We start from the raw sequence: 72,089 nt of genomic DNA, 5'->3' as shown, positions 1-72,089 counted from the left end.
GTAGGTAATGTACTCACAATATGGGGTTAAGAAGTTATTGCATGCGTAGCATGGTAACATACCACCTTATTGATTAAGGATTTACCTACATTTTTGTGGTTGCGGGCCTCACGTCTATCTCCTGATAATACATGGTTTCCAACAGACAGCGCATGTACTTTAACATTGGACATTCAGGCAAGTACCATGATGGGTTGCCCATGAGGAGCTCCACACACTTATTTATTTTATGCACATAGATGAAGGTTCTCTCAGGACATGAGCATGTTAATTATGGCAATATTGGATACAAATCATTGACATCCGGTATTACGAGTCAAATTGAGGAGCATTCTGAGTGGCTTCAGTGCTACATAGACAGTGTGAGACGATACACAAAATTTTGGTGTTTTCGGTGCATGATGGAGACTGCCAATTGCCTGAGGAATTGTGACACTTTTATATACTCTAATTGGTTGCTGATCATGTATGGTACCCCTAGTATGGCACTAGCAGGGGCGTTAATGCATTGCCGTCTGAGGATGAAAATGCACCCCTTGCGCATGGAGTTTAGATCATGGACATATAAACTTTTTAGTAGTGGAATTTTTAGATTTGTGACTGATGGGACATGCACACGACAGCACATGTGTTTGATGCATACATTATTATATTTTTTCAGACCACACGCTGGCAGAATAACACAGGCCCTGTGGTTGGGGAATAACAAACGCTTTTGATTGCTACAAGTGGCATTGTACAACAAGGACAATAACCCAGTGAGCCATATCATTTCTTGACAGGACCACAGACTAGGCAGTGAACAGCATTACCTGGTATGGTAAGTTATGGCAGCCTATCGCCATAACTGTAGCACACAAATACTACACTTTGAGTGGGTATAGACTGACATTTACTTTTGGTTTTTGTCTTCCCTTAACTTGCAGGTAATAAGTCAGATGGCTTTTGTCCTGAGGAGACCCTGTAAATTTTGTAGGGGTCAAAATGTCGACATAGTTTCACTTGGCTGTTTATCATTAACAGTTCCACATGTTGCAATGCCATATGCACATGTCACTATCTTTGTAAATACTGAAAAACAGTGAATGTTGTTTTGCATTCTGTTTTTTTGTGTGTAGAATTTGTAGTTGTTGATACACCGGAGTACTGCGTCATATGCACTTTAAATGAAGAATTGTATTATCATCTGTTTATCTTTTTGGGAAATGACTTCAAAAACAAACACAAAAATCTTTTATCAGTCATTTTTTAAAGTATTATTACGTTCTGTATGAAATACCACCAAATTGTGTATGTACCTATTGATATTTCTAAGTAACACATTAAATGGTGGCTTCCCAAACAGCTATAAAAGGGTTGCTGAGTGTTTTGAAAATAGTTCCACGGTGGACGCTGTTTACATTATACTAACTATGGTTATCTGGTCGCACTGGACCTGGCAAAGTGACAAGTTCAAGTTTATAATGACGGTGTGCTGGCCGATACAAGGATCAAGTTAGACCCGCTGATGATTATACCTTAAGTCCGAGATGCAGAGTGTTGTGAAACACAGCAACGGTTCCAAGGAGCCATGCGAGGTCCGTATCGAGGATGTGTTGTGCAGCAGCAGTTCTGATGATGAGCTGTGAGGGCTGCAATGCAGGCTTGTGCTGAGGCTGGGTCGCACTGCACTGGTTCTGATGAGGAGCTGCAAGGGTGCATCAGGTTTGCGTTGCTCTGGGTCATTCTGGTGAAGTCTGCAGCTAGCCTGGCAGAGCACTTTTAGTCCCATTTCCATGGGTCCGGGACTGGAGGGGTACCCCTTGTGGACCTAAGACTCACAGCAGGAAAAGCCCAGGTGTATAGTTCTGGATGGTTGAAGCCTTGACTGTCCCCAAGGCTCTGAGCAGGAGGCCAGCCAACTATCCCTTGAAGTCACTTTGGTAGTCCTGACTCAAAGATGCAGGTCCCGTTCTCACTCAGGCAGCAGGGCAGCAAAGCAGCAGGTTAGCAGCACAGCGCAGCAGCAGGGTAGCAGAGCAGTCCTTCTTGCAGAAGAGCCGCCCATCCTCTGAGTCTTCCACAGGACCAGGAGTAATCTAAAGAGTGGTTCTGAGGGTCATTTTCTTTTATACCTGGTGCCTTATTTGAAGTAGCAGACAATTCTAGAGCTTCCCTTTGGAGAGTGCTGGGCGTTTCCTACCTCCATGCCCTGGCTCCCGTCTAGCTGCAGGCACAATTTGCTAGTGTGAAGTTCTTTGTGTGAAGGCAGTGCACATCCTATTGTCTTGTAAGTGGAGCTGTGCGAAGCTCCACTCCCATCTTGCTAGTGGTGGCCCATCCAGACACACTTAATCCCTCCATTGTGTGGCTGTCTAGAAATATATATAAAGTCTAACTGCCAACTACAACCAGTCATGTGACCCTGAACCAGGGTAAAGGCACCAAAAGGGTAGGACTGTAAAATGGCAACTTTACCATAAAAGTGGATTTTACAATATAATTTCACAGATTCACAGACACCAAACAAGAAATCTTTGCCTGTTCTCAATCGAAAGTTAACACTTATTAAGTGTAATAAGACAACTCAATGTTATCCAATGTTTCACTGTAGTGAAAAAAACAATTTGGTTTTTTTTCACTACAAGGGCATGTACAAAATTGAAACTGCGTCTCCAACCTTTAAACTACAATGCACCCTGCTGAAGAACCAGAACCTTTTGGGCCTGGCGGCGCAGGGTACGCCCTCCGTCTCCTGGGTTCACCTGCTTCGATACACAGAGACACGGGACACTCTGTCGGCGGTAGAAGATTGGATTTATTTAGCTGCAGCTAGTACAGTTATCCTAGAAGTACACAAGGTAGGTTCTCAGGAGACTGCCACTTCACTCTGTGGCGCATCAGATTAAATACTATACAATATGAGATCATTAACAGAACACACGCCCCAAGCAAAGAAGAAAAGAGCCAATAGGGTAAGTGGAAAACAAAGCCGAACCAGTAAGAAGGGTTCGAAAACAGAAAGATCAGATGACTCGAACTGTGTTTGTCATCCCATCCCCGAACTTAATATATTAACAGATTACAACGGACTTGCAGGTGGTGAGATACGTTTGTGTGTATTGGAGGACGGGCATGACACAAGAGAATGCTAGCTGGAGACAGTGAAGGCCAGTCGATAAGATATGATCAGGAAAGAATGGTGTGAGCCTACAGATAGTTGAAACAGGGATTAGGGAAGCAGACACGGATTAGTGTACTCGGCTAGTCCAAACACCAGCCTCGCAAACAAGGCCGAGGACGTATTTTGACACTAAGCTATGGGAAAAAGCAGAAAAGACTTCGTTCGCCGTGCTGCCTGAGTGGTGGCAACACAAAATGGCGGCGGGTTACAAAATGGCGGGTCGATTCGATCGTAATCGAAAATCGAAGTTCCTCAGACCCTCCTTTTGCCAGAACTCAGGCAAGATAGACTCACGTTAATCTGAGTCCACATCAATAGTCATGAGATCATCAAGCTGTTGTTGTAACATCATCCTTATGTTTTCTGTCACTTGAGGTTTGGGTCTTAAAATGCACATAGTGGCACAAAGATCACAGGTAGCGGGACCACAGTGCATACAAAGACAACAAGAGAATATGATTGTCAAAATTACTCCAAGGAATGTCAATACTTTCCAACCCCATTTGGACAGTAGTCCCCAAAACCATTCCGTTAAGGAACAATCTCCTTCGTTCTGATGAATAGACTCGGAGATTATATGCAACTTGGAAATAGCTTGGTATACTGTCGGAGCGTCATTAGGAATGAAAATACAGCAGCTTGACCCGATCAATTTACACACTCCACCACGATCGGCAAGAATAAAGTCTAAGGTAACTCAATTTTGTAAGGTCATAAGAAGATCCGCCTGTAGTTCCGCCGTGATATTACTCAAGGCTCCTACAGTGATGTCTATTGTAGTCTCTACGACACGGACCAGTTGCCTTATATTTCTGCTATTGGCCATTGGACCCCAGAAAGGAAGGAAACCTTTAAGGAAATCTCCTCCTTCTTGTCCCGCGGTGTCTTTCGAATCAATAATTCCTCGACTGAGACGGGTTCGGTGATAATTGGCAGAAGCAGTGTAAGTAGGGGGAAGAAGAAAAGCTATGTAGCAGGTACCAGAGAAACCGGTTGGCAACCAGGTATAGGCTCTATCATAACAAATTAAATAGGTGCCTTGTGACGGTACTAGAGGAGGTGAGTTCAGAGAGGAATAAATGTATGTGTGGGAACAGTTACTTTTTGGTACAGGGTCAGAAGAGTGTTCGTTTATCTTTAAACAGAAGTTACCTTGATGCGGTACAGTCCAGATTGGTGAGGATTTCTCCTTTCCCATTTTATTATTAAGACTCGACATGTATTGGGTGACGTTCCAATTAGTGTATGCTTTTCTTTCATCGATAGAAATCTTGCTATTCTCCATGATTTTAGCCATAACCACCATACCCTTAATCAAAGAAATATGACTAAAATCCGGATAATTAACTTGTGAAGCAGCAGACCGTCTGAATTTACTTTGATATGCATTTGAGAAAATAACAAAGAATGCCCAAGCGGAACCTTCGTAGGAGAAAGGAAGAACTAGAAATGGTATTCCCTTTTCAGTAGTATGCGGCATAAGACCACATACCCAACAATCAGTTGTGTTAACCACTAATTGATGCTGGTGTAATAGTTGAACAAAAGAATTATTGTAATATTCGATTCTCCTGACAAGTTCATGTGAAGGAAAAGTATAGAAAAAGTGTGGAGAGATAGTAGAAGAAGGCGAAGAAAAGGAAGGGTCAGTGTGTCTTGGCTGCAAAACATAAACTATCCAACCGATAATCGCCAAAGCAATACATAATGATATCAAAACATATAGTATTATACTGTAACGACTGTACATTATTTTACAAGATGCTTTCTTGGTTTCATTTCTTCTCTCTTCAATACTTGGTGTAGTTTCCATTTTCACTAGTGGATGCTCACGTCAATCTTCCTCAATCACTAAAATCACGATGCTCCCCGTCCTATGACACTGAAAGATCCTGCAGACCTATTGTCACTACTCAGGTCGTGACCTAGACTCCTACCATGACCCTGCAACCTAAACAGAACACTACACAAGGAGAAGGAAGAATAAAGAAGTCTTAAGTGTTCTTTTGTCTGGGTCTAAGATTGTAGCGATCCTTCCCAGGAACATTCTGATCTTGAAACAATGTTTTTGGTTCAGTCGTGTTCAAGCGACGGTGCAATGGAATTGCTTTCTGTAAGATGTCGTCGTCCTCTTTCTCAGACAATGTCCCATTCAGGTGTGCATCGCTAAAGGGTATGAATCGTGGAACTGTTTCGCCTTCGCAGTCACCAACCCCTCTGCGAACCCACTGATCGAAAGGCAAGGGCAAAGGTACTTTCTTGCAGTGCACACCGTGAATCCAATTTTTCTTTCCTTCAACTTTAATCACTGTCCTCGTTGTGAGAAGAACCATTCGGGGCTGTCGCCATCTGGGCTGCAGATTCTTTTTCCTCTGAAAATTGCGGGTGCAGACCCAGTCACCTGGATGGATGGAGTGACCTAGATCTGAGGAAGCCTCCGGCTAAGCACTCCGAACCTGTCGATGAAGGACATGCAATTTAGTTGTAAGGTCATGCAAATAGTCAATTATCATTGGGTAGGGTAAATCTGAGTACTTTTTAGGACGAGGTATTCCCCATACGTTGGCCGGACGGCCAAACACCACTTCGTAAGGGCTAAGTCCCAGACGAGAGTGTACTGCAGTTCTGGTGGATAGCAAAGCTAACGGTAAAGCATCAGGCCAATTAAGTCCTGTACTTGCTTGAATTTTCACTAACTTCAATTTCAGGGTCCCATTGTAGCATTCTACTAAACCTGCTGATTGGGGATGATTTGCCGCATGGAACTTTTGTTTGATTCCAAGACCTGCACAGACTTTCTGCATGACTTGGCCAACAAATTCGCTCCCATTGTCACGCCAGACAATGCGCGGCAATCCAAATCTGGGAAAGAATTCTTTAAGAAGGATTTTGGCTGTGGATAAAGCTGTATTGTCTTTCAAAGGGTATGCTTCTATCCATCTCGAAAAAGCACATACTACCACCAGAACATATTTGAGGTTGTTGCATCGATCCATATGGATATAATCGATTTGCAACACTTCAAATGGGTATGTCGGAGGAGCAAAGTGACCTGCTGGAGTGGGGGTTTCCTTTCCTGGATTATACATCAGACAAACAATACAATGCTTTACTACGTTGTCTGCACATTTAGGGATACTTTAATTCTGCCAAACTGGAGCTAGAAGTTTACAAATGCCTTTTGCACTAAGGTGAGCTGGACCATGAGCCTTAGTAACCACTGGGAGTACATAAGCATCTGGCAACAACCATCGTTGATGTTCGGATAATTCTACCCAACAACCCATTTCATCTAACATTCCCGTACTTTCTCTCCACTTGCTTATTTCTCTTTCTGTAGCCTCTTTCTGAATCGTTTTCAGGCTTTCTACTGTATTCTTACACAGTCCTCTTTCTGTGACCCAATTTGCAGGACCTGCCATATACATTCGACTCATTGAATCTTTCGCTGTTTTCTTTGCTGTTTCATCAGCAAATGCATTTCCTCGCCCAACATCATCCGTTATCCTCTTGTGAGCACTACACTTCACTATCGCAATTTGGACAGGTAAAGTAAGTGATTCAAGGAGATCAGTCACTAACTGACCATGCTGTATCTTAGTGCCATGTGAAGTTAGGTAACCCCTCTCTTTCCAGAGACGCCCAAAATTGAACGCGACACCAAAGGCATATTGACTGTCAGTGTACACGTTCACTCTTTTCCCTTTTGATAGTACACAAGCTCTCGTCAGTGCTATCAACTCTGCTGCTTGCGCTGAGTTGTGTCTAACACACGCAGTTTCCACAATCATATGTGAGGTAGTTACAGCATAGGCTGAAACCGTATCCCCATTAGGCATCTTAAAACAGGAACCATCTACCCATAGAGTCCCATCTGGATTCTCTAAAGGGGTGTCTCTCAAATCAATCCTTCCTTTTGTCTCTTCCTCAGTACGGAAGAAACAGTCATGTTGATCCTCAACACTCTCCTCATTAGGAAGGGGCAACAAAGTGGCTGGATTCAGAGTATTGCATCGTTTGATGTGTACATGACTAGCCAATAGCGTCAGCTCGTAACCAGTTAAACGTGCACTCGTGAGATGCTGTGTCTTTGTTCTGTTTAGTAAGGTATCCACTGCATGTGGCACCATGACAATAAGAGTGTTATCTAACACTATCCCAGCAGACTGTCGAATAGAAATCGCTGCGGCTGCTGTGGCTTTGAGACAATTAGGCAATGCTTTAGCTACGGGATCTAACGTAGCCGAAAAATAAGCACATGGCCGCTGTCTATCTCCAAATTGCTGTGTCAAGACTGATAATGCACAACCTTCTTTCTCGTGAACATACAGCATAAAAGGCTTAGTGTAATCGGGGGTACCTAGTACAGGAGCAGAACACAGAGCAGTACGTAAATCAGTGAAACTCTTTTGGCACTCATCAGTCCAAGGAAGGGGCTGAGGTGTATCTTTTAAAGTGAGTGCCAACAAGGGTTTGGCGATCAAAGAGAGGTTAGGGATCCACTGTCTACAATAAGAAGTGATTCCTAAAAAAGCACGTACTTCTCTTTGTGTGGATGGTACTGACATTCGCGCAATTGCCGGAATTCGCTCTGGTGTCAATCGTCGTCCCTCCTTTGATAGGAGATGACCCAAGTAGGTAACCTCTCGACAAACATACTGTAGTTTGGAAGGTGAAACCTTGTGATTCAGCTTGAACAAGTGATGTAGCAGTGCAACAGTAACATCTTTGCAGATATCTTCTGAGTCAGCGGCGACTAACAAGTCGTCCATGTATTGGATAAGAGCAGCACCAGTCGGCAAGTAAAAAGTATCAAGATGACATTTCAAAGCTTGGCTGTAAATGGAGGGACTTTCACAGTACCCTTGGGGTGCGCGCTTAAACCGGAAGCTTCGGCCTCCAAGAGAAAAACCAAAAATGTCCCTACTCTCTTCTGCAATTGGAATACTAAAGAAGGCATTCTTTAGGTCAATAACAGAGAACCAAGTCGCTGTGGAAGGTATCATAGTCAACAAGGCAGTGATATCTGGAACAACAGGAAATTGTGGAATCACAATTTTGTTTACTTCTCGCAGATCAATCACAAACCGGTACACAGGAGGCTGAGAAGGATCAGTATGTTTAAGAACAGGAAGAATAGGGCTATTGCATGTGTTGCCTCTCGTTTCTTCGACCACACCCTTCCGAATGAGATCGTGAATGATTTCTAAAAGCGCCTTTTCACCTTCAGCAGAAATTCGATATTGTGGAATACGTGGTAATTCAACGTTAGGCTTGAGAGTAACAACATAAGGTGGTATCTCAAGACAACCCACATCGTTCGGTCCTGTGGCCCAAAGTGCTGTTGGAAGAGAAAGCAACTCAGGAGGAAACTGATCTTTAGACAGATACATTGGGGAGATCAACTTTTGACCTAGAGTGAGATGGACGCCTGATGGAGAACAATATATGGTAGCATGCATCCTTTTCAATAGGTCTAGACCCAACAGATTTTCACCACAACCATTTGTTAACAGAAGTGAAGCTTCCAAATCATAAGGACCAACTGAGATAGGCAAGGGACAAGAAACCGGTTTGCGAACAGGGGCGCCAGAAAGTCCTACAGAAACATTTGTTAAGCCAGACAAAGGTGCGCCAGGGAGTTTAGAATGAATGATAGAACTTCTCATTGCTCCAGTATCTAGAAGAAACGGCTCTGATACACCCATAGTAGTGACGTTAACATAAGGGCCATTTTGATCTACTGGGATTGGCACAACTCCTCTACTTTGTCCATGGCTGTCCTAGTTGGCATGAAGACTCTCATTCTCGCCTTCAACATAATGGTCCTCATTATAATATTGAGTGGATCTCACAGTTTGCTGATCAAAATAGTTCATGGAATTAGGAGAAGGAAGGGCACGCTGTTTTTGAGTCAATATACCTCGACCTCTACCTCTGTTTGCTGACTGGAGGCCAGCACGACCTTGTGGAGCAGACGATGCTCCATTACGCTGCAATAAAACCGGACAACTGCTTTTAAAATGACCTTCCTCTTTACAATAGGCACATTGATTTTAGGACCTAACAAAGGTCGCGAAATGTATGGCTCAGATTTCTGAAACTGCGGTGGCTGTTGAGTTTGAGGCTGAACGTAACGTGGCGGATAAGCTTGCTGTAAGAGAACTTTTGTTTTTAGATCTTTTGTTTTCTTTTCTTGCTTTTCTTTTTCTTCTTTGTCTCTATTCTCGTAATATTGTGCAGTAGCCAATATCTGGGCAGAAGAAGAAACAGCCCAAGAACTTTCTGAATCCTTTAATTTGTGTGACAGCTCGGGAAGCAAATTGAATACAAATTTGTCCACGAATAATCGCTGTCCACCCTCAGTAGCCATGTCCTGACCACTATGATCGATGAATGTCTCTTCAAACCGAGTAAAGAAATCAGAGACACTTTCATCTTTCTTTTGTTTACATGCTGCTAGCTTAGCCCAATTTACTCTCAATGCAGGCATCATAGTTTTCATTAACGTAATGATTCTACCAGGAAGCTCCGAAATCAAAGCGTCAGGCTTTGCACCACCCACTTGGTCTCTATCTGTATCAGCTATGACATCCCAAGTAGCACCTAGTTCCTGTGCATGATCCTCTCTACGAATCTTTGCCCATATTGTCTGTGGAACTACATTACCCATTAGCATATCAATATCTGCCGGATTCATTATACAAGCATCGATTGTCTGCGATAATTCTTTGTAATAACCTGCAGGGTTCTTACGAGGATCTGGTAAAGTCTGTTTAAGGGCCAAAACTTCAGATCTTTTCCATGGTACATGTACCCATATACGCTGGAAGTGAGCAGGAATAAGAGGATTAGCACCTGCTGCTGGAACCTCTTCTTTCCATACTGGAGGAACCTCTCTCATAGGATAATTTTTCGATATCAGTTTAACCGACGGATCGGAATCAAGAAAAATCTGAGAGAACAATAAGGTTCTATAAGAGATGAGTGTCCTTACAGCTTCCTCAACTTTGGAACCTACAATAAGTCCATTTTCAAAATCAGTTTGGACATCTAATAAATCTTGTGAGATCGGACTCGAACTCACATCTTCCCATTCTTTAATGAGAACGTCGCACATTACATTAAAAACATACCTTTGTGTAGGTGCATTCCATTGCAGAAAGGTAGGCATAATATCAGATATACTATATTGTGGACCCTTCTTGATCCATCTTCGTGCAAGAGAATCTAGTTTCTCTCGTTCCACAAAATCTGGTAACTGACCACGTGATTGTCTTCGAGCAAAAGCCGGAGACACATTAAGAGCTCCAAAGAAAGGAGATAAAATACTAGTGACAGAATCTGTGAGACGCTTACGCATAGATGGTGAATTAGACATCAGAACTGGAGACAGAATATTAGGAGAATTATCAAGCGAAGAACTAGAAATTACAGGAGGAGCAGAAGGCAAAGGAGATGATGGCTGAGAAACTGGTAATACCGGCAAGGGCGGTAATACTGGAGGAGGCAGATGCTGAAGAGCCGGAACCGGTGGAGGTACTACCAGCAACTGAGCAGGCTGTAACGGCTGAGGCATATTAGCATTTTGCGCATAGGGCGGAGGCAACCTCAATAAGCGGGACATTAGGGGATCTTCTTCTTTATCTTTCTTGTTATCAGAAGGAGAAACAGGCAACACCGGATAGCATTTATCTATCACCATACGATGTTGTGTTTCTGAGATTTCAGTCGCATTGTCAATTTCATCATTTTTGAACTGTTGGGCAGCCTGTATAATCGTCATACCCTGTGCTTTCCTATCTCGTTTTGCTTGTTTAATTTCTTTCTGTTTGGCTTCCTTACGCCAAAGGCGAAGAGAGTCAAACATTGCCGGCCGGGCTTTTCTTTTAAACAAAACTGTTTCTAAATTATCTAGCACATTAGGATCAAAACTACCGTTTTCTGGCCATTTAAGAACACCATCTTTCTTTGTGTATCGAGTCCATGTCTTGTTAAAGGCAATGGGGCCGATACCATGTTTCGAGTAGAGCTCATGTGTGGGAGTTCCAACCGAAGGAATCGGACAAGAGTCCTCAAGTCGGGAGTCCCTATTACAACCAAGACAACAAATTCTTCCAAACTTAGTCAGACAAGGCATTTCACAATGACTCCGGACTGTTCACAAACTTCAAGGGAGTAAAACTCAGTTTACGCAGCACAAATGCACTTACCCTCGGCTTTAGTCTTTGCAAGGACTACATCTAAGATACCTAAGGACATCAAACAAAGAACCAAAGTTGTGGGCGCGACCCATGAAAATACTTAACTTAACTAAGTACGTCTTCTTCCACCAACAGAGGCCCGTCTATCGTCTCGCTTTACCATACATCACCAAAGGAATGGGCCAAAGCTGGGCAGCAGTCAGGGTAGCGGTCGCCAGTAGCCGTCAGGAAGGAGTAACCGCGCTGCAAAAGACCTTCGGACCACTTTCGACATACAGGGGTCGCTTAGTGTGGCTCGCGAACCCTCCGGAATTTTCTTGCGAGGTTCCTCACGACCTTCGAGCAGAACCGGTACCATTGAAGCCGCCCCACGTTGGGCGCCAATTGAAGAACCAGAACCTTTTGGGCCTGGCGGCGCAGGGTATGCCCTCCGTCTCCTGGGTTCACCTGCTTCGATACACAGAGGCACGGGACACTCTGTCGGCGGTAGAAGATTGGATTTATTTAGCTGCAGCTCGTACAGTTATCCTAGAAGTACACAAGGTAGGTTCTCAGGAGACTGCCACTTCACTCTGTGGCGCATCAGATTAAATACTATACAATATGAGATCATTAACAGAACACACGCCCCAAGCAAAGAAGAAAAGAGCCAATAGGGTAAGAAGGATTCGAAAACAGAAAGATCAGATGACTCGAAGAGACCTCTCCTCTAACTGTGTTTGTCATCCCATCCCGAACTTAATATATTAACAGATTACAACTGACTTGCAGGTGGTGAGATACGTTTGTGTGTATTGGAGGACGAGCATGACACAAGAGAATGCTAGCAGGAGACAATGAAGGCCAGTCGATAAGATATGATCGGGAAAGAATGGTGTGAGCCTACAGATAGTTGAAACAGGGATTAGGGAAGCAGACACGGATTAGTGTACTCGGCTAGTCCAAACACCAGCCTCGCAAACAAGGCCGAGGACGTATTTTGACACTAAGCTACGGGAAAAGCAGAAAAGACTTCGTTCGCCGTGCTGCCTGAGTGGTGGCAACACAAAATGGCGGCGGGTTACAAAATGGCGGGTCGATTCGATCGTAATCGAAAATCGAAGTTCCTCACCTGCCCTATTGGCAGCAAAGGGCCTACCTTATGGGTGGCTTACATGTAATAAAAGGGGAGTTTAAGGCTTGGAATTGGGTCATTTTGCCAACTCAGATTGGCAGTTTAAAACTGCATACCGGCTTCCAATGATAGACCTGGGACATGCTTCAAAGGGCTACTCAAGTGGGTGGTAAAATAAGTGCTGCAGGCCTAGTAGTAGCATTTAATTGACGGGCCCTGGGAATATGGTACACAACTTTAATTAGGGGCTTAAGCCAATTTTACCATGCTTTAGGAAGTGAGCTCAAACACTTAAGCACAGGTTAGCAGTGGTGAAGTGCAGAGAGTGTTAAGCCCCAAAAATAAATTCAGCAAAAGTAGGAGGAGTGAAGGCAAAAATGTTGAGAGTGACCCTGCAGATAGTGCCAGGTCCAACAGACCCCTTACATCTGTAAATCATTTTTAGAGTCACCAATGTGGACTCTCTGCATGCCCGCTAACTCCATTAATTAGTGCTCTCTACTACAGGAATACAGGGTGCTGCAAAAGAGCTCACATTTCCTGGACTATATGCATCACAGACCATCCTTCCAGTACATTCACTGCATACAAGTCAATGTTACTGTAATGCAGTAACCACCACCAAGATATCTGCAACCTGATGAGAACCAATACCACTCACCAAAACCAGAGACCAAGCGAAACAGGTAAAATTATCAGAGGACAACTATGAAACATTGAATTGGGCATTATGTCGGAATGCAGTAACATCCATTTATGAGAAATAATGCTAACACTTATTTGAACAGTGGTTTGCTGATTCCAGAGCTTTCAAGTTACACCATGCATGGAGGGAGTCAGTCTAGTATTTATAATTAAAAACCCAAGTACCAGAGTGCAAGATAAATCCAGGACTGTATTAGCCACTGATGCCTAACAAGGGGTCATTGGAAGCATTGCCTCCTGCTGGAACTTTTCAGAATGCACTGGGATCATATATAGTGAGGCATATTATATCTTCATTTGAACCATCGAGATCACCTATTCAGGTTTTGCTTTTTGGGAGGCATGTGGACACTTAGGAGTTTGTAAACCTGAATTGGCATAGGCATGGATACAGGAGAACATGATTATGAAGCTGAAGCATTGTTGGACATGGCCCTTCCTAGGGGGATTTCCCTAAAACCTTTTGCTTTCTTTCCTCCTGGTTTTTGCCAACACTCTTTTCATGACCTTAGGATTCTGGGCACTTTCTCACTGTACTTCAGCAGGAAAGTGCCTGTGCCCTTTCTACAACGCCAGTATAGGATGCTTACTTGATTGGTTTAGGTGTCGTATCTGTGAGTGTCCTGTAAAAAGGTACACCACATAACCAGGGCGGGTACTGCAATTGCAAGTACTGGGACACAGCACTGATTGTGCCACCCACCTGAATTGCCTGTGAAACACGAATAATGCTGAGGTTGGCCTTTCTCCCACATTAGGCAATCCTGATGGGTCATTTCACTACCACCAGAGCGTGCCTAAGGTAAGTCCTAAGGGGTGAAGCTCGGGGTAGGTGAATAGCAGGGTAGGTACACCTGCGTGTTCTCTGCCCAGGTAGGGAAAAACCCCCCTGTGGGGTTTCCCTACCTAGGGGGTTGGCTCTCCCCATGGAATATGAACATGGGTGTTGTTGATTCTCTTGCTGTGGCCTTAGGGCCTGGGGCACTTTCCTACTGTAAATGCAGTGTGAAAGGGTGTGAGCCCTTTCTACACACAATCAGGAAGTGGTGCTGACCTGAGGCTTCTAAACATAGGTCAGGTCTTTACTTGCAGGCCTGTGTGTGTGTGTGCACTGGCACCTTTGGTGGTTGTAAACCTGTGTCCAGCCTGCCACTGCAGGCCCGTGTGCGCACTTGCACCTATGGTGTTTCTAAACATGTGTCCAGCCTGCCATTGCAGGCTGGGGAGCGCATTTGCACCTATGGTCTTTCTACACATGTGTATAGCGTGCAATTGCATACTGGTGTGCACCTTTGCTGATGCACCTCTGAGGTTTGCTCTTCCCATAGGCTAATAGGGGGAAAGGGTGGATCTTACTTCAGGCTGCAATAGTGGATTGCAGTGGAGCAGCCCCATAATGTTTCCTATCATTGAATTCGCAGTGACAAACTATTTTGAGTGGTAAATGGTGGCTTTGTCATGATTTGCGTACAAATGCCACTTTTAGATCACGGGCCTTTTTATGCTCTAAAAATCTTTGTGTTCCTCTGTGCTTGGTTCGAGTCCACAATGGAGGTTGGGGGAGCACATTTGGACATTCCACAGTAACAGCTATAAAACACTTGCCATGCAACTGGGATGACAGACCTCTGCCATTTGCAGCCTGGCTGGATAGATTGGAGGAGAAGGTTTTGACATGTGAGCTTTGGGGCTAGATCATGACCCTACTAAAAATTAAGATCTATATTCCACGGCCCTATGGCAGACAGGGCTGAAATGTAGGGGTGACATCTGTGGTTCAAAGGGAACCACCCCCAACTTCAAAGGCACACTGCAGTTTAACTACTGGTGCCATACTTTAGCAGGGCGGATCTACACTTGTGGGGATGTGGGTCTGGAGAACCTGGAACTCTGTGCTGCACACTGCCACAGGAATCGTAATGCACAGGAAGGATACCTGCCATTGAAAGGGACAGTATGCCCTTCATGAATAGTGGCTGGCCTGGGCTGACTACCTGCTGCTGTGTGGCACATTGAAGTGTGCTCTCCATGGGCTTGTTGGCTTGCCCCCTGTTCTTTTGGAGGTCCCAGGGGCATCAAAGATCTCCTATGAGGGACCCACTTCATCCACTTGTGACACCTTGAGTGTCACAAGTACCCACATATCATCTGCTGCATCCCAGCTGGAAGTGCAGCATGAGGGTGGAACTAAGAATTGTTCCTGGAGACCGGATTGCCTTGTACAGAGCCCCAGGAGTTTTGCCCGGTTCCAAGGCATGTGGCCCCTGCATCATGGGGACCTCGGCACTCACAGGCATCTTCTTGGTGGTGAGTGGATTCAACGGTTGCATGATCCAGTGTGGCCTGCTTTGTTCTCATTGCGTGTGGTGTCTGATTCACAGGCTGCAACCCTCTGGAGCAAGGGCGTAATCGTAGTAGTGCATCATTCTACCTTGCAAGGCATTGCTAAACGTATCAAAACACAGAGCAAAATCCTTGGGTCTGGTAAGAGAAAAAGACACTGACAATATCACACAGACCTAACTGTGGGATAATCCATTTCAGGACGAAATCCCACACCCACCAAAGGTGGTATGCCTCATCATTTGGGATTCTCCTCTCAGAGGTAAGCCTGGTTCCCCTGAGGGCTAGAACCCCCTCTCTGAGAGGGAGGAGCACAGGGATGTTTTTATTGCCTACTCTGCACGGATATTCGAAATCCACCAAATGAGAGACAAAATGTAGGTGAGGGCGCAGCACAAAGAAATATATATTTGAACATGAAGGGAGTGATGTTAAAACTAGCTAGAGAGAGCACAACACAAGCTTTATTTGTATGTTCACGCTGTAAGGATTAAAAACAGTGCACCTGCCGTATGGATTTAAACCACATGTGTCAGACATACTTGTATGGTCAACATGTTTCAGCCGTAAAAAATCACAGTTGGGTGAGGCTTTTGTCAGGACCTATTAGTTGCTGCTGCTAAGTGATAAGTGATACAAAAGAAAAATAGAAACAAATACGGAACAAATGGTACTTCCGGTCCCCTTTCGTAGTAAGGTGACTGTACCGAGTAAAAACAGATACCGAAATATATGTGATACAAAACAGTGTCTTGCAACAAACATAAAAGTCAATAGACCAAGTAAGTGGGATCAACAGATTCCTCTCTTTACATAATACACCCCATATGTGTGTAGACAATGAAAAAACAATCAAAAACAATGAAAAACACCATTTGCTACCCGTAACAACTGGGTAGATTGCTTTACCTCAACCTGGCTACAGCTCAGGGAAGGGGCACCACACTACATACAAATATTGAGGGTGCATCTGTCAGTGACAAATTGTTCAATATCTCAATACCACGCGCAATATGCAAAATTGGCAAACATGAGTCATAAATGAAAGAGAGGAAGGGATCTGTGTAGAAAGACCCTAGGTTTATTAGAACTCAAGGGTTAGTTGTTGATGTGATAAGTCAACAATCACCTCACCACCAACACTCAAGCTAGCGCATTGTCAATAGTTCCGTTTATCAGCTGTAAACATGTGGCGTAGTTACTCCTGTGATCAAAACTAAAACGCAGTTAAAAAACTCCATCACTTTTCCAATTAGAAGCAAACTAAACCCTTCAAAGGAGAAATCCAAGTGAATGTCACTGCCCCCGCTTTCATTTCATGCAGTGGCAGGACAGCGAAAAGAAAAAGCATTGTATATTTAGAAAATGCAAATTCACGAGGAAACTATACTCCTCCAAACTACAGTACGGCACAATCCACTCATGACACTCACCTCTCCGTCGGTACCCCAGGCGGATAGGAGTCTGCAACCGGAGGTTGAAGACGCCTCCTTCGCCTGCTCTTTAAATGCGGGTTCTAGTGATTAAACTCGGACCCGGTGTGCGCTTTCCTCCGGTCGCACCTCAAAATAGCATGCGCAAAACAGTGTGCCAGTGATCTACCACGCATGCGTACTACAACCCGAGGCTGACGGGATATGCAGTTGTTAATAAAGATTCTAACGTGATCTAATATGTGAGTTTATTGTAAAAAAAAATCACATGATGAGGTCAACATCGATATTCAAATGAGCACAATCACTTTAACTATATTGGTGTCTAAATAATGTGACAACCAGTAATAACCATCAGTGATCGGTCTGAGAATTAATGAAGACTGATGTAACGGTACCGCTAACTTGCAAAGTCACTTTGATTAAGTCAAACATCTATACTCTATTGGATGGACAAACATATCTGAGTGACGATGGTATCAATGGTCACCAAAGTGTCACTTATTGTAAGATAGTGACCAAAACACTGCTTGGTGCATGATAAAGAATCCAGAGTGTTAAGGGCAGCAGTGATTATGCGTACTGGTCTGAATGGCCCATATCAATGGATTCTGAATTAGCCTCCTCTTTGAGAGGGCGCCTACAGGAAACCCATGCAATGTCATCATTTAAACCCAAACTATCACTGTTAAGTCTGTGTACCCATCGCTGTTCATGCCTAAAAAGGTATGTTGCGATGTCAGTGACATAGGTAGGGATGTGTGGTTTCTCTAACACCGTCCATTTCAGATCTTCTGGGGTATGGTTAGTTTGTAGGAAATAAGTCGTGAATTTAATGGCAGTCTTCCGACACTGAATGGTGCTCTTGTGTTCTAAAATGCGGGTCTTCACCTTAAGGGTGTTCATGCCCACATAACGTAAAGAACACAGACAGGTAATCATGCAAATAAGTCTGTCACTATTGCAATTACTGTGCTGTGACTGCATCCATGGTTGTGTAGTCCCAATATCTGTGGACACCGTGTGTTCTGTTTGAGGACAGGCTGGACACATGCCACAGGGGAAATGGCCTTTGACAGGAGGTAGATTCCAGAGAGTGTTCTGATCTCTTGATTTATTGTGGGGTGGACGTGTGTGCACTAGCTGATCCTTAATGTTCATACTCCGCTTGTTCAGTACTTTCCAGTTGTGAAGAATACTCTTTTAGATCTTGTTAGAGAAACTACAAATGGTATTCACATATGTGAGTGAAGGACTCACTTCTTTTGTTCTACTCGATTCGATGAGTATTTCTCTGTTGTTGTTAGCTGCCGGTTTCATCGATCTCTTTATGAATTATTTGGGGTAGTTCCTGGCATCAAGTTGGCGAGCTAGATTCTGAGTCTGTTCTCGATATTTGGAGCAATTCCTCCTAATCCTCAAAAATTTCCCGTAGGGCAGATTGTTCCAGAGGGCTTTAGGATGGTAGCTCTTGTACAACAGAAGGGAATTCTTGCCATGGGTTTCCTGAAAAGTTCAATACCTAGGCCACCACCTTCAGGAAAAATACGGATATCCAAAATGGGTAAACTGATGTTACTAAACTCACAGGTGAATTTAAAAAAATCATTTCTGTTATTCAACCACATATGGAATTCAGTGATGGCCATTGGTGTGCCTCTCCAGATGCCCAAAACATCGTCGATATAGCATTTCCATTAAAGTATGTGATTCCTGTATGGATTATCATCAGAGAAAATGTGTTCCTGCTCAAATAGATGTACGTAAAGATTACCTAGGCTTGGAGCAAAAACGCTGCCCCTAGATGTTCCTGAGATTTGTAAGAATAGCTGATCTTCATATTGAAAAAGTTTTCTTTCATTGCCAAACGGGCTCAATTCATGTTGAATTGAACTGGAGCGATAGTATCCAAGTCTCTGTGTTCCAAAAGAATCTGTATAGCCTCTAGTGTCTCTTCTTGGGGAATATAGGTGTACAGAGACTCCACGTCAAAGGAGACCAGGTAGTCGCTGGTGATATCAAATGGAGTCTCTTCCACCAGACGGAGAATGTCTTTGGTGTCCTTGAAATATGTTGGCATCTCCATCACCAGAGGTCAAAGGAAATGATCCACAAATGTGGAAAGAGGTTCTAAGAGGGATCCCAGCCCAGAGATGATTGGGCAACCAGGAGGCGGTCTCTGTTCCTTGTGTACTTTGGGCAATGCGTAAAAGTAAGAAATCACTGGATGAGCCTTCACTAGAAGGGAAGCTTCCTGAGTGGTAATCCAGCCATTGTACTTAGCCTCATCTTCTAGCATCTTGATCTCAATTTGTAGTCTTTTTGTGGGATCTTATTTCAAACGTTTGTAGAATCTGGTGTTTCCGAGCTGCCTCAGACATTCGGTGCAGTAGGCAGACACGTCCAGCAGGACAATGGCACCATCCTTGTCTGCCCACTTCATTGTGATCGAGGTGTCACTCACCAATGTCTTCATTGCCCGTTGTTCTTGTCTCGTGAGATTCTGATACTGTCTCTATTCTACCTCGCAGATGGTGTTAACCTGGGCCATGACCGCTTTCTCAAAAGTCAGTATCTGCTGGGGAATCTGATGTACAGGTGGATTGAAAGTGGACTTGATCTTAAGTCCAGTATTAGTATACATCTCTTCCGTCGTTTCGTGTTCTTTTTCTCTGAAGAAAAAGTACAGGCAATTGCTAGCTCTTGCTTGATCACAAAGGTATTGCCTCTATATGAAGGTACATAACCCAGTCCTTTGTTAAGGAGGGCAAGTTCTTTGGTACTCAGATGTCGATTACTCAGGTTTATGACTAAATTGTCTCCTTGCTGCTCCCTGCTTGTGCTTCTGTCATGCTCCGTGTCGTCCGTGATGATGGTGGAGGACTCCAATGCATGTGAGCGTGTTGGTTCCGCTGTTTTCCTCTGGACCTGCCCCGCCCAGACCCTACAAAGGCTGGTTGGGCAAAAATTGTGGTTGGGATTGTATGGAACATATAAATAAAGCTTGTGTTGTGCTCTCTTTAGCTAGTTTTAACATCACTCCCTTCACGTTCAAATATATATTTTTTGTGCTGCGCCCTCACCTACACTTTGTCTCTCATTTGGTGGATTCAGAATATCCGTGCAGAGTAGGCAATAAAAACATCCTTGTGCTCCTCCCTCTCAGCGAGTCAGACCCTTCTGCTCTGCATTCTGTGGGTGAACTTATCAAGTAGCTGCCAAACCCCCCGTTGATGGCTGTCTCCTAATTAGTCTTGCTACCTACCCCCACTTGCTTTGCTGGGACCCTGACTAAGTGTGACTTCTGCCGCATGCAGTCTAGTGTCCAGGGGAAGGGCTGGTTATCTTCCATCTGTCGAAGTAGGACAGTCGGGGTGAGTGGAGGGGTGCTTGGCCCAAAAGGTCTGCAGTGTGCTATCAATTGAACTGCTGGGTATAAGTTGCACTGCATATGGATGCTGAGTAGATATGTGTGTGAGCGCATTCTGAACAGACCTGCCTGATAACTGTGCGGAGTGAGTGTGTGTGTTAGAGTGACATTCTGCCTAACGCCTGTGATTCACAATACTAGCTGGAAGGTGTTGCTTTACATGTTCATTTCTTGACAGAAGAACACTACATTGATTTAACCCACACAGCCTTGCCCCGTGGTGCTGCCAAAAAGTGTTATAATTCTTTGATTGTACATATTTCTGCTATTGTTGTGACCCGGGTAAAAAACATTAAAATAGTTGTGCACAGGGTACAAAGTCAAGCCTCGCGCTTGGCAAAAAATAATTGGTCACATTTTAGCTGTTGATTGCTACAACCAGGCAGCAAAAGAAGTGATAATGTTGGCGAGACAGTGTATTAGTTTCCCAGGTGAAAAACTGGAGAGGACCTTCGTCCATATTTATCAAAAACCTTAAATGGTTTATGTAGTTCATAACAGGATGAAACAATTACTTCTATATAAGATTGGAGGTTTTATTGTGCAGTCTCCCTTCTTGCTCTATTTCTGTACAGAACAGAAAAGAACACTACATTTCCCATCATCCTCTTTCCTTGGGCCGTAAGCTGTTAACCTAAACAAAAGACTTAAAATAAGTGCATTACAAATCCCTGTTTGCTAACTTTGGATTGAGATAGCCATTTCTTCTCACTGCGGTGCTGGGCAGGAGACCGGAGGAGTGCTTGCAGACTGGGACCCGGACTTCTCGTTGTCCTTAGCGCTTGGAGAACGAGCTGAATAGGGTGTTGTCGGCCCACGGCGCGGGGTGCGCCCGGGCTAAGCCCGGGCCAAGGGCGGGCCCGTCCACACCCATCGGAGCCCAAAGGAGGCCAGGCTGGGCCACTCCTCGTGACTTTTGGCAAGCAGGTACTTTTAAATTTAATTTAATTTAATTCTGTGATACTTACATATGCTCATGGGGAAGCGAAGGGCGCTCCTGGAGAAACCGGGAGGAAGGAGTGCTGCAACTCTCGACGCTTTTCTAGTCAGAGCGGCGAGTGTCCTCCCACACAAGATAGAACTGACTGAGAGGCACCTGTCGATGGAGCCACTCCTCCTTGCAAACAGATCTTCCATTGGAACCACCAACGAGCCTGCCTCCAGTTCTCGGAGGCTCATTGTTCTATCTGGTGATGATATCTCTCCTGGGCAACGGGCCACGCCACCAAATATATGTTCCCCCACCACCTCTGTCTTAGGGGATATGGGAGAAGTGCCCAGTATTAGTGTGGCCACCAAATCTGCAGAGGGGTCGTGGTCCTGCTACATCCAAACTACCAAAAACGTTGCGAGGTAACAAACAGAGGGTAAACCGAGCCAAGACATCTGCCCCCGATATTTTGCTTGCTCCACCGCCAAAATGTATAGGCACCCAGACTCGAGACTTAGTTTTGGACAATGTTTTCTGGGCTCAAGTCACTAAAGTAATGACCACTCTCTGGATCCAATTCTCCTTAAATTGTCTAAGATTGAAGAGAGTTTATTAGGCTTGGAGCATCATAATGTTGCACCATCTGTATTGACGCTGCCCCTGTCTAACTCACCCGCGGTCAATAACCGGACTGTTATTGATGTTGATGGGGCCAAGTCTGTACCATCTCTTTCTTCCTTCCCTTTGGGATCCCAAGGAAGGGAAGACCCGGCGGCTTTAGTTCAACATCAAACTGTTAACCAGCCGATGGACCAAAGACCAGCATTGAATGTTAATAGAAACGTGGCTTCTAAACCCCAGCGGATGCCTCGAGGGCCTGGGGAACCGGGAGAGACTACGCGATCCGTCAGCGTGGAACCTAACCCTGCGGTCAGGGCAGAAATTAGTCTTCATCACCGGCTTCATCTTCCTCCGGATGCTTCTCCCTTAGTGCTGGCACTTGCCAATGTTCCGCCCCTGCAGGATAACCGTCAGGAATCAACTATCCAGCTAATGGACACATTCATGCACTGGTTATTGAACCAATCAATGTACTGGGGAATGGGAAAGATTTATTTAGCCAACCAAATTATTGTGGCCAGGAGGGTGAAACGGGTGGGGAACATATTGAACTCATTTACAGGGATTGTGTAGTGATAAACTTTAACAACCCGTACACAGCTGGGTTACTTCTGAGCAACTTTGATTGTTTTAAGACAAGGAATACCCAGATAATACCATTATCATTAGACTACTTTTATAAGCACGTCCCAACATTAGAGAGCGAACACAGGGGCTGGTCAAGGATAGGTGATCCCATTATGCGACACTCAGAGCACTTAACTTCAGCACCTGTAGTTGGCCTTTACAACAGATTTGCCCCTCTCTCTGATCTGGAAGCGTGTGTTTGACTACCAAACTGTATCCCTATTAGCCCTCCAATAGCAGTTCGCAGTGATATTATTTTACAAAAAGGGAAAACAAATATGTTATCGCTAGCAACTTGGAATGTGGCGGGAATTACCTCAAAAATAGGTAACGAAGAATGGCATAATTATTGACAAATGATAGACATTGTTTGTTTCCAAGAGACGTGGTTCAAGGAACCCATTTTATTCTCGGGCTACCGTTTCATCCATACTCCTGCCATTCCTTCAGTGTACGGAAGAGCTAAAGGAGGTCTTTTACCCCTAGTCTCCAATACACTAGCAGCACAAGTAAAAGAGGTGGGCTCCAGGAATAACTGCTTTCAAATTCTCCAATTAGACTTTTTACCTGTTGGAGAGTAGTTATTAATTCATTTTTATAATAACGAATTCGGAGCAAATAAGAAAAGTGTATTGGAGGTTTTGAATGATGAGCTACGTCTAATTTATCTGGATAAGCAAAAGGGGAAGCCTAGCCTAATTTGGATGGGAGATTTTAATACCCATCCGTGTAAGTATGATAATGACATTGTGTGTGATATAAACGATCTGGAGGGTAATCCCCTTCCACACTTTGTACATAATACTTACGGAGATACACTCAATAGGCTGCTTTTCACAAGGAACCTGACTGTAATTAATAGTGGAAAACAGGCCAGATAGAGCCAACTTTTAGCAGGAATAATTCTGAGTCTATAATTGATTTTATCCTAGTTTCAACTATAATACAGAATAGAGTGGATCATGTCAGCAATACATTCACTCCCTATAGTGACCATGCCCTCCTACTCATTCATGTAAGTGCCCCTCAAAAAGTTAAAAGACCCCATTTGAAAATCAATAATATCGCTCTTGTAAGGAAAAATGGATATCAAATGAGGTGGACCCAGATCGTGAAAAAGAACTTAGCCATGGATATAATATCCCAAGTGAAAGGAGATATCCTACACTGTTTGACAGAAGGTGGCCCCCCTCCTCTTCTACTTCTCTATTTCACAACCCTTATAGCAAATTTAAAAATTGCACTTACCCATCAGAAAGCAGCAACCGATGTACCATCTGGCCGCTGGTTCAACTCAGTTTGCTCAGTAGCAAAGAGAGCACTCGATAGTGCATTAAAATCACAGCCAAGAGATCCTGTACTGATAAGAACCCTCCGGAAAGATTACAAGCAGGCAAGGAATACCCACGAAAAAGAGCTAAAGGAAAAGGCATGGGGTGACCTCAAACATGCAGCTAGCTCCAAGAGCAGTAAGGAGTTTTGGAAGGTCATAAATGCGCTGTATTTAAAAAATGCGACTGACCCGTCTCTAGATTCTCATGTAGAGGAAGAACTGTGGGTAGGACACTTTCAAAGTATTTTTGCACGTCAACCTAATGAGCCCCCTTATACAGATTTTTCGCTGTCTCCCCGATGTACCCTGACTTTCACCATTGGGGAAGTGAGGGAAGATTTGGAAATGTGTGCCCTAGGGAAGGTCCCGGGGCCTGATGGGGTCCCAATAGATCTTTTCCAGGACAACTATGACCTGTGGGTGCCCCTTTTAACAAATGTTTTTAATAGTATAGTGGTAGAGGGCCCACCACCATCATGGAACCATAGTGTAATAGTTCCTATTTTTAAAAAGGGAGATAGGGGTAGTCCTAAAAACTACAGCCAATTTCCCCTTTGGATTCAACTGCCAAACTTATGGGTCCGTTGTTGCTAGCTAGATTGGAGGAGTGGGCCCAGGAACACAATATTTTAATGTTGGCGCAATACGGTTTTCAAAAGGGCAAGGGGACAGTGGACCAAGGCTTGAATCTTTCTCTCTGTATAGATAAATATACAAATGGCATTCATGGACCTTTCAGCCGCGTTTGATTGTGTGTCCCATTCAAAACTGTGGTCCATGATGGAAGGAATGGGAATTGATCCCCTGATCATCCGCTTTATTTGCCAGCTGTATTCCAATGCATCTGCTTCGGTGAGATATGGCAGAAATGGGGAATGCACATGTTCATTCAAAATAGAAAAGGGCGTCAGACAGGGCTGCGTCCTCGCCTCATTTCTTTTTTCCATCTATACTTACGGGGTGGAGGCGGCCCTGTCTGAACTGTCTTTAGATGTCCCCAAATTTGAAAACAACTCACTCCCCATACTGGCATACACCGACGACGCGGTTTTGTTCGCGAGGACTGGGGTAGCCCTCCAAAAACTGCTATCTTCCTACGTCTCATTAATGGCTTCACTGGATCTTAGAGTGAACGAGTCAAAATCGTTCATTATCATAGCAGGAGCTCTGAGAGGTACAAAGGCTCCATATTTCCATCTGGCCTCTAAGAAAATCGAGGTGGTTGACTCTTTTCCTTATCTGGGGATTTTGTTCGATTGTAAACAGTCATGGAATAACTTCGTTGCAATCAGAGACCTGGGCATGGAAAGGGGCCTTCAAGCTATAAAAGGCTTTGCTAAAAAATTAGGAGCCACCCCCTGGAAATGATTAAGACCATATATCAAGCGAAGCCAAAGGCAGTTGTTACCTACGGGCGGGAGTTTGGGGAATGGCCAAAACAGATCAGCTTCAGGAAGCGGAAGATGCCTTTTTTAAGTCCAGGGCCTCGTTACCTCCCTCTACCTCTAATTATATTCTACATCTTGAACTGGGTCTCACTTACCTGTATGATTCTATCAGGTTAGCACCTATCCTTTTGTGCATTTCAATCTGGCATAGGAATACCGTTGATTTAACGCTGCGCATATTCAGGGACTGTCTAAGGCTTCAAGGTCACAGTAGAATTGGTTGGCTTAGTTATGTTCAGGCTGAACTAAAAGCAATTGGGCAGGGAGAATTATTTAGGAGCCCCTTATTATGTACCAAGGTATCCAAATGAAAAATAATTGATTTGCAATTTTGCTTGAACCTAATCCCACTAATGCTGGGGTTTCTAGAAAAAAGGTTCAAGCTTTCAGAACTAGGCCGGTGCCCGTGTGACATTCACTCCCCCCAGTCTGATTTACACTTGTTGTTCTTTTGCCCATCTTATTGTATCAAAGGGAAAAAGTTCCTTCTCCCAATTTTAAGGCGTCAAAATTTCTCTCAATGTAAAGTTGCACTGTATTTTCTAAATGCCTTGCCTAACCCTTATGTTTGTTTTGTGGTAGCATCTTTTTTATGGGCTTGTTGGAGAAATAGAAGGGTAGGAAGTTTGCCGTAATGAATCTCTAAGGATGGATCAATTATGGTTTTAATCTGATTTTAATTGTTTTTAAAAAAACATTTTAAATGTTCTGGTATTCATGCAAATGGTCTTATCATAAAAACTGTTATGAGAATGTACTTTTATGATCTGTTTATTAGTGGATCGAATAAAGATTCAAATGGAAATGGAATGGATTGAGATTTACTGTTGATTTATTTATTGTTTGTTAGATATTTAAAATTATGTTTTGATATTTTGATTGTTACTTGATTTTGAATCAGTTTCACACAGGAGCCTGTTGAAAGGTTTGTGTGAAATTGTAAATTTGTTTCAGTGCATTGTGGCTGTTTGCTTATTTTGCATTGAAGGTTCAGGTGTTAATAATTTCATTGTAGCAGTGCAAGGCTGCTGGGGACTTTTGCTTTATTTATTTCATGGTCTGGTACATTGTATACAATGTATCATTTGTTGCGAGGCAGACACATTTGCCTGGGGAAGTGTTTATGCTAGCAGCTGTCTGGATTTAGCTGAACATCATTTAAAGGCAAAACCTTTTTTCTACCTGCTTGTTTTAATATATTTGATATAACTTGTTTAAAGAAAATATTTTGGATGTTCAATTACCAGTTACCTGATGAAAAAGGTTGACGGCAATATTAATAATGAGGAGGATGAAATTTTTAAGAAAACCCTTTTGTGAATTTTTCAGACAATTCAGTTTCTATTTCTATTCCTAAAGCTGTCTCCTCATTATTTAGAAGTGTGACCACGGATGAGGGGGCGCTAGGTGGCGCTAAACCAAGATGGCCGCACTGTAGTGAGGCTCCTGCCCGACCGGGCACTATCACCATCCTTCACGTTATCCTGACCAGACTGTTCCACCTACAACCCTCACCGATGTACGTGTGAGAACCTGCGGAGTCCAACGGTGTCAAAAACGGAGCGCTTGCACCCTGGCGAGCCGAGATAGCTGAGGTTGTTCTGGCGAGCGGAGGACGGCCCTAACGCGTAACCTGACCTGATCGGCAGCTGCCCGCTAGGAGATCCCGGGGATCGGGGGCCTGCTTCGGGCTGCGGAGGCGGAGGCCCGCTGGGGGCGCTGTGTCACTGAGGGGGGGGCACTGGGCTGCCTGCGGCGCTGCCGCCTGACTGCTGCCTGGGTGAGAGGAGCTGAGGAGCAGAACGCATAGATGATCCTTACCGGCCGCTGGCTGCCACACCGGACCGCTAGTGGAGGTCTCCCCCTCCCGGAGGTATTTTCTCGAGCCACGAGACATCGCACCCCGCTGCACTGACCCCATCCACGCCGAGCGGGCTCACCTGCTGTCGGTCACCCTACGGGCCGGGGAGGGGAGCCTCGGACCTTTTGCTGCCTGCCACTGGCTGGTGGGAGCGGCGCTGCCGCTGGCCTTGGGAGCTGGGAGGCGCGGTGGACCCGCGAGCTGCGGCCGCGTCCTCGCCGCCATCTTGAATATCGACCTGCTGCATCGCGGGGCCCTGCCGCCCGCCTCCTGGGGGACCTCTGGCGTCGCCCACCGGACTGGCTGGAGCCTCGTGGCCCCCACCGCAATACGCAATTTGAAGCCTTCGACGCTTCCGTGGCCTGGGCTGGTCCCCCCCCGGGGCATGGAGGGTGCTTCCCCCTTCGCTGCAGCCTGCCGGAACATAGCCCTTATCTGAGTGGCAGCCCCTGCAGAGCGGCCACGTCGCAGGGACTGCCGTGGTGCCCGGTCGCCTGGGATTGCTTCATGGGACCCCTTCTAGGCTCGGACCCTTCCTCCCGCTGAGCCTGCGGCCTGCATTGCTGACGACTGTGCCCCCGACTGGAGTGCGGCGAGAGCGGGAAGCTACCACTGTCTGCCCCCGGGCCATTTGAACTATACACCCGGTTTGGGCCCTGTCTGCACTACGGACTCCCGGCTGGGCCTGCGACGACTCCTGCTGTTCTAACCCCATCGCCCTCATTTGCGTGGCTGCCGTTGACCCTACCGAGAACCTGCCTGATACTGGGCGGGTTTGGGCCCCTGTCGCCTGCCAGTTGCTTTGGGGCCGGGCTTGATCGCCGTCTGGACGGCTGTGGACGGTGGGCTCCCCCCGTCGGGTTCCGGCCGAACCTCCCCCCCTGGTGGGATAGAAGGATTAGCGGAGGGGTCGACACCTCACCGCGCCATGGGCCGCAGCGAGACGCGCCAGTCCAAGCTGCCCTATGAGGCCAAAAGAAGCCCCCCTCCGTCGGCTGGCGCGGAGGGGGGCCTCCGCCCACTGAGGCCCCGGACGAGGACTGGAAGTCCCTCTTGCTGGGCATGAGACAAAGCCTATCCTCCATCGACTCCAAAATCGACACCATGAATGCCCGACTGGATGGAGTCGTGGCTAAACTGGATCAACATGACGCCCGCATCCAGGAGACTGAGGAACGAATCTCTTCCCTCGAGGACGGCGCTGCCTCCTCGGGCAAACAGCTGACACAAATGGACAGGCTCCTCAAAATCATCGCGGACAAGAATGAGGACCTGGAGGCCCGTTCCCGACGCAATAACGTTCACATTCTGGGCCTTGCGGAGTCCACCAATACTGGGAAAGTTGAGACCTTCGTTGAAAACCTGGTGATTGAACTCTTTGGAAGGGACTCCTTTTCCCCGCACCTTATCGTGGAGAGGGCGCACAGATCCTTGGCCGCCCGCCCTCCACCTGGATCCCTTCCGAGGCCCATCATCGCTCGATTCCTGAACTACAGGGACAGAGATGCCGTGCTGCGCCGGGCGCGGGAAATGGGCACCGTGCGCTACGGCAATGAAACATTATCCTTCTTCCCCGATTTTACCGCCACTGTCCAGGAGTCTCGACGCAAATTTGCTGCTGTCAAGAAGAAATTGCAAGCACAGGAGATACCTTACGCCATGCTGTATCCAGCGAAATTGAAAATAACACACCATGGTAAACAACTCTTCTTTCAGCAGCCTCAGCAGGTGGAAGACTTTCTTAAACGCCACAAGAGGGACAATGCTCGAGACAGGGATGGACAACATCGCTCTAGATCGCCCTCTCCGATGGCACAGCAGGATTGACTCCTCTCGCTGTAGTGACACTGACATTCTTATGTGCCAATGCTGCATATATCTGCTTGAGCTGCTGCACACCCCGGTGAGGTAACCCTCTACTGTTATCAATGCTCGGTCTGGTCACTGTTGATGTATTTGCCTGGTTACCCATCTCCGTCCCACATTGAGAGGCTGGACTAGCTATCTGGCTCTCGTGGGTGTAAGTAGGGAGATGGGAGGCTGGTTGGGCGCCCTCCTGGGCATTATCCCCCCGATGGGTGAACCCCACTGCACCCCCCCCATGCGGGGTAGGGGTTGCTGCTCTACAGTTTTTTCTAGTTGGGGTGGTATTGTTGGGGATGGGGTGGGCCGGGTGGGGTCCTTATTCCCGGCCAGTTGGGGTTGCCGGCGTGGGTGGGCATGTGTTCCGTTTTCGATTTCCTACCACTGACTCCCTAGTTACGAAGGGGTGGGGTTGGGTATTTGAAGTTGTCCCCAGGAATGTCCTCTCATATCGTTACCACGCTTGCTATGATTTGTCCCATGCTATGTCTACCGGTCATGTGTTATTTGGCCTGGATCCATGGGGAGCGTAGAGAACACTGAGCCAGTGCAGCAGTTTCAGATAGTCTCCTGGAACGTGCGTGGGCTGAGTGACCCGAGAAAGCGTCGCCAGGTCCTGGGATACCTAGATAGGAAAAAAGTATCTGTTGCCATGCTTAAAGAGACGCACTTGCGGCCGGGTGGGAGCCCTCCCTTCGCATCGCGGTGGGCTGCATGCAGGGTCTTTTCATCTTATTCGACTTATGCGAGGGGTGTGACCATATTGGTCCGGCGTGGGGTGGGGTTTATACCAGCGGGTACTGAGGTGGGGCCCTGTGGCAGATATTGCATGATCTGGGGGAAACTACATTCACACACAATACTGTTCGCATGTTACTATGGCCCCAACGTAGATGACCCGGCAACGCTTCTGAACCTGTGGGGTAAGATACACACGTTAGGTATCTCTCATGTCATCCTGGGGGGAGACTTCAACACCGCACTCAGACCCGCAATGGACAGGTCGCACCCGCAGCCGTCACACTACTCGCGCACCCAGCGCAATTTGGTACACTTAACGGATGAGCATCAGCTGGTTGATGCGTGGCGACACCTTCACCCGACACTTCGACAAGGCACACATCATTCCGCTGTACACTCTACATGGGCTCGTCTCGACTATATCTTTCTCTCAGTGGGCATTGCCCCGTGGTTGCTTGGGGCGCGTCACCTAGCCCGGACTTTCTCCGATCACTCCCCTGTCTTACTGTCGCTCCACATTCCCCTTGATACCTCCCCATACCTGAACTGGCGTCTCAACCCCGCGCACCTCACAGATTCTGCCTTTATGGCGGAACTGGAGGACGACATGACAGACTTCTTTGACCGTAATGCTGCCTCAGTCTCCCAATTCACTACGGTATGGGAGGCTTTCAAGGTTACCGTGCGGGGATGGTGCATGGCGAGGGGCGGGGGGGTTCTTAAGGTTCTGCGCGGGGATGTGCGCAAACGTGAGGCTGAGCTGCTCCTCTTGGAACAGGAAATGGCACGGGCCCCACACGATCGCGCAGTTGCGGCGCGTCTCAGGGAAAAAGTGACCGAATACACTGACGCTGCAGCCAAAGAGTGTAAGTTTCTAGGGAAGCCTTACGTTGCGCGGCTACATGGGGAGGGAGACAGACCCGGTAGAGCTTTGGCCGTTGCGGTACGTCCCCCTAGGTACCGAAATTACGTATCCACCCTTCTGGATGACCAGGGTGTCCCACAGAGGGACCTTAGGGCCCAGCTTCAAGTCCTTACCGAACATTACGTAGGCTTATACACCTCTCGCAGGACTACCTGGAGGACACCGCGATAGCGTGGCTGGGCCCATCCCAGCAGAAATTCCTGCACCACGAACTAGAACTTGATGAGATAAAGGAGGCGATAATGTCTATGAAGTCTGGCAAGGCGCCCGGATCGGACGGCTTGCCGATAGACTTTTATAAAGCCTTCATTCACATCAAGGGTGTATTACTCCGCCCTTGAGGAAGGCATCCTGCCGGGAACGATGCGCGAAGCCCTCATAACATCCCTGTTGAAACCGGGCAAGCCCCCGGAGCATTGCGACTCTTATCGGCCCCTCTCCTTATTGAACACGGATAGCAAGATCCTAGCGAAGGTTCTCGCTACGCGCCTTAACCTTCTGATGGAGCGTCTGGTCCTTCCCGATCAGGCCGGGTTCGTCCCCAACCGGGCGACATCCCACAATATGCGCACCCTGCAAGCGGTGATGCAGGATATTGATCCCAGTTGTGAAGCCGCGGCTGTTTTCCTGGACGCCACCAAGGTGTTCGACACCCTGGAGTGGGACTATCTTCTGGCCTTGTTGGAGCGGATGGGAGTGCCCTTCAATTTCCTAGACTGGATCCGGTTGTTATACCGACATCCTCAGGCCACGGTTCTGCAGAATGGGTCCCGCTCTGCTCCCTTCACTATCCACAGAGGCACCCGGCAGGGATGCCCCCTCTCTCCCGTCTTATTTGCCATTGCTATAGAGCCGCTGGCGGCCAAACTACGACAACACCACAAACACCGCTCTCTTATTTATCCGGAGCGCCAACTCCTTATCGCGGTATATGTGGACGACATGACCCTGTTCGTCCACAAGCCGCGAGAAAATCTTAACCCAGTATTGCGTGAGGTAACTCAATTCGGAGCCATAGCGGGCATACAAATTAAATGGGCTAAGTCTGCTTTGTTCCCTCTGACTGACAGTACTACACGGTTCCCGTTGGATTATCCCTTGGTGTGGGAAGCGGACGAGCTCACTTATCTGGGGGTTCGGGTAACCAGGAACAAGGAAGCCATGATCAGAGCTAACTACGGGACTGTCCTGGACAAACTCACGGATCAAATCACACAATGGATCCACCTCCCTCTGTCCATGGCGGGACGCATCTCCCTGATCAAGATGGTGGTGCTTCCCAAATTGTTATATCTATTTACCAACATCCCCTATAGCCCGGGGGCATACTTTTTCAAGACCCTGAACTCCCAGGTTTCTCGGCTAATCTGGGGTGGGAAACAGGCCCGGATCGGACTACGGACACTTATGTTGCCCTATCATCAGGGAGGGCTCGATGTCCCGAATTTTCAGAAATATTATGACTGCGCCCAAGGCCACTTCGCGGTTTACTGGCTCCACCCCCCCCCTTTATGGCCCACCTCGCAGTTCAAGATGGGTTCATGAGGCCTGCGCAACCATCGGGGTATCTATACACAGAGGTTCAACCGGGGGCTCGCGACCCCACTACGGTCGATTGCACAGTGCAGGCCTGGAGGCGCTTGGCGGATTACATGGATGTCAAATTTCTATATTCTCCCCGCATGGTCCTAGCGCATGATCCCAGACTGAGTGTCACTCGCGAGGAGCTTGGACGCCGGATGCTTACGCGGCTGGCGATTCACACGTGGGGAGATCTATACCATCAGGGGAGCTTTCGAGCGGCGCCGCACTTTTTTGGAGACGCTACCCCATCTGCAATGGACACATTTCTCTACGTTCGCCTTCGGCAAAATATCAGGGCTGTTACGCCACACTTCCCGGCTGAGCCGGAGACTGTGGCACCATTACACACTCTGCTCCAGACGCCCGCCCCGACGCATGTGGTCTCGCTGTTATATACACATGTGCGGGCGGCTCCCACCCCCCCCTCGCTCAGGGCGCGGATGGACTGGGACAGCGATCTGGGTGATCCCATGTCAGATGACCAATGGGAGGAAAGTTGCTCCCACATTACTGCAGTGACGGGCAATGCACGCCTCCACTTGGTGCATTATACATTTTTGCATCGCCTTTATTTCACTCCTGCCAAATTGTACCGCTTTGGACTCCGGGATGGCGATCGTTGTCAGCGGTGCCGGGAGCCGGGTGCAGATTTCATACACCTGGCGTGGTCCTGCCGTGCAGTGGCTAAGTATTGGACTGAGGTGTTCGCTGCCCTCTCCGTGATGGTCGGGATGGATATAGCGCCCTGCCCTACTATTGCCCTCCTGGCCGCTCCTGCCCCGCGCTAAAGGCACATCGGAGGTTCCTCGCGCTGGGTCTTTTGCTGGCTAAGCGCCATGTGGCGTGCAGATGGGGGCGAGGGCGAGCGCACAAATTTAAGACTTGGCTGGCGACGATGTCAACCTGGCAGGAACAACTTCACAATTACGCGGACCTGCTGCCTCGCAAGTCCCGTCCCAAAGACTTATGGGGGCCCCTCAAGGCATATCTCCTATGCTCTCCGGACGCGATTGAGGCGGGAGGGAACCCGCGCGGGGATTCGGAGGGGGACTGCCCGCCCGCTACGAGCTAACCTGCGCCTACCCCCAATGGCGTTCCTCGCTGCTGCATCTCCTCACCCCGCTTGCCCCCTTCCTCCTGGTACACACCTCACACTGCGCTTCTTGACACATCCGGCTCGGCTACATGCTCTCCAAGGTACTCACATATCGCATGCCAGGGGGCTCTGCGATTCCCCTGGCTCCGAGGTCCTGGGACCCTGGTTCCCTACTGGGGTAGATGGCATGGCATCCTAGATGGTAACACCACTTTCTTAGTTTCCTGATTGGTTCATACCGACCCCCCTCCCAGAGCAGCGGTTTTGCGAGCCGGGGCTGCGCTGCACCACTTCATGCTCCTACTTTCTTCTGTTGTGCGCTGCGCGGTGCCGCAGCCCCACGCTGTAAGATACGGTATTCCACATACTGTGTATGGTGGACACACCCTGGGAGGGTGCTGATGTTGTGTTTTTTTTGAGTCAGTTAATACAGATAAACGAAATCTCGACTACTCCCTGTTTGACCTCTTATGGCTTTACGACTATGCATTCGCTTCCCACATAAGTAGCCTGTTGTTCCTATTCTGCTGCCGGCCCTTAAGGGTCGTAGGCATGTGAGCTGTGTTAAATGGTCGGTACTTGCCCTGCAATGCTTATCACTCTCGATACTGTGTTGTCGCTTCCGGCCTGTATCTATGCAGGATGTAGGTAACAAGCTGTGTAAGATTTGACTTTGACAATAAAGGTATTAAAAAAAAAAAAAAAAAAAAAGTGTGACCACGGATCTTGGAAATTCAGTGGCAAATGCTATTACACAAACTCCTTCATTCCTGTGGATGGCATGTTACATTCCCAGTAAGGGGAATTATGGAGCAGTGGCGGCAAAAGAATGGCGGTTCCCCTCCTCTGTATGATGGAGATGAATTTGGTGGGGGTTCATTTCCATAGTGGGGTAGTGACTTGAAATCAATGTGGCAAAAGCCTATTGTAGGTAATATGGGAGGCCGAAGTAAGAGGCCATGTGATGATTTATGTTCACTGAATGTTGATGATTACTATGACAAAGACAATAATTGCAGTGATGTTGATAATGGTACTAATGTCAAGGAAAAGATTAAAACGGTGGATAAGTCTCATATTGGCATTTTGGAAAAGGGAGTTACTCCTATGTTTGAGCCTAGATTCATTCAGCATCCAAATTCGGAGGAGTGGGCCCCTCTATCATTTATTAATGTATGCACTAGACTAGGAAAATCGTTCAGTGTACAAGAGTGTTAGATCTAAAATGAGGGTGGAGTACAACAAAATCTGAGAAAGCCACCGTAGCTCTATGATAGGATGCTAAAATTGTAACATTTTTAGCCAAAGGTGGCAAAGACCATAGAAATCTGTAGATAGGTCATGGTCCTTGTGCCAAGATAAATTATTGAATACCCTGGATCCTGTTTCACGTATTTTGTGTGCAGTTGAAGATGAGAAGAAGGCGGGGGTCAATTGGTATAGAAGTAATTTGCCAAAAGGGTGTCCTGCTTTCTTAGGATCACAAATGAGGGGCTTTCATTTGAGAAATGCAAGGGACTGTTGTTTCGTTGGTATACCAAACTTGGGGAGCTAATAGGCTCGAATATAGGGGACAATTTTCAAGGGTCTCTGTTTTGGGATGAATTTATTAAGGAAATTGGGTAGTTTGTTCAGACATTTGCCTCTTTGGACAAAGCACAAATGCTCGACCCTTGGCCCCAGCTTTTGGATGGGTTTGTCTCTGGGATGGTGGATGCAGGAAAACATAAACAGATCCCTCTATCACCTTGCAGTATGGATAGCCGAGGCCAATATTCTTTCCACGAAGAAAAAGTAGAGGTCACTTTGTCAGGAGCCGAGGCCAGGCAAGGGGAGAGGGAACTCAATATAGGTATACTGCCTTTTCACCTTGTAAAATGTGGAGGCAGATTGGCCCTTTTTGTTCAATATTGGGGTTTCATAGCAAAAGACCTACATGTATTACAGATGGTGAGAGGGTTTCAAATAAAATTCTATGCAACCACAGTACAAACTAGATGGCCTTTGCTGATACATTTTTCACAGGAAGGTTGGGATCCGGTGACCACAGAGGTACAGGAGGTGTTGTGGAAGGGTGCTGTAGAACTACGCTGCTTACACCCAACTATGACAAGTACTAAACTATCACACAGAATCTCTATCCTGACCTGCCCAGTGCACCAATATCACACTCCTAAGAAATGTACTGTATGCTCCCACTGCATCTTTATCCTGAACAACATCATGCACTTCAATCCAAGTACTGAGACAGCCACGGAGGTTTCACAATACATTTATTCTGACATACACTGGGCACTTGTATTTTATAACTAAGAATGCACAAAGGTCTCAAAAGGTATTTCTTTCCTGACTTGGTCCATGTGCTGCTATCCCAGTGCTGACACTCTTAAAGATACCTAATAAGGGGGCACATGCATCAAGGTAATCATTTGTGATTACCAAATAGCGAATTTTAAAGATTCGCTATTTGATAATCTCAAATGCCTATGCATGAAGGATTAGCGATTAATCTTGTGAATCCTTAACATTCCCTAAGGGAATGCATTTCCGTTCATTCCAATGGGCCTACTGGCCCATAGGAATGAATATGAATGTATTCGCAACTTGCGATTACCAAATTGGTAATAGCAATTTGCAAATGCAAATCCAAGGGTGTCTGGGGGCCTAAGGCCTAAGGTCAAGAGTTCTTGGGTGCAGTTCACAGATGTTACCACATGACACCAGAAGATTTCTATTGTGAGGACAGAAAAACCTTGAACACATCAATCTTCTGCTTCTTTCTGAGTTGTGGTTTGGTGGAAGAGTTCTGATACCAGTGGGAATGCTGTTTCATATCCTGGGAGCATAGATAGAGAAGGACTGGTGTCTGTTTCTTTCTTTAATGCGCATGTTCAATTCCAGGCGGTGATGTCATGGCTTTTGGTTTGCTGCAGCCCATCTGAAGTGCATATTTTCCTGACCAGGTAAATAAGTGTAGAGTTTCATGTGACTTTATAAGTGATGCAGCTGTCTTAGAGATAATATGGGCCTGGAAAGGGAGCAAATGAAATTCTTAAGGTGGCAAAGTGTACTTCAGTATGTAGGATTTTGTATTGGATGCTTGAGTGGCATTTGAGTAGTCAATATAGCCGAGGATTGTCTGCATCCAAGTGTAAGCGGACTGCATTTCGGAAACATGTTTCAGGAAGGAATCAGGTCATTTTTTAGGAGGCAGAGTTGGTAGCATGCTGTCTTCATGTTCTCAGTGATGTGTCATTAAAGGTGAATTAGGGGCCAAGGTTGAATCAAAATGATTTTGCAGTGACAGTCAGGTAGAGCTTGAATCAGTCCAGTTTATATCTCAGAGAGTCACAGTTGCATCTGCGGTGGTTTGGAGATTTTGGCAAATAGGAGAAACTCAGTCTTTGTCGGTTTGAACTTTAGACTAACATTTCAAGATTAGCTTAACTCAATGCTGATTCTGAGATGCTGTATGTTGGTGGCTGAGGAGATGTTACAAAAGATTGTGATGTTGTCAGCATACTACTAGATCTTGATGTTTTTTGTGAGTACTATTTACACTTTGGGTGGGAGATTTTAATACCCATCTGTGTAAGTATGATAATGACATTGTGTGTGATATAAACGATCTGGAGGGTAATCCCCTTCCACACTTTGTACATAATACTTACGGAGATACACTCAATAGGCTGCTTTTCACAAGGAACCTGACTGTAATTAATAGTGGAAAACAGGCCAGATAGAGCCAACTTTTAGCAGGAATAATTCTGAGTCTATAATTGATTTTATCCTAGTTTCAACCATAATACAGAATAGAGTGGATCATGTCAGCAATACATTCACTCCCTATAGTGACCATGCCCTCCTACTCATTCATGTAAGTGCCCCTCAAAAAGTTAAGAGACCCCATTTGAAAATCAATAATATCGCTCTTGTAAGGAAAAATGGATATCAAATGAGGTGGACCTAGGTCGTGAAAAAGAACTTAGCCATGGATATAATATCCTAAGTGAAAGGAGATATCCTACACTGTTTGACAGAAGGTGGCCCCCCTCCTCTTCTACTTCTCTATTTCACAACCCTTACAGCAAATTTAAAATTTGCACTTACCCGTCAGAAAGCAGCAACCGGTGTACCATCTGGCCGCTGGTTCAACTCAGTTTGCTCAGTAGCAAAGAGAGCACTCGATAGTGCATTAAAATCACAGCCAAGAGATCCTGTACTGATAAGAACCCTCCGTAAAGATTACAAGCAGGCAAGGAATACCCACAAAAAGGAGCTGAAGGAAAAGGCATGGGGTGACCTCAAACATGCAGCTAGCTCCAAGAGCAGTAAGGAGTTTTGGAAGGTCATAAATGCGCCGTATTTCAAAAATGCGACTGACCCGTCTCTAGATTCTCATGTAGAGGAAGAACTGTGGGTAGGACACTTTCAAAGTATTTTTGCACGTCAACCTAATGAGCCCCCTTATACAGATTTTTTGCTGTCTCCCAGATGTACCCTGACTTTCACCATTGGAGAAGTATGGGAAGCTTTGGAAATGTGTGCCCAAGGGAAGGTCCAGGGGCCTGACGGGGTCCCAATTGATCTTTTCTAGGACAACCATGACCTGTGGGTGCCCCTTTTAACAAATGTTTTTAATAGTATAGTGGTAGAGGACCCACCGCCATCATGGAACCATAGTGTAATAGTTCCTATTTTTAAAAAGGGAGATAGGGGTAGTCCTAAAAACTACAGGCAATTTCCCCTTTGGATTCAACTGCCAAACTTATGGGTCGGTTGTTGCTAGCTAGATTGGAGGAGTGGGCCCAGTAACACAATATTTTAATGTTGGCGCAATACGGTTTTCAAAAGGGCAAGAGGACATTGGACCAAGGCTTGAATCTTTCTCTCTGTATAGATAAATATACAAATGGCATTCATGGACCTTTAGCCGCGTTTGATTGTGTGTCCCATTCAAAACTGTGGTCCATGATGGAAGGAATGGGAATTGATCCCCTGATCATCCGCTTTATTCGCCAGCTGTATTCCAATGCCTCTTCTTCGGTGAGATATGGCAGAAATGGGGAATGCAAATGTTCATTTAAAATAGAAAAGGGCGTCAGACAGGGCTGCGTCCTTGCCCCATTTCTTTTTTCCATCTATACTTACGGGGTGGAGGCGGCCCTGTCTGAACTGTCTTTAGATGTCCCCAAATTTGTAAACAACTCACTCCCCATACTGGCATACACAGACGACGCGGTTTTGATCGCGAGGACTTGGGCAGCCCTCCAAAAACTGCTATCTTCCTACGCCTCATTAATGGCTTCACTGGATCTTAGATTGAACGAGTCAAAATCGCTCATTATCATAGCAGGAGCTCCGAGAGGTACAAAGGCTTCATATTTCCATCTGGCCTCTAAGAAAATCGAGGTGGTGGACTCTTTTCCTTATCTGGGGATTTTGTTCGATAGTAAACAGTCATGGAATAACTTCGTTGCAATCAGAGCCCTGGGCATGGAAAGGGGCCTTCAAGCTATAAAAGGCTTTGCTAAAAAATTAGGAGCCACCCCCTGGAAATGATTAAGACCATATATCAAGCGAAGCCAAAGGCAGTTGTTACCTACGGACGGGAGTTTGGGGAATGGCCAAAATAGATCAGCTTCAGGAAGCGGAAGATGCCTTTTCTAAGTCCAGGGCCTCGTTACCTCCCTCTACCTCTAATTATATTCTACATCTTGAACTGGGTCTCTCTTACCTGTATGATTCTATCAGGTTAGCACCTATCCTTTTTTGGATTTCAATCTGGCATAGGAATACCGTTGATTTAACGCAGTGCATAATCAGGGACTGTCTGAGGCTTCAAGGTCACAGTAGAATTGGTTGGCTTAGTTATGTTCAGGCTGAACTAAAAGCAATTGGGCAGGGAGAATTATTTAGGAACCCCTTATTATGTACCAAGGTATCCAAATGGAAAATAATTGATTTGCAATTGTGCTTGAACCTAATCCCACTAATGTTGGGGTGTCCAGAAAAAAGGTTCAAGCTTTCAGAACTAGGCCCGTGCCCGTGTGACATTCACTCCCCCCAGTCTGATTTACACTTGTTGTTCTTTTGCCCATTTTATTGTATCGAAAGGGAAAAGTTCCTTCTCCCAATTTTAAGGCGTTACAATTTCTCTCAATGTAAAGTTGCACTGTATTTTCTAAATGCCTTGCCTAACCCTTATGTTTGTTTTGTGGTAGCATCTTTTTTATGGGCTTGTTGGAGAAATAGAAGGGTAAGAAGTTTGCCGTAATGAATCTCTAAGGAGGGATCAATTACTTTTAATCTGATTTTAATTGTTTTAAAAAAAACATTTTGAATGTTCTGGTATTCATGCAAATGGTCTTATCATAAAAACTGTAATGGTCTTGTCATAAAAACTGTTATGAGATTGTACTTTTATGATCTGTTTATTAATGGATCGAATAAAGATTCAAATGGAAATGGAATGGATTGAGATTTACTGTTGATTTATTTATTGTTTGTTAGATATTTAAAATGATGTTTTGATATTTTGATTGTTACTTGATTTTGAATCAGTTTTACACAGGAGCCTGTTGCAAGGTTTGTGTGAAATTGTAAATTTGTTTCAGTGCATTGTGGCTGGTTTGCTTATTTCGCATTGAATTTGCCTGTTTTCAAGGTTTAGGTGTTAATAATTCCATTACAGCAGTGCAAGGCTGCAGGGGACTTTTGCTATATTTATTTCATGGTCTGGTACATTGTATACATTGTATCATTTGTTGTGAGGCAGACACATTTGCCTGGGGAAGTGTTTATGCTAGCAGCTGTCTGGATTTAGATGAACATCATTTAAAGGCACAACCTTTTTTCTACCTGCTTGTTTTAATATATTTGATATAACTTGTTTAAAGAAAATATTGTGGATGTTCAATTACCAGTTTCCTGATGAAAAAGGTTGACGGCAATATTAATAATGAGGAGGATGTCATTTTTAAGAAAACCCTTTTGTGAATTTTTCAGACAATTCAGTTTCTATTTCTATTCCTAAAGCTGTCTCCTAATTATTTAGAAGTGTGACCACGGATATTGGAAATTGAGTGGCAAATGCTATTACACAAACTCCTTCATTCCTGTGGATGGCATGTTACATTCCCAGTAAGGAGAATTATGGAGCAGTGGCGGCAAAAGAATGGCGGTTCCCCTCCTCTGTATGATGGAGATGAATTTGGTGGGGGTTCATTTCCATAGTGGCTTGACTTGATATCAATGTGGCAAAAGTCTATTGTAGGTAATATGGGAGGCCGAAGTAAGTGGCCATGTGATGATTTTAAGTTCACTGAATGTTGATGATTACTATGACAAAGACAATAATTGAAGTGATGTTGATAATGGTACTAATGTCAAGGAAAAGATTAAAACTGAGGATAAGTCTCATATTGGCATTTTGGAAAAGGGAGTTGCTCCTATGTTTGAGCCTAGATTCATTCAGCATCCAAATTCAGAGGAGTGGGCCCCTCTATCATGTATTGATGTCTGCACTAGACTAGGAAAATCGTTCAGTGTACAAGAGTGTTAGATCTAAAATGAGGGTGGAGTGCTGAAGTACAACAAAATCTGAGAAAGCCACCGTAGCTCTATTATAGGATGCTAAAATTGTAACATTTTTAGCCAAAGGTGGCAAGGACCATAGAAATCTGTAGATAGGTCATGGTCCTTGTGCCAAGATAAATTATTGAATACCCTGGATCCTGTTTCACGTATTTTGTGTGCAGTTGAAGATGAGAAGAAGGCGGGGGTCAATTGGTATAGAAGTAATTTGCCAAAAGGGTGTCCTGCTTTCTTAGGATCACAAATGAGGGGCTTTCATTTGAGAAATGCAAGGGACTGTTGTTTCTTTGGTATACCAAACTTGGGGATCTAGTAGGCTCGAATATAGGGGACAATTTTCAAGGGTCTCTGTTTTGGGATGAAATTGGGTAGTTTGTTCAGACATTTGCCTCTTTGGACAAAGCACAATTGCTCGACCCCTGGCCCCAGCTTTTGGATGGGTATGTCTCTGGGATGGTGGATGCAGGAAAACATAAACAGATCCCTCTATCACCAGCAGTATGGATAGCCGAGGCCAATATTCTTTCCACAAGAAAAAGTAGAGGGCACTTTGTCATGAGCCGAGGCCAGGCAAGGGGAGAGGGAACTCAATATAAGTATACTGCCTTTTCGCCTTGTAAAATGTGGAGGCAGATTGGCCCTTTTTGTTCAATATTGGGGTTTCATAGCAAAAGACCTACATGTATTACAGATGGTGAGAGGGTTTCAAATAAAATTCTATGCAACCACAGTACAAACTAGATGGCCTTTTCTGATACATTTTTCACAGGAAGGTTGGGATCCGGTGACCACAGAGGTACAGGAGGTGTTGTGGAAGGGTCCTGTAGAACTACGCTGCTTACACCCAACTATGACAGGTACTAAACTATCACACAGAATCTCTATCCTGACCTGCCCAGTGCACCAATATCACACTCCTAAGAAATGTACTGTATGCTCCCACTGCATCTTTATCCTGAACAACATCATGCACTTCAATCCAAGTATTGAGACAGCCACGGAGGTTTCACAATACATTTATTCTGACATACACTGAGCACTTGTATTTTATTACTAAGAATGCACAAAGGTCTCAAAAGGTATTTCTTTCCTGACTTGGTCCATGTGCTGCTATCCCAGTGCTGACACTCTTAAAGATACCTAATAATGGGGCACATGCATCAAGGTAATCATTTGTGATTGCCAAATAGCGAATTTTAAGGATTCGCTATTTGGAAATCTCAAATGCCTGTGCATGAAGGATTAGCGATTAATCTTGTGAATCCTTAACATTCCCTAAGGGAATGTATTTCCATTCATTCCAATGGGCCTACTGGCCCATAGGAATGAATGCGAATGTATTCGCAGCTTACGATTACCAAATTGGTAATAGCATTTGCGAATGCAAATCCAAGGGTGCCTGGGGGCCTAAGGCCCCTCTGAGGCACCTCCAAAAAAGGTAAGTATGCACAAGTGTAGCACTACATAGCACATTGAAAAAAATGCATTTTTTTTGCATTTTCCGATGCATGCACAAATTACCATCAACTTGAAGTTGATGGTAATTTGCGTTTCATAAATGCACACTCAGATTTAGTAAATGCTACATGCATCTCAAATTGTGATTCCCTAAATGCACTCACATTTTAGGTATCGCAAAAAAATCTGATAACCTATTTTGCGAATGCAAAAAGGTACATGCATCGGAAAAGGCATTTTTCCAGTCGCAAAGGGCGGATTCTGCGAATCGGCCCATTTCCGAACTGTAAAATGCTTGATGCGTGTGCCCCAATATTTCTTCTGATTTGGCTTCACATTACACTTCAACCTTGAGCTTCACCTCATACTGACACATCTACAGATCTTTCGTAAACTATCTCTATTCTGACTTGTAGAATGTAAGGTTTTGCTATACCATGTTATGTTACATTTGGATATTTGATATTCCATGTCATGTTATGTTTAGATATTTATGAATTGCAGAGGTACCTGGGAAACAACACAGCTTTGAAGAAAAGGTCAAGAGTTCTTGGGTGCAGTTCACGGATGTTACACCATGACACCAGAAGATTTCTATTGTGACGGCAGAAAAACCTTGAACACATCAATCTTCTGCTTCTTTCTGAGTTGTGGTTTGGTGGAAGAGTTCTGATACCAGTGGGAATGTTGTTTCATATCCTGGGAGCATAGACAGAGAAGGACTGCTGTCTGTTTCTTTCTTTAATGCACATGTTCAATTCCAGGCTGTGATGTCATGGCTTTTGGTTTGTTGCAGCCCATCTGAAGTGCATATTTTCCTGACCAGGTAAATCAGTGTAGAGTTTCATGTGACTTTATAAGTGATGCAGCTGTCTTAGAGATAATATGAGCCTTGAAAGGGAGCAAATGAAATTCTTAAGGTGGCAAAGTGTACTGCAGTATGTAGGATTTTGTATTGGATGCTTGAGTGGCATTGAGCAGTCAATATAGCCGAGGACTGTCTGCATCCAAGTGTAAGAGGACTGCATTTTGGAAACATGTTTCAGGAAGGAATCAGGTCATTTTTTAGGAGGCAGAGTTGGTACCAAACTGTCTTCATTTTCTCAGTGATGTGTCATTAAAGGTGAATTCGGGGCCAAGGTTGAATCAAAATGAGTACTGATCCAAGTGATTCCCTGTAGAGTGTAATGATGATGTGACAATGGATACATCTTTGAGGTGCTACTCTTCAGGAGGTAGATCAGGCATATCTTATCTGTGCTAACTCTTGGAAGTTGGTGGAATAAGAGGTGAACCTCTATAGGACTGAATCAGAGAAGCCCATGCACATTGCAAGAGTGTTACTCAGTGAAGGATTGTGGTTAGTTTCAGAAGTAAACTGTTGAAGCAGGATTAGGAGGCAGGGGTGATTTCTATCAGGCCCTGTAACATGCCGAGATTATGACAGTCAGCCTGCTCTTGTGGGCAGCCCTCTGGCTGGTGCTATCACCGGCAACTACACTGGAAGAGACAGTGCAGCGGTTTCACGTGGGGCTAAACCCATGGCATGGAGCCACATGGCAGGCCTGCTCGAGAAGTGCCTTTCATAGCAGACATTTCTTCCAGACTAAGATCAACTGTGGCTCATTGTGGGCAGCTGGGTCCTCCAGCTACATTCACACAGGGGGTGCTTCTTTGGAGAGTTGCAGCCTTCATGCCAGGATAGGTTTCTGTTTTTGTGGTGATGGCATTTCCTCCTCAGATTCTCTTGGGAGTCAGCAGCACCAAGCCTTCAGGCATCACAGGGTGCTAGACAGCACAGGATGGCCTTTTGGTATAGTTTTGTACTCAGCTAACTACTGGGATCAGTATTGGAGACCAGGAGACCCCTCACAACACAAGTCATCTCCAACTTTGCTCACATGTAAATGTAAATGTGGGTGTACTTGTAAAGCGCACTGTGACTCCCTGGAGTATCCTGGCGCTGAAGACCACTGGGGAACCCGTCCTGGTTTTCCCTGTGAGATGGTCCCTTTCTGGGTATCTCCAAGGTGAAACCAGGCATCCCCGGCGTCTGTGGGGGGCTGTTGTAGAGATGAGGCAAGCTTAATGCCCAGAGTTGCCGAGTGTGTTCCTGGTTAGAGTAGGTACCGAGGCGAGAATTATCGAGTCCGTTTTGACCCTGGTCCACGACCCTGCCGCATCGGGAATTGAACCCTGGTCCCTGGCCGATTCTCTGCTTACGGGTCTGCCGCCTCTAACCAGTGAGCCACACCTCTCCACCTGGCTAGTCAGCATGTTCTGGATGTTCCTCAAGCTAGAAACACAGCTAGATTCTCCTCTTGGACAATCTATCTTCATGCAGGGCTATGAACTCTCCTTCTATTTCAGACCAAGCAGGAAGGCTTCCAGGTGCTATGTAGTCCTCCAGCAAGTTTGGCATGCTTTAGGTGATCGTTTCTAACCTTTGGGAAACTGGCTGTCATACAGGCAGTAGCTATGGTCAAGCAACAGCTCTTTACGTATTTTGTAGATCACTCCCTTTCTTGGTCAAGAAGAACTTGGAATTGAAACAATATGGGGTGGTTTGGATCGCACGTTCATACAATATGTTTGAGACAGAGGATGTGGATCATTTCAGAACTGGTTTGGATGTATTCCCTATTAAGTGTCATTTCTGGCTACACAGCCTTTGTGTAAGGTGGCATGAATACCCACAACATGTACACAATGAAGTATGAGATCTCTACACCCAACTGTCATCAGCCTTCCTGAAGCAGTGATCAGAGACAAAAAGGCCCTGCCTAGAAATGTCCTTACCCTGAACAACAGAAACTGCAGTCCCACACATCACCTGTATCAGATCCCAATTGTCAGTGCTCAGGAAGACTAATCATCACCCTTCTGATAACACGGTCCTCTGTGAATTTTTAATGGGAACGCTGTCTACTGAGTCTGTTCTAAATCTTGCCAGACAGGTTACTCCATCATACAGATGATGGACATCCCATCTGCTGAAAGATAAATCCCAAATAATGCGATTTATATTCCTGCATCCTGGATGTCCTTCACCATTGTGAGCAAAGTTGCATCCGGGGAATCACATCTAATACACAAGGTAGGTATTCTGAATTAATGTCATTCAAATGGGCAGGGATGTAATATAATAGCCATTTTGTGTAAAAGTGCATCTTATGGAAATTAGCTCCATGCATCACTGAAAAATTTAATTAATTAAACTTTCCATATGTTTTAGCTGTCAGCATAATGCTTTCATGTTTTGCCCATGTGCACAAGATTTTTAAAAAAGAGTTTCGTTGTTTAAACTATGTCAATTATTTTTTCCCCTACCTAACGTGTTTAAATACATCTTTGTCAATCAAAATATAACTAATTTATTCTGTTCTAAAACCATTTGAGGGCACAAGTTCTTATGGGTAATATACATCACATTATATGGCCATTGCAGATAATGTCTGTCAGCTCCAATTATTCCCTCTATTTCCTCCCTGGTTTTCCAAAGGTTGGCGACCATGAAACCTGTGATTTTAGAAAACCCATTTGATTTCCACCTCGCTACAACTGGGATAGTAACCATCTCTTGATTCTTGAAGTTGAGATCCCTAAATGTTGCTGCGTTAAGATAAGGAAATGCAAAGTTAAAAAAATACATATATTATTTAATGTTAATCTTGGGCTGGAATTGTGCAATTCATAGACTCAATCTTCTTTAAAAAAATAAGCATATAGTACACAATGGACAGCAGTGAAGAAGAAATTAACCATTTGTAAAACTGTCATTTTCATCAGAGCTACTCTACTGATCAGTGAAAGAGGCAGGAAATTCCATTTTAATCACTGTTTTAATATTTGAATAGTGATCCCTGAATTTGATCTAAAAGAGTTTATTTTAAGTCATAAAGTTCTTTTATGTTATTTGACAGTTTAATACCATAATACTAGTGTGCAAAATGGCCACTGTGTAGGAGCTCTGCACTGGAGCTCCTGGGGTTTGGGAATACCTTTTTGGTAATAATCCCTAGTTTAATTGTGATCTCCATCTTCTGGAATGGCCTTTACCTGCCCTTTCACCTACCGGAGCCGCTGTCGCCTATGAAAGAGTCGATATCGAGTATCGAAGGAGTGTCAACCCGATGCCCTGTGGGACCCGTTGCAAACGGGGTGTGGAGAGGATTTAAAATCGAGCTAGCACCGGGCATGCGGATCCGGAGAGAGTCTGGATCTTTGATGACCTGTGACAAACTGGTGCAGAGTACGTCATCCCAGTGAGTGCCCAGCAATTTTTCTCCCAGTCGCTGTTGTCTCTGGACCCTGCCGAGCTAGAGCAGCATCGCGTCATCCGAGCCGAGTGATGACCGCGGGACCTTGATGGATTTTGTGTCCCCTTGAGGATACCTGGTGGGTCCCTGATAGACTCATGTTCCCTTGTGGAAGCCTACCTGGAAACCTTCGATCGCCCCTCGCTAGGAGTAGACTGAGCCATGTGGAGGGCAACAATCACTCCACACTGCATAGCCGGACCCAACACAAGCAAATTGAGCGCAAGGGAGCCGTGCTCTCTCCTTCCAACTTGTGGAGTGGTTGTCTGTGTGATAGCCTCCGCTCAGTTTCGTCATCTCTTGTATGCAGAAAGGTTGTCCCACAGTGCCTAGAGGCCCAGACCTCCATTTTGTGGAGATAATGTTTTCCTATTCTCTCTCCGAAGATGGCGCTCACCCCGTACTCAAAATGGATATAAAAATAAGACTAACAAGCTAAGCCTAAAAGCGGCGGCCATCTTTGAAAGGTATCAACCTTCACCAGTGCCTTTACCAGACAGAAAAGAATATAAGAGAAGATACTAGCGAATAGGAGAAGGAAGTTTTTAAGTAAGGCAGAAAGGAAGTAGAAAGGGTGACCTAGAGCAAGAAGGAATGAAAGAAGATGGATATCTAAAATAGGACCAACAAACTAAGCCTGAAAAAGTGGCAGCCATCTTGGAATGATATCAACCACCTCCAGTGCCTTCACCAGACAGAAAAAGCATAAAAGAGACAATACCAGCGAACAGGAGAAGGAAGTTTTTAGGGCAGGCAGAAAGGAAGTAGAGAGGGAGACTTAGAGAAATAAGGAAAGAAAGAAGAGGATAGAAAGAAAAAAAATGGATCAAAACCTAGAACCCTCAGGTTTACATGCCTTCACCAATCAAAACTCACCCGGAGACACTTATTTCAGATTCTTACTTCTGCATCAACAAAGGCATACTATCTAATGACCTCATGTTCCACACGCAAAAATTTGCACAATGGAGGAATATCTTCTATTCCATGCTTCGAATCTTCTATTGCAGAAAAACCCAATATGCCCTCAAATTGTCCGTATCCGCCTCTGACTTCTGCAATGCGAATGCTACTATATCCCTGTACAACAATGGTAATATCCGTATACAAGCCTTAAATGTCAATCTCGCTATTATAGATAAGATCCTACATATTCTAAAGAAAGCATTGAACAAGAAAAACCCACTCCCCATCATTAATCATCCCAATTATCCTGACGAACCTCCAACTCTACCACAAAATCGCATAACTACATCAACTGTACCTAAATTTTACCATACCCCAATGGCTCCTACCCATCCGTCACAAAGGATCCGATCACGCATGGGTCCCCAGGCCCAGAATGGACAAGGATCCACTTAGCTACCAGCCAACCCAGTGCATACACCTCCACGATATCCTTGATGACCAATGGAGAATCCACAAACCCTGAATCCACTCGTCTCACCTACAGTTGAACTGACATACAAAGCTCCCATTGACTTGCCAACAACTCTGGTCTGTGATCAGTCACTCTCCCTCTAGAAACTTTTACCCCCATCCTGATTCACCACTCTTCAATCATACCCCTCCTGCATGCAACAGTCAGTACCATGCTGTCACCTTTCCAGGCCTTCACACATACTCATACGGACCCTCCCCCAATGACCAACTGACCCCATTGGAACCAAATAACACCATCCCTGCTCAACCAGACCTAACATGCGAACTCCCCCCTCTAATAGAACACACAACTCAACACATAACTAGCTATCCTAACTCAGATTGGATTGCACGCTTCAATGAGATATCCTTTGTCCTATCCCACCTCAAGGACGAAATGCAAAATCTATCAACCATCACCAAATAACTCCTAAACTCACCCAGAGCCACTCGTGCCACCGTGAACCAAATTAGTTACCAAACTTGCAGATATATCACCAAAAATCCACACTCTGAGGGGTATATTCTCAAGGAACTATCGCCGAGTATAGTTATCACCCCATTCACAAGCTGGTACCAACAGCCGATATCACCAGTTTTCCGGCAATAGCATCCTCAAAAAACATCGCCATGGATGACCCCGGCAACTATCGCTAATGAGAAGCAGAGTAGGCGTTCCTGAGTAATAGCCGCAACAACACCACTCTGCAACATTCTCAACGACCAGCCAGATCAGCGATAAGATCCCAAAACAGGTGATAAGGTGCGTTAGCAGCAGGAAACTAACACCTGCTCTGACCTTGTGTAAAGTCGGACCACAACCGGCAGCAGCCAAGGGAGCACAGCCCATGGCCAAACATGAAGAACAGCAGATGCCCACGAGCAACTGAAACATACAGCCCGGAGCCCCAATAGGGCAACAACACCCCCAGGACCCCACCACCCCACCTCCCTTTGGAGAAAGAGAATGCACATCAACACCACGAAACCACGAACCAAACAAATCGCCTGAAGTCACAAAATCACAACACCTAAGATACAGGTGAGGCCAGAAAAATGGAAATCATACATTCAAATCATATAATCCACATAAAAAATGTATTACAGATTAAACAAGAAACAACAATCTTGAAGAGGCATGGCGGGTCTTCTCTGGGCATCCTGTAAGTCACAGCCTGCAAAACATAAATACAGATAAGAAGGTGTGCATGTGCACATCAAAGTACAGAGAGAGAGAGCGAAAGATTGGGGGAAAGCGGGAGAGAGAAAGAGAGGGAGAAAGAGAGAGAAAGAAAGAGAGGGAGAGAGAGAGAAAGAGAGGGAGAGAGAGGGAGAGAGGGAGGGAGGGAGAGAGAAAGAGAGGGAGAGAGAAAGAGAGGGAGAGAGAAAGAGAGAGAGTGAGAGGGAGAGGTAGAGAGAGAGGGAGATAGAAAGAGAGAGAAAGAGAGAGCGAGAGAGAAAGAGAGAAAGAGAAAGAGAGGGAGAGTGAAAGAGAGGGAGAGAGAGAGAAATAGAGGGAGAGAGAGTGCTGACACTGCAGACCCTGGCCCCACTGCTCACCTGCAGCCACCAGTGTGTCTCCAACCACATGCCGTTACACACTGCAGTCCCCCAGCTCCCTCATCTGAAACAGTTGCCAGAGACATGAATGGCAGGGACCATGCAGTAGCACACACCATCCGTGCTTGCCCTCCCCTGCGCACACAGGCTGCTGCACCCCAGCCCCTCCCGCCGTCCAGCCAAGATTGCCCGCCCCTGTGCAACCAGGCTTCCCTGCTCACCATCCACCACCGGCGTGTCTCCAAGAAGGCCCACCACATGCTGCTGGGAGCCCCAAGCCCAGGGCCCGCGACCTTTGCACCCTCCACATCATGCAACCCTGCACCGCGGGCCACCAGGTCACACACTTGATTCTGGGTCTTGATTTCGCAATGGCAGAGAACATATCAGTGCACTTAGCCTCATCGCAGGCTGCACACCCGCTCAGCACTAGAGGTGCCACTAACTCTGTGAACTGTGAGGCGATACCACGTGTCGGTAGGCCCGCACTGCCCGCTGGCCCAGGCCTACACTGCGGTCCAGCAGGGCTCTCACTAATGCCACAATTCCAGACTGCCTGGATGGCGCATCATTGCAGGCTGCCCACCCGCTTAGCACTTTAGGTGCCCCTACCTCAGTGCACCCAAAGACACCGTCCTGTGGTGCTGTGCCTGTGCCTGCCGCAGTGTATCCGGTGCCACTAAGTCTGTGCACCGCAAGCCATGTACCCTTTATCATTGAGTCCCATGGTGCAGATGCCATCATGTCACCCTCTGGCACCAGGAAATGCGCTCTGCCCGGGCCCTAGGCCCTCAGGCAGAAATGATACTCACACTGAGAAACCCAGTTACAGAGTGTAAATGGCGTCCAGCACGTGACCAGGCCCTTTTTATTGGCAGGGTCACATGTCCTGTGACTCCGGTGCTGAACGGGTGTGGTGTGGGTGTGAACCAAGCAAAAACCAAAGGAAATGATGGACGGAGTGTTGAACATTGCAAGCACTCACCCCCAGTCAACTGATCTGGGTTTAATCCATCACCGTTCTTTAGCCCACTCTGCCACCCCAGTTCAGACATGGCCATATGCAAATCAGTCTGACCCTGTGCCTCATGGGAACAGTCCAGCCCGAACTGCCAAGCCATGTCTTCCCTGGACCGGAAACAAGCTTCCTAGGACCGGTTTCTGGCATTTCAGCCGTCTTCAGCCAGGCTTGCTTGAATCCAGTGGCAAAGTGAGCAAGGGACTCACGTCTGAGCATACCCTACCAACTTATGGCGAATAAAGCAAAAACCAAAGGAAATGATGGACGGAGTGTTGAACATTGCAAGCACTCACCCCCAGTCAACTGATCTGGGTTTAATCCATCACCGTTCTTTAGCCCACTCTGCCACCCCAGTTCACTGCCACTGGATTCAAGCAAGCCTGGCTGAAGTCGGCTGAAATGCCAGAAACCGGTCCTAGGAAGCTTGTTTCCGGTCCAGGGAAGACATGGCTTGGCAGTTCGGGCTGGACTGTTCCCATGAGGCACAGGGTCAGACTGATTTGCATATGGCCATGTCTGAACTGGGGTGGCAGAGTGGGCTAAAGAACGGTGATGGATCAAACCCAGATCTGTTGACTGGGTGTGAGTGTTTGATTGGTTCTGATGCTCCGTCCATCACCACCCCCTTTTGTACCGTGGGTGTGAACCAGCCATGAGGGAGTGGCATGCTGACAACTAGACCTGTGAGCAGCAGATCCCCACAGGGAAGACCTGGGACATGTATCATTGTTGTTCCCCCCTGTGAGCATAAGCAGAGTTGGCTGGCCTGGCGTATGCCAGTCCAGCGTAAGGGTGTGAACAATGATCCCGGGGCTCTGGGTGTGCTTCCATTCTGGGCTGGACAAGGAAGTGACTAATGCGTGTGTCTCCGTTCTAGTGTTGGCACCACCCGGAACGCAATCGGCAATGTGTCATCCTGTGACCCAAGTCCCACAACATGAGCAACATTGACGTAAGGGGGAATCATTAACCCTACATTCATCCATACCTCCACACTTGCAAGATCATAGACATGACACATCGGTGTGACAATGAATGTTGAATGCATATTCAATGGAGTGTTGTAGCTGAAGCAGTACAGGGCCATGCAAACCCCACTTTACATTGATAGACAGTGGAGGGCCAGCCAGAGTCCCTCAGGGAAGGACAAGTACATCAGAAGAAGAGGAGTTCAGTCCGCAGTCTGATAGCTGTGTCATTGGTGACCAAACAGAATATGGCAGTCCATGTTGAGGTCCAAGGTGAGTGTCGCAGAGTGCATCGGGGGACAGTGGAAGGTGATGATGCAGAGGGCATAACCAAGCAGAAACAGGCCATATGGCAGAGATAAATGCTACCGCTTTCTTCTCACCACCATGGCAGATTCATCTGCATCTTCATCCTCTGCTGTTTCAGGTGCCTCACATGTGGGTGGTGGTGTTCTGTCTCCAGCACTGTGTGGCAGTGACAACTCAAGGGCCAGAGATGGAATGTGTGCCAGACTGTGTGGCACTGACACATCAGGGGCCGGAGATGTGGATGGAGTGGTAGCAGAAGCATGCATCAGCGCCTGGCCTTGTGGCAGCGATGCTATGAGGAGGGTCTTTATGCCATTGAGTGACCCAACTACCTCTCGCTGGTGTGCAGCCGTGGCAGCTGCTCTTTCCACACCTGTCCGCTCTGTGTTCTCCATGAGCCTCCGCATGAGTTCCAACTCCTGGGCGAGCTCACTGGAGCCACTCTGACAAGACAGTCATTCTTGTCACACAGTCAGGACTCTGGCGATGTCAGCCATGGTTCATTGGAGGGCATGGAGCGGACTGTGGGTGTCCATTAGGGACTGTGAGTGGTCCCTGATAGGACTTAGACATCCACGTATGGCATATGGTTTGTCTGCCATGCGGTCGAACCCACCGGCACCTGTTCAGCCAGCTTCTCCTGGCACCCCAACACACAGCATTGGAACACCATGTGTTCGTCGTGGGGGTCCTGGGAGGCAGCCGTGGTAGTGGGTGCTGCCTGCTGTGTGTCCTGTGCAGGGGGTGGGTTTTCCTCGTAGCAGCTGAGCTGCCCTGCCCCTGGAATTGGGCTGCGGAGGCTGTCCACGAGCTGTCGGAGTCGTAGGTGTGGTGGTTCTCTTTGTCATCAGAGAAGAGAGGTTGGGACTGCTCTGCAGGAGGTGTTGAATTTCCCTCTGTAATGTGAAGGGGAGATGCAGTTTAACATTGTGTTCACATGTATGTCGACACATTGTACATGTTTACATTCGGACTGAATGACAGTGCACATTGTGACCGTTTGTGGGGAGCTGCCTAAATGATGCGGGACAGTGGACATTTCGACAACATCATGGATGTGTGTTGGTACTTGTACATTGTCAACTCATATTACCCTGCAATGACATATGTGATTGGCCAGTTTCTGCACACAAGCGGCACCAGTTATGTCCACTGCTCTGTTGTGGACGTGTTGCGGACTGTGCCACATCGTTATCAATGTTGCATGTGATGTGTGTGTGTGTCGCATTTTGGGTTGCCCCTGCAGCTCTGATTTGGCTGCCCCTTATCCCTTACATGCAGTGTGCCTCTGACTTCTGTGCTTATACAGTGCTGGGATGTTGCATTCTTGGGTGAATTGGTCTCTTGGTGGGGGCCTGGGGCATGGTTTGTCTGCAGATTTGCTATGCTTACTTGTGCATGTGTGCTATTGTGCCCATCTCACCCCATCCCCCCAGTCCCTGGTCGTTACTCATCCTGTTGCTGTTGTGTCCGGTTATGTTGAGCAGTGTCCGGGCCCCCAACTCCTGTCACCGTCTCCCCACTGATGACTGTGGACTCCATTTCCTCCATCTCGTTCAGCTCCTCCTGTGGCGCTGGGCTCCCACCTCCAGTCTGCATTAATGCCTTGCGGTTATTTGCGAGATTCTGCTTGGTTTTCCGCTTGACATCATTCCAGCGCCTGTTGACCTCTTCCATTGTCCTCTTCAGCACTCCGACTGCATTCACCTTGTCCACGATGGTCTGCCATATTCCATTTTGAGTTGCCAGTGACACAGTGGAGGTGACAAACAGTAGTTGATGGTGTTCTATCACCTCCATTATCAGGATCCTGTTTTCCTGCGGGCTGAACCGCTTCTTCCTACTCTTCTTGTCCTTGCCCTTCACTAACCCCGAGGTCCCAGGCTGGTTCGCCGAGGGGGCTTGTGGAGTTCTGGTTTTCCTCTGCACTTGCTACGGCTGACTCCATTGTGCTTCGCTGTTGTTTGGCTTTTGTAAGTGTTTTTTTTCTACTTTTGCAGTGCTTTTTCCCGCATGTCGCGTGGGGATTGCATGCCTGTGGCTGGTTTTCGCGATTTGCGTCACCGCAGTTTTTTTTGCATTCGTGTTTCGCATTTTAGCAGCATCATGTTGATTTTAGCGCGTTCATTGGACACGTTGTGGTGGGTCTATCGCATGGTGCCACCGTGTTGAAAATACCACATTACCACGGTGCTATTTTCCCACAATAGACTGCGATGCGAAGAGTTGCGTTAAGCTACTTTTGAGGTAGTTATCACACATTCTTGAGAATATCCCCCGAGTATACTAGTCAGAATAAGATACCTTCCCCCAACGTCCCTTCTTGTCCCAGGCGGCTTTTTGCTGAGTTATATGACAATGACATACATGACCTCCTCCTATCCTATACCAGTCCTATAGACAACAGCAAGACTACATGGTAGTATTCAAACCATTCAAGCTTACCTCTCCAGAGAACCTACTCAGAACTACGGATCCGTAAATAGAGAAAACCTAGAAAGTCTCAACATAGTACAGACAGCCCTCACCCATTCTACTAGCAAACTGAAGTGTGTACTCCTTAACTGCAGATCAGCTAGCAAACATGCAGCGACATCTACGATCTCATCCTCACTAATGAGATTGACATTGTCATCCTTAAGGGAAACATGGCTAAATAGTACCTCCACTCCTATCCTAGACCTACTGGTCTCTCCCAGTCATGACATAATCTGCCTAGACAGAATCGTGAAGCCTAGTGCCTCCCCCCGGTGATAATCTGCCGTTAACTGAAGAGATAATGGAAGTCATTACATCAGAAGTGTCGCAGATTTTTCTAGGAGACTTTTATCCCCACTGGAAAAATATGACTGATCATGCTGTAAGCTGTTTTAAATCATTCCTGTCAGATCAGGAACTGACCCAATTCTGTGACAGTCCAACCCACAACAAGCGAGAGACATTAGACTAGGGGTGGGCGGAATTTGCTAAATTAACTTTCGCAAATTATCGCGAAAATTTTTAAAATTATCGCAAACAAGCGGAAATATCGCGAAGATGCGGAAGTTTTTTTCCGGCATGTTCGCGAGATTTTCTGCATGGTTGCGGGTCGCCAACTTACCCATGTGGTTGCTTGCGGGCGCGGCCATCTTGTTTTGAGTTTTCTCGCGGTGCATGATCGCGAGAAGAAAGACGTGATCGCGCGACGCATGACGTCACTGCGGGCGCGAACTGTCCCGAGACAGCGCAAATGGCTAAAAACAATACAACATCTCATGGAGAACGCGACCGGATCAAGAAAACTTGTCGGCGAACGCAGGGATTCAGGTAAGGCGATCGCGCGCGCGCGAGAATGTATTATTTTATAGCGCGAGCAAGAAACACATTATCGCCAAGCTGCGGAAACCGGAATTTTTGACATTTTCGCGCTCTCCGCGGAACGCGAAAATGTCAAATTATCGCAATTTCCGCGAACGGAACGAAATTTTCGCCCAGGCCTACATTAGACCTCATCATAGCTAAAACAAACAATGTTTCATTAGACTTTATTATCCCCTGTGATCGGACTGACCATTACAGCATCTTCTTCTCTATCAATATTGAGGTAACTTCGCTAAAAAGACAACCTACAAAAACAAAACAATGGAAAAGGAATATCCAAAATATCAACTCTATCGGCCTGGTAAACCGATGCAACTCTGACCTGATCCCCAAGACAGGCATGGTGGATGTTCATGACCTGAGTGACTTTTACAATTCCACTGTGCTTGAAATACTTGACTCAACAGCTCCCCTCCAAATGAAAAACGTTTCCACCAAAATCTCCAAACCATGGTTCAACGAGAATCTGAACTCTGATCAGTGCAAGCTAAGATCAGCTGAACGAATATGGAAATCGGTACCCTCCATTGAACACCTAAATCACCCTAGAACGCTGAGGAATACATACCACAGGAAAATCTTAAAGACTTAACGACTAACGCGAACTTCTTTAGATCCCAGCTGAACCAACCCAAATTATTTGAAACAGTCAAACAACAATCACTCAACACACCAAATGCTACAGAACGAAGAGAGGCGGCTACCCCTAGCTGTGAGGAGCTTGCCAATTTCTGCCTAGAAAAAACAAAAACCATTAAATATGACATACAATCTAAGAATGCCCTTCCACAAGTTACCAATTATGAGTCTACATTTTATTCACAAATCAAGGACCAATTTACTATACCGGTGGAAACTCAAAAAAACAATGCCTCTTGGCACACCTTAACGCTCTACACCTCAACAAAATCTATAAGTCTTGTTTTGGACAGGAATTATAACTGCTCCAAAGCTCAGACAAAGGTTGTTCTGGCAAATAATTGCATGAATGATCTCTGTTTTTAATAAATCTTTCTTGTACCCCACACAAGTATTTGATAAAATGCAAAAATATCAAATATTTTTTCCGACATATTCTACTTGGAATTTAAAAAAGCATTATGCGATCTGCGTCCAATTCTATGGGAGCAACTTGTGGTGCCGGTGGGACAATTATGCCATCTGTACGAGTAACAATGGCTAGTGGTTCTATAAAAAGAGCAAATAGCATTCTTGAAAGGGGGCAACCCTGTCTTGTACCTCTTTTGACTCTGACACGTCCAGCCTCCGATGAATTAATTATCAACCTAGGTTTGGCTATTGTGAATAACACTTATGACCTGTATGGGGAAACTGTATTCCCACAAAATGTTAAAAAGTGTATCCTGGGTGACCAGATCAAATGCTTTTTCGGCATCTAACATAAAAATCATTGCAGGGATTTGTTTGGTATTGAAGAAGAGCAAGGTCTCAACCAGATAACTTGCATTAGTAGAGAGGTTCCTCCCTGGAATAAAACCATTTTGATCTGAATAAAATAGTTTATGAGTAACCTTATTAAATCCACAATAACTAATTTTGTAAAATTGTTATATTCTGTATTTAAAAGGGAAATAGGTTGATACAAGTTTGGATTTCATAGATTTATTTCCCATTTTTAAGAATGGACAGCAGGACCTTAGAGACACAACGACTCGATTTGACCACATCTGCTGGGGACAAAGGAGGATGTAGAAAGTTAAAAAGTGAGCAGTTGGAAACTAGGCTACCCTACGACATGCATATGAGAGGCAAGCTCTGTCAGAAGTAGAGGAACAAGTTATAGAGACGGCTGACTAAATGAACATAGATTAGCTTTCCCAGTCAGTCAGTGAACTCCATCCGACTATACTGTGTTTCCGAGGGTGAATGGTGTGAAAGATTAACCTAAACTCTGGCTATGTTGGCACACAGATGTGCATGCATCTGCAGCAATAGAAGATCACATGTAAACTAAGTGTAACACTTTCCTATCAAAAGCCCACAACACAGGATCATAGAAGAAGCCATTTTAAAGTTGATCTCCTATCTCCGTTGAAGTTCAGAAAACGTGCAAAGTGCTAGGGTGGAAGAAAGAGCAAATATAACAAGACTGGCAAACTGCTCCAGTGATATAGGTGCAGAGTGCACAGCATCAGAATGTTAATTTACTTCATGACCATGGTGAGCAAAGGAGAGTATCAATTATCCAGCAGGTATTCATAGCATGAAACAGGCTTGTACAGTACTACACACAGAAGAAATACTCCCAAAGAATGATTTTGCCCACTGAAAGAAAGCAAAAGAGAACAGGCACAAGCAGATGTTGCAGCCTGCACATCCAATTGTTAATCCCTAGAAAAAAGTGAGAGCATCAGATTTATCAAGAGATCCCATGAGAAATGGACATTTTGGATTCAAGAGGAGAAGCAGCACTTTCAGTTGATCTGCCGTTTGAAGGACAGGCGTCAATATGAATGCCTGACTGAAAGTCAAAAAGAACACAAAAGAAACTGAAGGACAAACAAACAAACAAACAATAAACAAACAATTAAGGAAACCCAGGGTTCCACAAAGAATCCTAACCAAAGTACACTTTAAAGCAAGAAAACCTTGATGCACAGAGACATCTCATGATAGATTTGCCTGCATTAAAACGACTGAATCATTGCATCATATTTGAGGTACTCAATGCCAAATTCTGTCCCAAAATGATTGTACATTATAAGAGATATACATTCAAATTTGCATCACAGGAACAAGAAGAATCAAAGATTAATTTTATCATCTGCCTATGAAGACTGGTTCAATACTGTAAATTCAGTAAATTCTCAGGTGGAGTTGCAGTTCATAGAAGATTTTCAGTGTGAATCTCTGCAGCTCAGATTATTGAGGCAGAACTAAACATTTTAAGACATACAGGACATAATCTGTATTAATGACCAGGCAAAGTAAATAGAGGCTGGCAAGGTTGTAAAAAAGAGCACAAACATTCAGGTTGCAGGAATGCACTATGAGAAAGATGACCTGGAAACAAGGATGGAGATAAAAATCCAAAAAGCAGAATGAGTGATAGATTGACGTTGTTTTTTACAGCAGAGAAAAAAGTGAGTGTTACATATGTGGATTAACATATCTGCATGATGGTGAATGCCCTGCCAGTGGACAATCATGCCAAATGTGTGGAAAAGAAAGGCACTACAAAATAATGTGTAAAGCTGTGAAAAGAAAGTCCGCCTGAAAAATCAAGGACAGGAAGTCACAGTCTTGTACAAGGTCCATGAAGGAATATAGCAGCATTTCATCTTACTTGTGACAGCTTTCCCAGGTGACATTGTTATTCCAGGAGGCCTGATTGTCAACTCAACACTCTTGTAGGAGTGCCTGATCATTATCTGGGTGACAATGATGAATATGAGTTCAAGGTTCAGCATGGCATAATCATACAGAGAACAATATTAAGAACAACAACCTTCCCCCAACCACATGGCTGCCTTGCTACTGCTACCCTTACTTCACATGCGCATCACCACATTGGGGTTCCCCTCTCCCACTTTGTTTCTGGGCCTCCCTCACTGTACTGTACTCATCTCATGTCATGTCACTGCCCCCGAAACTGCATCTGCTGCCATGCCCTGCCACCCCTACCTGATGTTCCTTTTTAATCAGTTTAATGTGATTTAAAAGCAAATTACCTTCTCACTGTCAGTTATGCTAAATATCACAGATGCCATGCAATGCACTGCAAGTGACACTATCGTATTGTTAAGCCTAAAAACAATGATTTTCAAAATCATACAGAGAAAAGCCCACTATCAATGCAAAAACTCATCTTAGAAAGCAGAGGCTTAGTTATTCCATTTGTGTTATGGATATCAGAATTCAAAACCCAGACAGAAAATTAAAAAATCTTGACATGAAAGTAGATGCCTGAATGGGTTATTTGTCACTACAATGCCACAGAACATTCAGGACTACGTCCATATATAGAGACAGACCTGTGAAAACTGACTTTATGGATGGTCCCATGTCAACAGGCTGCATTCTCAGACTGAACACCACAGAATCACCGAAAATAGAAGCCATTCACTATACTGCCCAGAAGGAAATAGTCATTGTGTCCCCAAAATGTTCATAAATTGATCATGAAAATAAAAAAATTTCAAGCCTGACTGAAAACATCAAGCGCGTAATTCATTACCATCACAAGATACCATTCCAGCTGCTACAATTGGAGGAAGTTGACATTAAAGACATTTCGCTGCTGACATCAATAAAGAATTAAAGGGACCAATTTCAGGGTGTAACCCCTGGGAATGATACCCAAACATTATAACAAGGGTAATGTGTCATTGTGAGTTGACCTGTGACAACCAAATGTGGCACTTGAGAGAGAAAAACACCCAGAACGGCACATTAGCAACATGATAACACTCCAAAACAATGCAAACCTATTCATAAAACTAGACCACAGGTTCCCAATAAATTATGAATTTTATCATGCATATGGACCTATTTTGCAACAAGAGACTATCTCACAAACAAATCAGAAAAAGATACAGAATATTAATGAAATGAGCTACAGTGAGCATATCCTGGTGCACGGAGCTACACATGAAGAACATGATGATGTTTAAGACTTTTCTGTCATGCTCTGCAGGAAAATAATTGTGAGTTTAACAAAGACCACTTGAGGTTTCATAACAATGTCTTCTCAGAAAAAGGCATTAGTTTAGCCCCTAATAATCCACTGCACTCATTCACACTCCAGATCCCAGCTTATTGTGACCTCAGTGTTATTTAATAATTTCTAGGGTTCGCCAGCACCAGATATGTCAAGATTTTTCACCACAATCACCATAATCACTGAGATATTAAACAGAGCAAAGAAGACCGTTCAATAGGATGTTTGAGTGCTATGAAGCCTTCAAGACAATCATGAAAATAGTCAATGGTGCAGAAAACAGGACAGATTTCTATCACACCCTCTGCGCAGAAATAACCGTAGACTCCTGCCCAGTAGCTTGCAGATCCCTACTGGCCCTGCTTCAGAGGAGACGTAACCAGAGTCAAATTGTATCATATGTCAACAGACATCAGACTGACATTGAAAGAACATATTCACAGATGGAGTAAGAGGGCCTAGCATTTGTGTGGCCATGTGAACACTACAATCTGTTAATCTAGGCCAAGCAAGTCATGATAGTAACAGGCCACCAAACATTACTGCCAATTTTAAGAAATCCTAAAGCAAAGATGACAAACATAATCTAAAGTTTGTAATATGAATAAAGACTACATCTATGTCAGTGTACATAATCAAGGGAAGGACCATAATACAGTGGACAATGTGTCACAACATCCCCTAATATCAAAAAAGCAAAATTCTCTCCCACACAAGATAATCTAACTTTCAAGATGAAATGGGTGTTGCCACCCTCCATTGCTCTAAAATGGACTGCTGAAGAAACTTTGCCTGACCATACCTTGACTAAAAGCAAATAGCTCAATACTAAAGGAGGTACATTGTGGAGCACAAAACGTTCTCATGAGACTGATGCTAAGCTGCTGACAGCGCTACTACAGGTGTGTGAAGAACTCTAACTGGCTACCTACAGTATCCTTGTCATAAATAGCCATTCTGAGGAGCTTGAAGCGAGTTCTGAAGCAGAGGTTGCTATTTTCCATGATCACCTAGGGTTTACAACCCACCTAAAGAGAATATCACCAATGCAAAATAACTGGCCCAGGGGATGAACACCCTCCATTGAAAATGTAATTGTTGTGTTGTGGCACAGGGCACAACACTGCCATTGATTTTGTCTGGCTCTTGTAAGACAGTAAATATGTATTTGTTGTGCTGATCAATATTTCCTTTGCTACAATAGTCATCACCAGTGCAGCTGTAGGAATTCTGTCTCTAAATTAAATATTTGAAGGCTGGAGGATTTCCAAACTAGTAAAGGGCAACGATGGACCTTGTTTCAAAAGACATTAATTTAGAGAATTTACAATGCAATTTGGCTTCAATCATTGGAAGTTCGTGCCATAATGGCCTCAGGCTAGTGGAATTGTGAAAATATTCATGTCTCTGTTGAATAGAAACAAACAACAACCATTTAGACTGAATGTCAATCCAATGAGCTCAAATGCTGTTCTTGGGCATGTGAAACACTCCAACAGTTGTGCTAGGACACGATGTGCACACACAGTTACTCAGCCGGACCATTAGACAACAAGAACAAAAAACTTGATCCCGAAAAGAAAATTAAGATGAACTTTGCCACACTGACCAACTGAAGAAGGACTAGATGAGGCACTTAGGAAGACAAGCGAAAGAATGTTACATCAAGGAATGGGACTTGCTATTGACCAAACACGAACAAAGAAAAATGTAAGATGCCAGGTACTCAGTATCTACAAATAATCACTCATAGGGGTCCAAGATCACATAAGGCACAGAGGAGAGAATGAAAATCAGAAAGGTGTCTCATTTTAAGAGGTATCAGAAACCCATCAAAGAATACAACACAGCCATAATCAAGCAAGAGGCAGAACCTCCTGCTATCCAATGTCCTAACATCAGAGAAGAATCAACCCCACTACTGATTTTATCAACCAGACCATTGAATAAAACAGCAGCTCATACAAAAGATCTAGGATTTACCTTAACTATAAAATTGACCAATGTTGCTCAAACAAAAAATGATTTATTCAAGTGGGAATGAGATGTCATGTAGAGAGAAGAACCAAAATGTTGGGAAACAAAATGGGCAGCAGGACCCTGGGGACATCATGCTCACCCATTGAGTCACCACTTTTATGGAGTGACAATGAATGCATCTAGAAGGGATAAAGGGCGCAATTGTAATCAGGCTTGCCAAATTGCACTCATGGTGAGACACAAGGTCTTCCAGAAGCAGAACAACAAGTCAAATGGATTTACTAAATAAAGTAAATTAGCTGACACAACCAAGTCCATGTCTCCCTCCAAACATTGATGTGTTTCTGTGGGTGAATGGCGTAAAAGGCAAACCTAATACAGAAATTTGTGTTTTTCTTTGTTCACCCATAGTCTTGTGGTTGATATCTGCCCCCCAAATGAAAAATGCTTCAAAGCGTCTGTTATACCTAAGCTCTGTTCACAATCATTAATATTTACGGGAGTCCTTCAGACATTCATGGTCACCTGTGAATATTTTCTGATCACTTTTGACCCCCAGCTAATTTGGAAGGCTACAGTTTGTTATTTCAATACATTTTGACCTTACTGAGGAGGGCAAGCCTACAAAGCACATGTAGCATCTCGTCTCTACTCCTGCTTTTACACTCCCACACTCATGGCTGCTCCGACTCGTCCACTGGCCACCAAACACTATACATTATAGAAAAAACATCTTTCGATCTGTGAGGAAAGTCCATTTTTATCTATGGTGCTATGCACATAGTAGAAAGACTTCAGGGCATATGTACAAGTGAAGTGGAGGAGTGTGGTGTTAGCCATCATGGCTTAACGCCTCACTCCGCCACTTCAGAAACGCAAGAATGTGCCATTTTTACAACGATATGGTGGAGCCTTACTTTTCCCCCTGCGCTGGTGCTACACTTAGCAGTGCACTATAGTGCACCCTTGCAAAGGTCTGTGTGTGCAGGGGAGGATTGTTTATGTGTAGGAAGGTGTCCCTTCCTGCACACTAACAATCCTGAAATGCCATTTTGTCACTTATATATGTGCTGCTTAATGCAGCACACATGGAAGTTACAAAATGTCCTTTTTTTAAGGATTGTACATGCAGGAAGGGTCACCTTCCTACACATACACAATCCAATGAGTTTTGATTTTTACCATTTCTCCTCGTTTAGCCAACTTAAGATCAGGTTTTTCCTGGTCTTAATTTTGGCACTGGCTCCTGTCTACACTGCCCTTGTAAATAGGGGGCAGTGTCAATGTGTGTAGCGGTGGAACGCCCACCACAACAACCACTGCCCACCCCTTTCACGCTAATCATAGTGTGAAAGGGAGCCTTATTTACAAGGCAGCGGTAAGCCACGTGGCTTAATGCTGCCTTGTAAATAAGGCAAAGCCCCTATTGCCACAGAAACGTCACAAAAAGTGACATTCCTGTGGCGATTGGTGCTTGTACATATGCCCCTTTGTTTTGTATTTCAGAAGATAGACCTTCTTTTATGCCTAAAGTGCATGTGGCCTCTCTTTTTAGGGGAAAAACAGTTAATTATTCATAGCACTTGGTGAGCTTTGAAGGAGCACACTGGCTCATGAGTTGGGAATTTTCATGCCAATGCATATCAGTTTAAAAATAAATATATTATATTAGCTGAACTTGGATACTGACAAACTTTTCAAAATACTTGCATGTACTATTGAATTAGGACATAACATACATGTGCTGCGACCACTGCCCTTTCATTTTTACGTGGCAAAAGTGAGAGAATATGCTCACTCTGATTTAAAAAATGGTTGTGCTAAACATGCTGCACTCAACAAGAATTATAACGCTTTTAGTTTATTCATGTTGACCTTGCACTAGTATGCTTAAAAAACTGAAAACTGTCTCCAAGGCTGGCTGTCATTGAAATATAATTGTCTCCGGCACTGGAGCGATTAGTTTTAAGGTCTTGCATTGTCAAAGCACTCACTATTTTTATTGACACCAATGTGAAATCCATTATTAGTTCTGACAGTTTTGTCTGAAACACAACTTTTAAAATAAACTCACATAAGTGGAAGGAACATATTTGCTTCTAAGAAATAAGCTATTAATATTTCCCTGGCAAGTATTATAGTCGCCTGATTTTTGTGCTCTTTTCTTCTAACACTGTTTGGCTCTGGACAGTTACTTCCATAGCTGGACTGGTAACCCAAAGTAGCCCTGTTGAATTTTGTCAGACCAGCCCCCCAAACGGTGCATAGCGAGCTAGACTGACCACTACAAGTGGGGTTGGGGGAGTTCTCCACCAAAAACAATTTGGGGAAAAATGGCAAAAACAGTGCATCTATAACATATTTTTCATTGTATATTCAACTGTATTGGTTTTTAAAGCATACTAAATGATGACCTTACAGTGTACAGGGATACAGCAATCTTTATTGGGGCTACTTAATGAGTCCCTCACTATCAACTTCCAACAGTGACTCTCATCTCTTCATAGCCCCTCTCTCACATGTTTTCCATTTGTTTTATAGCACCTCTCATACCAGCATAGGGTGTTGGAAAATTCTACATCACACACACATACAGAGGCAATAAATCATCCATGTGTAAATCAGTGTGTAGAGGCTTTTACATAAGGCAAAGGGGTGGCACTTTTGACAAAGGGTGTCCAGGAGGAATGAACACATCTGAAGATACATTTCATACCACAGATAGATATATTTGGAGATAACGGTTTAGGTGGGGCAATTTTCTTGGTCGACTGCCATTCTTCTGTTTATATTACTTCTTTATGGTTATTTACATGTGTACTTGTAGGCTGTGCTCAAAGCCCTTTCATTGGAAGCGCCTTGCAAGTGTGTTACAGTGTCAAATACAGCACACAAACCTCTTAAGAAATATGCATATATATTGACTGAAAAAAAACACAGGTTTCAGGGACGTTATAGTTAGTTAGATATTTCACTTGTACAAAACCAGAGAGATTCGGCCATTATAGTTAGTTGAGCTAACTATACCTCACGCCCCCGCAATGCACTGCTAATGATGTCACATATTACGTCACTCATGACATAGTGAGTGACATCACTGATGACATCACTGATGACATCTCAAATGACATCACTGATGACATCATCCAGTGACTGAGTGATTCTAAAAAGTTTAAGTATGGTACATATATATATATATATATATTATCTACTGGCGGTCACCAGTAGATAGTTATAGTTAGGATCGTGTTTCCATAGAAAATCTCAAAATTCTATTTTGAATAACTTTGGCGCCGGTTGACGAATCCTCGCAAAATTTTCAAAACTAATGGGGCGCTCCGCTCAGGTCCTAACCTGAAAGTCTCGGGGTGATTCGTCAAGGGGGGGGCTGAGAAAAAAGGGGGGGCCCAAAACACGTTTTCACCATGCATTTTTCCATAGGACCTTTAGTCGAAGGTACAGCCCGAACGGCTGAACAGAATTACTTGAAATTTGGCAGAGAGGTAGTCCTCAGGTCAGGGAAGTGCCTTTTGCAGGTCTGGCGTCAATCTGTTTAGTATTTCCTGAGAAAATAGCATTTAAAAGCATATAAACATCTATACGCGCACACCGTGCGCGCACGGTGCGCGCATGGTGCCGTGCGCGAGCGAAATTCTGATTGGTTGATAGATGTCAGTAAACATTCGAATCGGTCGAAATCAGGAAGTGTCGGCCGCCATTTTGTGTGTCGCACTGAAAAGGAAAGGTGGAAAACGTGAAAAGGGGGCAGGGAAGAGAGTTCCTGACCCCCTAGCCTTTGTCAGGGGGTCACAGAAGGACCCCCAAGGGTGGAAAAAACATTTTATTATTTTTGACAAAATGCACGGTGAAAAACCTTGACAAAAAAAAATTAATAAATACATAACTTAGCATTTAAAAAAACGCACAAATTCACTTAAAAAACCATAGGTTTCACACAAGTTATAGTTAGGAATTAGCACTTAAAAAACCTTGCAAATTCACTTAAAAAACCATAGGTTTCACACATGTTATAGTTAGCTGGACATTTCACTCGTAAAAAACCAATGAAATTCCCCCGTTATAGTTAGTTCAGATAACTATAACTCGCGCGACCGCCACTCTATCACAAGGATGATGTCATCAGTGATGTCATGAGTGATGCCACTGACCATGTCATGAGTGATGTAATATGTGACATCATGAGCAGTGGATTGCGGGCGTGCGAGTTATAGTTATCTGAACTAACTATAACGGGGGAATTTCATTGGTTTTTTACGAGTGAAATGTCCAGCTAACTATAACATGTGTGAAACCTATGGTTTTTTAAGTGAATATATATATATATATATATATATATATATATATATATATATATATATATATATATATATTACCTACTGGCGGTCGCCAGTAGGTAGGTATAGTTAGGACCACGTTTCCATAGGAAATCCGCAACATTCTATTTTTAATAACTTTGGCGCCGGTCGACGAATCCTCGCGAATTTTTCAAAATAGGTGGGGCGCTACGCTCCGCTCCTACCCTGAAAGTCTCGGGGGTATTCGTCAAGCGAGGGCTGAGACAAAAGGGGGGTCCCAAAACGCGTTTTTCCCATGCATTTTTCCATAGGACCTTTAGACAGGGCTACAGCCCGAACGGCTCAACAGAATTACTAGAAATTTGGCAGAGAGGTAGTCCTCAGGTCAAGGAAGTGCCTTTTGTAGGTTTGGTGTAAATCTGTTCAGTAGATTCTGAGAAAATAGCCTTTAAATCAATATATATATCTGAGCCAGCTTACGGTGCGCTTACAGTACGCTTACCGTACGCGTACGGTGGCGTGCGCGAGCGCGATTCTGATTGGCTCTTAGATCTTAGTAAACATTCGAATCGGCCTAAACCAGGAAGCGGCGGCCGCCATTTTCTCTCTCGCACTGAGAGTGATTTCTAAAATATAAAGCCCAAAAACATGTAAAGGGGCTGTTTAGACAGCTCCCACACACATAGCCATGTTGAGGGAGTCCCCAAAGATCCCCCAAGGCCAAAAACTGAATTTTTATTTTTTCGGTAATTTCTCCGATTACGCTTACCGTACGCGTACGGTAAAAATAAAAAAATAAAAAAATTATCCACACTCTCTCCACCCCGTGTGTAATTGGTGCCCGCAGGGCACCAATTGTGCATGGCTTATTAGTTATGAGATAAACAAAAAAATTTAAAAAAAAAATAATAATAAAAAAAATTATCCACACTCTCTCCACCCCGTGTGCAAATGGTGCCCGAAGGGCACCATTTGTGCATGGTTTATAAAATATACGAAAAATTAAAATATTACCTTTCAAAACGAAGTGCATCATATGTCCTCCATGTGCGCACGGTGCGCGAAGCGCATCATGCGTACATGGCCCATCTAGCGTAACGTGGGCACGCGGTGCGCGTAGCGCACCGCGTGCCCACCGTGCATGCACGGCACTAACTGCGTAAAGTGGGCGCGCGGTGCGCAAAGCGCACCGCGTGCTCACTGTGCGCACACGGTGCGCGAAGCGCACCGTGCGCGCACGGAACGAACTGCGTTAAGTGGGCGCGCACGCCACGAATGGCGTAAAGTAACTTAGCATTTAAAAAACCGTACAAATTCACTGAAAAAACCATAGGTTTCACACACGTTATAGTTAGGAATTGGCATTTAAAAAACCTTGCAAATTCACTGAAAAAACCATAGGTTTCACACATGTTATAGTTAGCGGAAATTTTACTGATAAAAAACCAATGAAATTCCCCCATTATAGTTAGTGCAGGCAACTATAACTCACGCGACCGCAATCTTCTGCTGATGACATATGTGTCTTTATGAAACAAAAATATTTGTAATATATGTATAGCTAAAAATGTATGGAAGAAGACATGGGCAAATAAGTGTCTAAATACAGTATTAGCATCAGCAGAGGATTGCGGTCGCGTGAGTTATAGTTGCCTGCACTAACTATAACGGGGGAATTTCATTGGTTTTTTATCAGTAAAATTTCCGCTAACTATAACATGTGTGAAACCTATGGTTTTTTCAGTGAATATATATATGCATATATATGCATATGCATTTATATATGTATGTGTATATATATATATATATACATATATAAACATATAATCTGCATATCTATATAAATATAAATTCATGCAAACATATACATATACATATATGCATACATATGCATAGTATGTATATAAAATTTTGAAAAACACTAATAAAAGCAAAGCTAAAAAGCCACCTAATTATAAACAGAATTGCTTTAACTTAAACAAGGGCGAGACCTATTGCATTTTCAATGCTTGTTTACTTTGGTTCCATCAAGAAGGCATTCAGATGTGACACATTTGCCATAAATTCTGAATGGTAGCACTCTAGTTCCTCATTAGATCACTGTAGCAAAGCTACTGCTCACCATGGAAGTCTGCTGCTGGTATTCAAAGTGCATGTTTCAGTCTGCATGTCAGAACTTTTTACTCTCTACTACTCACTCTCTACTACTCTCTACTACTCTCTACTACTCACTCTACTACTCACTCTCTACTACTCTCTACTACTCACTCTCTAATACTCACTCTCTACTACTCACTCTCTACTACTCACTCTACTACTCTCTACTACTCACTCTCTGATACTTTCTCTACTACTCTCTACTACTCTCTACTACTCACTCTCTACTCTCTATTACTCACTCTCTACTCTCTACCTCTCTACCTCTCTCTCTAATACTCTCTACCTCTCTACCTCTACCTCTCTACCTCTACACCTCTACCTATACACCTCTACCTCTCTACCTCTCTGTACATGCACACATATGCACATATATATGCATATATATGCATATGCATTTATATATGTATGTGTATATATATACATACATATATAAACATATAATCTGCATATCTATATAAATATAAATTCATGCAAACATATACATATATGCATACATATGCATGGTATGTATATGAAATTTTGAAAAACACTAATAAAAGCAAAGCTAAAAAGCCACCTAATTATAAACAGAATTGCTTTAACTACTCACTCTCAACTACTCTCTACTACTCACTCTCTACTACTCTACTACTCTCTCTACTTCTCACTCTCTACTACTCTCTCTACTACTCACTCTCTACTACTCACTCTCTACTACACACTCTCTACTACTTGCTCTCTGCTACTCGCTCTCTACAACTCTCTAGTACTCACTCTAATACTCACTCTCTACTACTCTCTACTACTCACTCTCTACTTCTCCACTACTCTCTACTACTCACTCTCTACTACTCACGCTCTACTACTCTACTACTCTCTACTACTCTCTCTCTACTACTCACTCTCTACTACTCTCTACTACTCACTCTCTACTACTCTCTACTACTCACTCTCTACTACTCTCTCTACCACTCTCTACTACTCACTCTCTACTACTCTCTACTACTCACTCTCTACTACTCTCTCTCTACTACTTTCTACTACTCACTCTGCTACTCACTCTCTACTACTCTCTACTACTCACTCTCTACTACTCACTCTCTACCACTCACTCTCTACTACTCTCTACTACTTTCTACTACTCACTCTACTACTCACTCTCTACTACTCTCTACTACTCACTCTCTAATACTCACTCTCTACTACTCACTCTACTACTCTCTACTACTCACTCTCTGATACTTTCTCTACTACTCTCTACTACTCACTCTCTACTCTCTATTACTCACTCTCTACTCTCTACCTCTCTACCTCTCTCTCTACTACTCTCTACCTCTCTACCTCTACCTCTCTACCTCTACACCTCTACCTATACACCTCTACCTCTCTACCTCTCTGTACATGCACACATATGCACATATATATATGCATATATATGCATATGCATTTATATATGTATGTATATATATATATACATATATAAACATATAATCTGCATATCTATATAAATATAAATTCATGCAAACACATACATATACATATATGCATACATATGCATAGTATGTATATGAAATTTTGAAAAACACTAATAAAAGCAAAGCTAAAAAGCCACCTAATTATCAACAGAATTGCTTTAACTTAAACGAGGGCGAGACCTATTGCATTTTCAATGCTTGTTTACTTTGGTTCCATCAAGAAGGCATTCAGATGTGACACATTTGCCATAAATTCTGAATGGTAGCACTCTAGTTCCTCATTAGATCACTGTAGCAAAGCTACTGCTCACCATGGAAGTCTGCTGCTGGTATTCAAAGTGCATGTTTCAGTCTGCATGTCAGAACTTTTTAATGAAATAGAAGAGGATTTGAGAAGTCAAAATGTGCCCTAAGTTTTCTTTCTGCAGCACTAATCATAATTTCTATGGCAAAATGAACCCCCTCATTTTGTTCCTTTGCAAATTAAATGTTTTAAATGTTACCACTTTATTCCAATGAAGATGGCTTCAGGTGTGCCATACCTTTGTCATAAGTAAGACTGTTAGCGCTCTAGTTGTTCTTTAAAACAATCTGGGATTTCTGTCATTGGGCTATACTTGGGCTACATCTCGGTGATATTTGTGCTACATTTGGGCTCTTTTGTCTCTGGTGGCCATCTTGGGAGCCTTGTTATGAAGATTCCTAATTTCCTCATTTACTGCAGTCTCCTCAGTAGGCATACTGTCAGTTTTTTACTTTGATTCAATGAAGAAGGCATTCAGATGTGTCACACATTTGCCATAAATTCAGAATGTTAGAACTCTAGTCGCTCATTAGATCACTGTAGTAAAGCTACTGCTCACCAGGGAAGTCTGCTGCTGGTATTGAAAGTCCATGTTTCAGTCTGCATGTCAGAATTCTTTAATGAAATAGAAGAGGATTTGAGAAGTCACTCAAAATGTGCCCTAATTTTTCTTTCTGCAGCACTAATCATACATTCTATGGCAAAATGAACCCTCTCATTTTGTTCCTTTTTAAATTAAATGTTTTAAATGTTACCACTTTATTCCAATCAAGATGGCTTCAGGTGTGCCATACCTTTGTCATAAGTAAGACTGTTAGCGCTCTAGTTGTTCTTTGGAACACTCTGGGAAGCTGCAGTAGAACACAAAGGAATCAACTGACAGTCTCTGCCCTTGTTGGATGTACATGTTTTACTGAGAATGTCAGACTTCATTCTCACATGACTGAGAAAGATAATGTGAATTTACAGAAAATATGCTCTCAGTTTAGCTTATAGATCACCTTCCAAACCTCTGTGGGAAAAGCATGTGAAAATAGTTTTCTCTCAAACATGATTCATGGTATCCCAGCAGAAGGCTTTTTCACATGGTAAAATCACCTTAGAACATACCACAATTCCTAAAATGAGTATGGTACCATCAACAAATGATTTATAATGTAACTAAAGTCTTAAAACCTTCTATTAACTGCAATGCTTTTTAATGAGGTGTTATCATGTATATTGGTCCCAAGATGGCTGCCAACACTTCTTGGATGAAGTGCTGACAGCCAATCAGATCTCGCAATGAGATGTGTGGTTAGGCTCCGCCCAGATATGTATATGATTTTACTTTTGATTTTCACAGGAACTACTGAACGGATTTACACCATATATGCAAAAGGCACATGCCTGACCTGAGGACTACCTCTTTGCCAAATTTCACGTAATTCTGTTCAGCCGTTCGGGCTGTACCTTCGACTAAAGGTCCTATGGAAAAATGCATGGGGAAAACGCGTTTTGGGACCCCCCATTTTTCTCGGCCCCCGCTTGACGAATCACCCCGAGACTTTCAGGGTAGGAGCTGAGCGGAGCGCCCCATTTGTTTTGAAAATTTTGCGAGGATTCGTCAACCGGCGCCAAAGTTATTCAAAATAGAATTTTGAGATTTCCTATGGAAACTAGGTTGTAACTATAACTGATAATATATACATATATATATATATTATCTACTGGCGGTCGCCAGTAGGTAGTTATAGTTAGGACCACGTTTCCATAGGAA

This window comes from Triturus cristatus, chromosome 2_1, assembly GCF_964204655.1.
Source record: "Triturus cristatus chromosome 2_1, aTriCri1.1, whole genome shotgun sequence".
Taxonomy (NCBI): Eukaryota; Metazoa; Chordata; class Amphibia; order Caudata; family Salamandridae; genus Triturus; species Triturus cristatus.
This window is presented reverse-complemented; position numbering follows the sequence as displayed.